This window comes from Scyliorhinus canicula, chromosome 15, assembly GCF_902713615.1.
Source record: "Scyliorhinus canicula chromosome 15, sScyCan1.1, whole genome shotgun sequence".
Lineage (NCBI taxonomy): Eukaryota > Metazoa > Chordata > Chondrichthyes > Carcharhiniformes > Scyliorhinidae > Scyliorhinus > Scyliorhinus canicula.
The window spans coordinates 9,237,620-9,299,799 of record NC_052160.1 but is presented as its reverse complement, the minus strand read 5'-3'; the positions used below and the strand labels follow the sequence as shown (position 1 = coordinate 9,299,799).

Here is a 62,180-nt window from a genome sequence, read left to right as displayed (position 1 = left end):
TTAATCAAAAACCTATCTATCTCTGGCTTAAAGACACTCTGATTCGGCCTTCACAGATTGATCACCCTCTGACTGAAGAAATTCCTCCTTATCTCTGTTTTAAAGGATCGTCCCTTTAGTCTGAGATGGTGTCCCCCGGTTCTAATTTTTCCTACAAGTGGAAACATCCTCTCCATGGCCACTCTATCCAGGCCTCGCAGTATCCTGTACGTTTCAATAAGATCCCCCTCATCCTTCTAAACTCCGAGTACAGAGCCAGAGTCCTCAACCGTTCCTCATACAACAGAAGCTGATCATTCTTGTGAACCACCTCTGGATTCTTTCCAAGGCCAGCACATCATTCCTTAGACACGAGGCCCAAAACTGCTCACACTACTCCAAATGGGGACTGATTAGAGCCTTGTATAGCCTCAAAAATACATCCCTGGTCTTGTATTCTAGCCCTCTTGACATGAATGCTAACATTGCATTTGCCTTCTTAACTGCTGACTGAACCTGCACATTAACCTTGAGAATCGTGAACGACGACTCCCAAGTCACTTTGTGCATCTGATTTCCAAAACATCTACCCATTTAGAAAATAGTCTGTGCCTCTGTTTCTCTTTCCAAAGTGCATAACCTCACTTTTCCCACATTGTATTTCATCTGCCACTTCTTTGCCCACTGTCTTAGCCTGTCCAAGTCCTTCTGCAGCCCACCTGCTTCCTCAATGCTACCTGTCCCGCTACAGGGGCTGGATTCTCTCCCAGTCCTCTATCTTTGTATCATCTGCAAACTTGGCAACAGTGCCTTCAGTTCCTTCTTGCAGATCATTAATGTATATTGTGAAAAGTTGTGGTCCCAGTACCGACCCAAGACACACCACTAGTCACCGGCTGCCATCCTGAAAAAGATCCCTTTATCCCCATGTGCCATAATGTGTGGAAGTTGATGTCCAGTGAGACTATTTGCAGATTACAGTCTCAAATTAAGGATACTAATGACTGTGGGTATGGCACAAACTTGGAAATTAACCTTGGGCAGGATCAAAGGAGGCTGAAAGAACACTCAAATCCTAGCCAAACGTTTGAACATAAGCGTCCTTCCACATCAGTGAATTGCCTGCAGAGAGGCTACGGCCATGGAAATTGTTGCAGCTTGCAAGGGAGTTTTTTTCCTGAGCCAGCAGGAGGTCCATTGTTGCGTGAGACCCAGGCCAAGCACCAAGTTCATGAAAGTCAAATTCAGATGCTACCATTTCCTGTGCGTGGTTTCATACCCACAGCAAAGTGGTTGACTCTCAATGGTCTGCAATGGCAACAGTTTCAAGGGATATTAGGAATGGATAATGCTGACCATATCCCATCTGGCCAAACCACCAACATCTGCTCTCGAGTTGGCTGCAATCTCGACACGAGTAAATATTAGCCCGATAGATACATGTCTACCTGCTTCATTTTCAAATTTTCTCCACATGCATTAGCTCAGCCTTTACAACTGGCAAACTGCTCGAATCAACTGCAGCCCACCAATGATCTATCCACAATGACAGCAGCACAGGGGGGATTGCTGCACTGCTGACTTACAACCTGACCCTTCTTCACCCACTACTGTTTCATATTTAAATTACTTCAAAAGGAATGAGTACATCTCCAACTAGTGATTAACATAAATAGCCAAGTAAACTAAATCAAATAAACTGAGGGACAAATTAAAGGGAAACTGCCTTAAACAAAAAGTGAATCACAAATTAAACTTAAAACATTCAACCAAAATGTGATTAACAGGGTAGCCCTTGTGGTGCCCAACAGGCATGGAAGGTCTCAAGGGTACCAGTGGACACCACATGCTCCCTCTCCAGAGGCACCCAGCCTCAAATGCAGCTATGGCGTTGGACAGATAGTCAGGTCGGACTTGGTCTAAAAATTGGCTGAACTTGGAGATCATATAGCAATTTAATTAGGTTGCATACAATCTGCTTCTCGGGCACCACGTAGCCTCCTAAGACTTCAAAAAAAATGGTAAGGGGTGTGCACTCATCTGTCACACTGGGGAAGGACAAAAAAAAGAGCTGGCCTTTATCCAGAGTAAGCAGTTGACAATGTGTATGCAAATGAGGCCATCACCACCTAGTCCCCTTTACAATAGTGGTTTGCCAATTGGGCAGTAATGCTCACTGCCTTAGAAAATCAATCCCAAAATTGCACAAAGAAAAATGGAACGTTACTTGCCACAATCGCCATTCCATTCACCCCCGTTCCCATCCCCGACATCACCAGAACATGGGTCTCACCTCATCCGAACCTCCGATTTCAGCTCCCTGACCCGATGACTCCCTCCACCGCCCCCACGGTCTCACACATATCTGACACGGGTATACCAGTTGCCTGTGAGCTGCTGCTTCAAGTTGCAGCACTTGCCTGTGTGGCCTCCTACAGCAGTGCCATCTTTACCGTAATTAGGTCTGAGGCCAAATACGTGGGGATCTCCTCAGAACAGGGTGTTAGCTGTGCGAGGGGGTGAGCCCCTAATATTCAACCCCCAATGTATTCAGTTCCCAAATGCAAAAACAGATGGCACAACGTCACTGTTGCTGTATTTAAAATGTGTTTATCAGCAAGAATAAAAAAACAGCTCTACAGGTTAAACAAAGAACCCAACATGGAAGTTTAACAGCTTCTTTGCATATTAAATAACCACAAAAAACTCTTAAAATCATACAGAATAAATAGTCAAAAATAATTTACACATTTGGTACAAAGATCAGGGAAGGGCAGTTTATGATTTGTTTTGTTTAAAAGTGTTCACATCTCAAAAGGGGGACAAAAACCTTTATAGCTGATATGGCTTTTTATTGGACAAACTTTTTCTGCTTCTGTACAACATTTACATCATAAAAGCCATTCGGAACCTGCTCCAAAGCCAAAGTAAAACCTTCTATTGTAGTGCATCAATCAGAACATAGAGTCTCCCCATCAGCACCTTTTCTAAAACCATTAAGCAGAATTAGGAAGTGTTTTTTTTCTGTACTACAGATTTTATTGTTTAAACAATGGATGCTAGTGACATAATCTAACCATCCATAAATACAGAGGATAGCTACAGGTTGGGTTGGAGTTATTGAGTTCAATACAAGTCGGTGAATATACATGACACACAATTGTGAATGCACACAAGTTAACTATCTGCTGACGTTAATTCAGTTCTGTCATATTGCCATGTTCAGTAATGCCTTCTGGTCAGTTCCTCAAATTAGGTCTCAGCACCCAATGTTTAAAAAAAAAATCCCGAAAAGATTAATGATCATTTTTTAATTTAGCCACTTTTCTTTAAGAGATCTGATGGGGAATTCTCTCTCTAACACACAAACACTCACCCAACATTTTCAAAATGATCTGAAACAAAAAAAGGATGTCAAGATTCAAAGCTTCAGTCACAATAGTCGACTCTCCGGAGGCACAGATTGAGGGCTGGTCACTTGGACGGCAGCAGCACCTAGCTGCAAAAGTGCAACAACTGAATGGCTGACTCCTGTTCCTATGAATACAAAGTAATACTGCTAGGGATATACCGTCAAGAATTCAGCTGCAATGGTTGCATTTTCGAACTGGTGAGTAACAGTAAATATCAGCTACTCACTCAGCACGGGCCAGAACAAGATGAAAACTTAACAGTACTTTCAGAACAGCAAGAATGCCACAATATTGTGGCGAGTTACCAATGTCCTTTTAGTTGTGAGAAATGCTTTTGCAGTTCAAGTCCGTCATATGCATACAAGAACATTGATAACATACCATTGAGAGTGTTATAGCCAGACTTCTGTCTCACTGGTGGCATTAGTTAGTTAAGGGACTATGGAATAATCGGAGGGAGAATTCAAAAAAATGCTAATCAGTTACAGTTGCATGAACATACAAGTTTAAGTTCATATTCAAAATATATATATTTTATATATAGAGATATATATACACCTTTCAGTGCAAGTTTAAAAACTTGAAAGGGAGTTAGCAAATTAGAATGTAAAATGAAAACATTACCTTGTGCAAAAAAATAAAATGTTTTGTTGCAGTTAAGTTCAACAGAAACATACTTTCAATAATTCATACAATCACACGAGTCCAAACTACTCTAAAAGACAGGAGCTTTAGACCAGTGCCCAAAATAATTTTGCTCAAAATTAAACAAAAGGTCACCTGGCATTGTGGGGTCTTCAGATCCAGTGTTTAAAAAACCAGCGCTGCTCTTAACAAATCTGCTAGAAATTAGGAAGCTCTCTCAGTGATGGTGCCAATTTGCCCACTTCACTATTGCAGCGTACAATTACTGAAAGGGTTTTGTCAAGTTTTATTGGTGGGAATTTAGATATGTGCATCACTTTAGGATGAACACAGCTGTACATACATATGAGCACTGACACTAAACCCGAACTTTGGGGGCAGAACACTACATTTTTAAAGAGTTTCCAGGATTGTGTCATGAAATGGAACAAATGCTAAAACACCTTTGGCACACTTCCCTCTTTGGACAACAAATAACCTGTTGTTTTTTAAAAAAGGGTACTCACCCCGCTGATAGGATTTTAGTTATATTATATCTCACTCAATGTTCAGCCATTGCATTGTCTAATTGAATGTTAATCACATTGGTCTCCTGAAGATTTGGTCTGGCCAGGTTTTAGATGTGAGATCTGGTTTCTATTTGGAACCACCCACCTGAATCCTGGGGGAGCAGACATTTACCAGTTATAGTGGACCGGGACTGCGTGGTTGCGCAACACTAAATTCTAACAACAATAGATATACTCGCACTGATCCCAACGGGCAACACGGGTAGCATAGTGGTTAGCACAGTTGCTTCACAGCTCCAGGGTCCCAGGTTTGATTCCCGGCTGGGTCACTGTCCGTGCGGAGTCTGCACATTCTCTCCGTGTCTGCCTGGGTTTCCTCCGGGTGCTCCGGTTTCCTCCCACAGTCCAAAGATGTGCAGGTTAGGTGGATTGGCCATGATCAATTGCCCTTAGTGTCCAAAAAGGTTAAGTGGGGGTTACTGGGTTACGGGATAGGGTAGATACGTGGGCTTGAGTAGGGTGCTCTTTGTATGGGCCGGTGCAGACTCGATGGGCCAAATAGCCTCCTTCTGCACTGTAAATTCTATGATAAACTGGACTAGGTGATTTGGTAGGGGGCAAGATAAGATGGAGACTGAAGCCCATTTCATCTACTGCTAATAATAACTGGCATTTCCAATCAGCCACATTATCACAGATAGCTTCTAAAATGCTAAGATACCAAATTATACACCTTTCAGGGTTCTCCTATGAGCTCTGGATTCTTTATTTGGAACAATAACTTTATTGGGAAAATGGAAGAGATGTTTTCCCTTAAGCGACTAACTGATAAAGCACGCACTTACGCCTCCAATACTTAACAGCAGTGAAGAAACTGTACCTTTAGTTTCATAATCTTGGATGAGAACCAAAATTCAACCATCAAAGGAAATTAATGAAAAAAAGTGTAAAAACTGCAGCTGTAAACACAGCAACAGAAAGGTCACACTTGAATAAATGCTGAAATAGCAAGGAATTTGAAAACAAAATCTGGAGTGATTTCTGGGACTAGCCAACAAGCAGCACTGAAGCTTTGAATTCTGACAAACCATTTCACTCTGCATTCAGAATTTTCCTAATGCGAGTTTCAAGTCGTGGAGTCTTCAAGTTTGGAAAAGTTAATCGCACTTTCGTTTTACAAAAACAAAAACTGCAGCGAGTTCTTCCGTTTTAATTGATGCAGAGAATAGACTTAAGAATTGTACAAACCAAGTGGACACTATAACACACCCAATCAACAGTCCCTAATTCCCTCGTGCAGGGCACTGTTTAAGGGCCGGCAATAACAAATCACAGTCAAAATCATTCACAACACTAATTGAATCAAACATGGAGAAAAATTAAAGAAAGATGGAATATTGTTAACCAGACAGTGTTGACTGGTCTTTCATGAATCTGCTTCTGCAATTATGTTGGAACAATGGTAAATTATTAATAATAATAATCTTTATTATTGTCACAAGTAGACTTACATTAACACTGCAATGAAGTTACTGTGAAAAGCCCCGAGTCGCCACATTCCGGCGCCTGTTCGGGTACAGTGGGGAATTCAGAATGTCCAATTCACCCAACAGCACGTCTTTCAGGACTTGTGGGAGGAAACTGGAGCACCCGGAGGAAACCCACGCAGATACCGGGGGGGGGGGGGGGGAGACGTGCAGACACCTCACAGACAGTGACCCGAGCGGGAATGGAACCCGGGACCCTGACGCTGTGAAGAAACAGTGCTAACCACTGTGCTACCGTAAAACTACCAAATGGGCACCATTCCCCACTGGGGGAAAAACTTCACCGCACAATAAACCAGGCAAAATATAAAAGGCGGATACTTTCTTCGTTACTCAGCAAATGGACAGATTATAATTTCTCCAATTCCAAATGTTGCTCTACATTGCAGGAATCGTTAAAATTATCTTTAAGATGTTTGTGTTTTCAGCAAATTCCTTTAATCAAGCAGTGAAAGTTTTCTGAATCTTGAGCGAGACCGAATTAATGGATTAAACGCTGCAAGATGCCGTAAACATTTCATGTTTACGAACTCACTTTGGTGTGAACTGAAGTAGAAAATACAAAAACTGCAGATGCAAACTGCAGATCAGCAGCAGACTCACAGAAGAGTCTTCTGGTGCAAAAAATAATAACTCGAGTGCTACAGGTCCGTCAGTGTCAGAAGCAGTTTACTTTTCAAAAATCCTCAAATCCACCTGCATATTTGGGTATACCAGATACCAGACTTTCCTGAAATCACTACGTCTGACGTGTCGAATAAACCTGGGGCACAAATACGGCACTGTAACATGCACTAGGGGCCGGAGTACAATGGTCCACTGTTGTACAATTCAGCTTTTTAAGTGCTTTCCCTGTTCCTGGGGGGACCCAAGGATGCAATCACTTGGTCCACAGCCAATGGGGAACAATTGGATACTGTTGGACAGTACAGTGTTGCGAGATAACCTTTCATCTACTCTGGGGCTGTACTGTACACTGATCTAATTGTTTAACTGCAGTTTGGATTAAGAAATAAGGGGCAGGTGATCTTCTGTGATACATAAAATGAACAATGCTAACATTTAGGTTACAGGCACAGGTAGTGCATCATCTGTAGAACTTGAGTTATATAGATTTCTTTTTAAAATCCTTCCGAAAAACTGACTTTCATATAGTGACGCTCAACCAGCAGATCGGAGTTGTACTGCTAACTGCTCCTTGTACTGAGCTCACAGGCATCAATTCTGTATTCCTGTGGTTGGATACAGAGCTCCACCCCTAATGTTATGAGGGAACAGAGAGGAGCTTCTGTAATAACATTAAAAAGTCAAGGGTGTGTTTGTAAAGTTCAACAGTGGTTCAGTGGACCCCATGGACATGGGATCAGGCCCAAGCACTGCTCCTGTGGGTAATGCGTGCAACTGCTATTTTAGTTCACTTAGGTGTGGCAGCGTCTGGAATTGTTTCACGCTAACAGTAAATGACACCATATCTCAAACCTCAAAACACAGCAGAAGGACCCAATCTAAAAGACAACTAAAACCAGGTGAGTTATATTTTAGTTGAAAAACCTTTAAACTTTATATGTAATTAGAGTTCTATCTAAAAAGGAAAAGGTGCCCCCTTGTGCCCAAAGATCTGTGGGTTGAGAATTGGTATTTCCCACGGCAGAAAGTCTCAACACTGAGTAACGTCATCCTTGAATCGATGGACAGCCACCTAAGATGACAATGGGTGATGCATGAAAAACAAATGACATTTAAAGTCAGCAGCACAAAGGCAAAGTGAGGAGGTGTATCGGGAAGCTTGATTGTGGGTGAAGCAATTATATACTGTACTGAGCACCAAGCTTCAGGTTTGCTTCTGACAGATACTAAAAAAAAAGGACAAGAGGCTGCGAGCCAATAACGGGCCTAGTCTGGTCAAACAGCTCGTTTCCGTTTTGTAAAACGTACATCATCCGAGCATTCAGGGCAAATACCAAAATGGCATCATAGATCATAGTCCGACACATATCAGAGTGGCCCATTCAAGCTGATTCAGCACCTCAGGACAAAAAGAGAACAGAAGATGGGACTGCTCGCTGGGAGGGAAATGAGATCTCCACTGATGCCATAATTATTGAAGCACGAACTAAAAAAGATGGAAACGGTCAGAGTGAATAGGAAATCTAGTGAGGTGCGGGAACAAAGGAGGTACCATCATAGCAATGGGAGGTGCTCACCAAGGAAAGGAAAATCCAGATGGACATTGCAAAGAAATTAGCACCTAAAACCACATGTGCCGATTAAGAAATGGATTTAATTCTTAAAGTGACTATAAAGAGACTTGATTTTAACTGCTTGTTTCTTCATTTCATATGTGCGCATTAGATGTGCACTTTCTAAGTAAGCTTTGCATTAGCACCATGCAGCTCAAACGGAGTTCTCAAAGTACTCACCTGTACATTAGGGCTGAAAATAGGGACCAAATGCACTGAGCATAAGCTACCATTAGCATAAGTTACCATTTTGATGATTCCTTGTACCATAATCAGTCTCATGCCCAGCAGAATAATCACTACAACCATGTGAGCCACGTATTTTAACATTCTCATTCAGGAAGGATACAGCCTCTCACGTTTTACATCCCCACTGGGATTACTACTGTTTTGCTTTTAATGGAAAGCACAAATGGGTGTGTTATATATAACAAAAGGTTTGTATAACTCTCTCAGAACATTCTTTATCAATCCAGGAATAATTTGGTACAAACCATAAGACCATCACCAGATCAGCATCAAAACCCCAAGTTCTTGTAAACGGTCTTCGTTTCCGTGCCTAACCCAAGCACGTGCTAGAATTGCATTTCAGTTTCAGACGTTGGGAGAGAATTTCCCTCTAGTGTTCAGTCACATCGCAGGATACTTTTGGCCTCTTCTGTTTTGTAGCTTCACACCATGTCACTGACTGCCAGTTTAATGTTACCATAAATTTAATACTGATTCACGGGACTGTCAAGCTTATTGCACATTTTTCAAAAACTCTCAGTGTCATTTACAAATGGATTCTCCAGTAGTCAGTGCCTCTTATGGGCAGCTTTAATTGGCAAGGTGCTGAGAAATAGGGGGCTGTAAACGCACCCCTTTGTTCAGTTCATGACCTTACTGTGAGAGATCACCAATTGGAGGGCCGCTGTCAAAAAGCATCTCCTTCCTTGAAGTCTCAGCCCCCGAGAGCTCTTGGGCCAGGTCATTAAAACGGGCAATGTAATCCACACTGCTTTCATTCATCATACACACCAGCTGAGAGTCAACCTGGACAACAAAGACAACAAGCCTGAAAATGAGTTCACAATCTAACACAAGCAGATTATTAAACTGAAAACTTAAGTTCTGGGAGTGTTCTCTGCAAATGCCTGCCTTTTGCACGAATTACTTGATACACTGGTGTAAATAATCTGCTTTGTTTAACCTTCTTCGTTTTTTTTGAGATGGGGATAAGAGGGTGGGGGAATTAAATAGAAACGCTTCCCTTCGATGAACACTGTGACATCGATAGGCCAGCTATCAAAGAAAAATGATTTAACGTGTTTTCAGGCTTCAGCAGATCAACAACACGGGTACATTTCCAAAAAACACTCTCAACCTTCCTTTGAATAAGCCTTGGATTGAAAATGTAGTTACAAATCTGAAATCAATTTGCCAATTATATCAATTGTGGAGTTGCGGCAAACAATGAGGATGATAGTAATGGACTGCAACAGGACATAGATAAGCTAGCAAAGCGAGCAGATGGAATTTTATAGAGAAGTGTGAGGTGATTGGTTTGGGCAGGAGGGACTGGGAGAGGCAATTTAGACTTAATGACACAGTTCTAAATTGTAGAGGGACAGAGTGACTTTGGGATTCACGTGCAAAGATTTTTAATGGAACAGAGCATAAGAACATAAGACATGGAGCAGAAGTAGGCCATTCAGCCTATCCAGTCTGCTCTGCTATTCAATGAGATGATAACTGATCTGATGTGATAATCCTCAACTCCCCTTTCCTGTCTTATCCAGATAGCTTGCGATTCCCCGATTGATTAAAAATCTGTTTCTCGCAGCCTTGGGCATACTTAATGACCCAGCCTCTCCAGCTCTCTGAGATAAAGAATTCCATCCATTCACTCCCCTGAGAGAAGAAATACTTCTTCTTCTCGGTCTCAAATGAGTGTGCCCTCTGCTCCTAGACTTTCACACAAGAGGAAACAACCTCTCAGCACCTACCCTGTCAAACTCCCTGAGAATCTAAATATCTCAATAAGGTCGCCTCTCATTCTTCTAAACTCCAATTGAGTATAGGCCCAACCTACTCAACCTCTCATTGGAAAATCCCTCCATACCCAGGATAAGCCTAGTGAACCTTCTCTGGTCTGTCTCCAATGCTAGTACATCTTTCCATAGATAATGGGACCAAAACTGTTCATAATATTCCAGGTGTGGTCTAACTAGTGCCTTGTGTGGTTTTAGCAATATTGACAAAGTAGTCATAAATAGAGGCAATGAGTACAAAAGCAGGGAAGTTATATTGAATTTTTATATAGCTCTAGAATACTGCCATTCAGTTCTGGTTACCACACTTCAGGAAGAACGTGGGTGTGCTTGGGAGGCCACAGGTATTTACCAAAATGGTTCCAGGGATGGGGGGTGCTTGCTCCAAGGTTAGGTTGGAGAAGCTGGAGTTAGTTCTGCTTGGAGTGAAGGTCTAGCCAGATGGCCGACAGCTCAGCATGATGGGAAAAGTAGCCAACCTTACAGACCGCAAGGTCTGTGAAGTGGCTTGTTCTTGCAAGCAAGCGTGAGAAGATGTACGCAACAGATAGATAAAGAAAGCAAGGCCAGCAGAAGTGAGCTGTTTTTACAAGCTAACATTAAGGAAAACAGGTAACAGGCCATCCGTGTACATGATTAATGAGCTTTCCTCGATGCAAGATGGTATTGTATAAAAGGGGAAGGCTCAAAGCCTCCCCAGCGATGACCTGCAGGACCTGCCTGTGAAGATGGCCCCGAGTCCGGGGCTCAGTGAGGAAGACACCTTTGAAGGGAGGCCGATCACCTCACAACGGGTCATACGACATCCAAGTCATGAGTCTTGTGAGTTATTGTAACAAGTAATCAGTGTTTTAACAAGTGATTTAAGTGAAGCAAAGAGCAGTTCAGTGTTTTATCAAGTACTTTAAACATTAATAAAGGGTGATTTGTGCATAATATCTCCTGCAAGTGCTTCTTTGTCCGTCAAGTCAGTTGATACCCTTGTTTGAGGGCAACAAAGGAGTTTGAGGGGAAACTTGATAGAGGTGTAGAAAATTATGACAGGTTCAGATAAGGTGAACAAAGGAAAGCTGTTCCCATTAGCTCATAGTACAAGGACTTGCGTGTGTCGTAGGGGTGAGGTGAAGAAGAATTTTTTTAAAAATGCAGCCAGCAAAAATGTCCTCGAGCTTGCTGCCCATGCGAGTGGTGGGAATGGAGACAAAGAATGATTTAAAAGGAAAATTGGAGGGAGATAAACTTGCAGGGCTACGGAGATGGGGGGGGGGGGGGGGGGGGGACCAACAGAGAGCTGAGATGGACTCAATGGGCTAAGTAGCTTCCTATAACGCTGTTAGGACTCTATGGCTCATGGCCAATTCAGAATTAAAGCCATATTATACTACTGCTTGCTGAGGAGTTCACTTTTGTACTGCTGAAGAAAGAATGGAAATGCCAGTCCTTCTCTGGCTGGATAATAGGAGCTTCACACTTTTAGAACGATTATTCTTACCAGTGCTTTGAAAGTTAAAAAAGTGCCATTTTTGTACAGGAACAATTTTCCCGCAATCTTCTAATGCAGGGGTGGGCAAACTTTTCCGTGCAAGGGCCACATTCAGAAATTCACAATTCACAAAGGGCCGCATAGTATATTAAGTAAAATAATTACTTCACCCGGTTATGATTCTGGGCGCCTCATATAGAACATAGAACAGTACAGCACAGAACAGGCCCTTCGGCCCTCGACGTTGTGCCGAGCAATGATCACCCTACTCAAGTCAACGTATCCACCCTATACCAGTAAGTAACCCAACAGCCCCCCCCCCCCCCATTAACCTTAAAAAAAATTTTTAAAAAAAATTTAAAAAAAAAATTTTTTTTTTTTTTAATGACTTGGTGGGCCGCAGAAATACCTTTGGCGGGCCGCATGCGGCCCGCGGGCCGTAGTTTGCCCACCCCTGTTCTAATGTATATGGGAATAAAACCTAGAAGGTTCCATGCCACTTGATTAGAGAATTCTACTGACTGGTCTGTGAAGCCCGGAAAATATCAATGATCACTATCACTTACACCAAATATTCCAAACCCAATATTAATTAGGGACTCATCCACTAAAATTTGTAATTAGCCAAAACTGCTGGTCATAAAGCATATTTTCTCCCTCTCCAGAACCAAGGTTGAAATTGTAAGTTACAGAAAGGTGTTTGAATAGTTAGGATCAAATGGATGTCAACCAAGTTTAACTCCACTGATCAACTCTGCCAACTGAAAAACCAATAGTTGCAGCGCTCCGAATATGGTCCCATAGCAATTAGGTTAGTTTTTCAAGGACCTCCACGTCGCAAAGTCTGTAGTTAAACCAACATTTTAATCTTCCATTAATTTGCCAAGAATTTTCAACTTGGAAAGTACTATTCGCCAATGGCACCAACTTAATAGTCATACCCTTAAAAACACTTGATATCTTAGACTTCAGCCGTAAATACTCAAATCACACATTGGATTTTTTTAAAAAGATACTTTGAATTTTCTTTTTAAAGCATTGCTGAGGTCACTTTTCAAATGGAGGCCATCTTCTTACCTCCGAGACATCTACAAGTGAGCGGGATACAAAAGAATCCCTGGAGTTTCCATCCAAAAGGCTTGTTCCAAGCAGGGAGTTGCTATTGCTATTGCAGTTACCAGCTGTTAGCATCTTCCGCCCCTTTTCAGGTGATATTAGGCTTGCTGCAAACAACCCAAAAATAGACTCAATGAATACACTGTATATTTCTCGTTGCCAGAAGCACAAAATGGTAAAGGTGAGGATTCAACTTCATCGCTTTTTGCGTGTCAGCTTGGTTCAGATGATAGCCCCCACTTTTCTTCCAGTCAAGGACCGACTCCAGGACTGGACGCCAAAACCTACATCAACACTTGAAATGAACTCTTGGGCTGGACTGAAGGAGTAATATTCTGTGGAGGTTTCATCCTTTAAATGAGATGATGATAAAATAGAAGCTTTGTTTGTCACCTTGGCACTCGCTACTTTAACTTTATCACAATACAAAAGGGATTAAACTCCTCTCTCAGAAATCACACCTCACCTTTAGTTGTTAAATGATCACAATCCAAAGATGTGCAGGTTAGGTGGCTTGGTCATGCTAAATCACCCCTTAGTGTCCAAGGGTTAGGTAGGGTTACGTGGATAGACTGTAGGAAATTAGGCCTAGGTAGGGTCTCCTTTCGGAGGGTTGGTGCAGACTCCATGGACCAAATGGCCACCTTCTACACCGTAGGGATTCAATGATTCTATGACTGTGCAACTAGATTCTAGGTGGAGGGCTTGAGGGAAGGAGAAAAGTTACTTAATTTAAATATAAACCATATATAATTTGTTTATACATTCCCAATTTGCAGTTGTTAAAATTAATGAGCAACCCATTAAATTCACGAAGCAACCCCACCCAGGTTTTGAGGTATTTACCGGTCCATACTTTCAATGAGTTTCGTCTGGAGCTTTCAAACAGAGGCTTGCTTACAAGAATTAAGAGGAATTAGATAAACCAAATTAATTTCTCTAGTTAGTGAAGAAAGGATAAAAAACACTCACTACATTAAAAACTAACTGCAACTAGTTTGCCCCAAAGGATGTAAACTATTATTTTCTAATAAAGGACAAGTTTAAACAAAACTAACTTCTGTAAAAATTAATGTTACAGATTGCATTCATTCTGTTACTAAAACTGTTTGCCACGTAACATCTTAAACAAAGGCTACTGTAGTGTTATTCTACTGCTTTCTAAACACAAGCAGAATCCTGTAGAGGCACTGGATTTAATAGCTGAAGGGTTCAATGTGTTGAACACATCAGAAAATTTTAATTAGCCATCAGGACAACTGAAAATACCGTTCAGGACGTAGGAAGTTATAACTCACCAACAGTAATTTGAAATACAGAAGCCAAAATATCTAGAGTAAGAAAGGGTCCAAGAATTCAAATAACAGACATTAAATCAAAGCTTGTTCAGATGGGCATTAACTATCCCATAACGCTACCCGAAGAAGAGCAGTGAGCTCTTCCAGAGTCCTTGCCAACATTCCACTCTGAACTAATATCAAAAACACATTAGCCACTTTCACCTCATTGTTGTTTTTGGAATTTTGCCTTGCACCAAATGACTACCACGTTTTCCTATATAACAGCCAACGTAATTCAAAGACATTCATTGTGCGAAATACTCTGGGATATTTCTGAGATACCTGAATCACAGAATAATACAGTGCAGAAGAGGCCCTTTGGTCCACCGAGTTTGCACCAACACATGAAAAACACTTGATCTGCCTACCTAACTCCATTTCCCAGCACTTGACCCATAGTCTTGAACGTTATGACGTGCCAATTGCTCAACCAGGTACTTTTTAAAGGTTGTGAAGCAACCCGCCTCTACCACCCTCCCAGGCAGTGCATTCCAGACCGTCACCACCCACTGGGTAAAAAAGGTTTTTCCTCAAACCCCCCCTAAACCTCCCACCCCTAACCTTGAACTGTCGTCCCCTCATAACGGAGGTAACTAAAGATAAGTAAAAAGTTCCTCTTTCTTAATATTCTGCTCTGCAATATTAAAACCCCAGTATTATTTTTAACCTGGATGGTAATGATGGTGCCATATAATTATGGGTCATGTCCAATTCCAATATCACTAAACAACAAAAACAGTGAATAAAGACCATAAAACATCATATTAGATTTGGGATTAGAGAGATGGCGCAAACAAATATAGACAAAACCAGTCTTCCCAGCAAACCCCATAAGATTCGCCTCCATTCTTCAAATGTCCGTTAGTCCAGTCACACAAGAGGTTTCTTTACCCTTTTCTCTGTACTAACCATCCTTTAATTCCCACTGTGGAATTCATGACAGAGCGCTGCCCGAGGTCCTTGCTGATGCTATCTTCTGACAAGTCAGCAGTGGAATTATTATTACTGTATTCCACACTATACGCAAGTCTCCACACAGACAGAATACAATATATATTTTTTTAATAACTTGACTCCTGTGAGAAAGGTTTAAATGGCAAAGGCATAAGGCAAGCAAGCTAGATATGGTCTGCATTTATGATATCGAGAGAACTACCAGACAAAAACATATTTAAAAAATGTTAAGTATGAAGAAGAGTTAATCGCATTGAATCTCTCACTGCTTGTGGGAATGGGAAGAGACTGAAATGGAACCAAGAAACAGGCTTATTGCCTCATGGTGAATCTAGAGACTTTAAAATGCGACTGAGATCTTGCGAGATAGGTCGATATGCCTCAGGAATGTAAGCCATGATGGGGTTCCTGGAGGACAATAAATTACAAGATACTTACATAGCAGGCTACCCAATGAGGAGTCCCCAGAATCATTTGGATACCACTGCGGATCGTGTGTGGGAGAGGGAATCCAGTTACGTTGAGGACTGGCTGAGGGAGATGGGAGACTCTTTGAGCTGTCACTACCATTCAACTTTGTCGGGGAAAGAGAAGCACCATCACCTATTAAAACAGGAGAAGTGATTTAGGTCAGAAGCTGGTGCAGGGAGGAAATTAAACAACACCACTGACTATACTTCATATAAATCAAAATATAAATGTAAGATTTTTCTTTAAGAACAGATTAGATGTTTAATTGATTGTCCTGTGTGGCTATCGAATGAGGATTTACAATACAATAGTACAGATCAATCTTCATATGGAAAAAAATATAAAGTGTAAACATAACTGACTCCAGCCAGAAAGCCCTGTAAACTGCAACTACCTCTCCATTTATTATTCCAATGTTACCCTCGAAGCAACATTTTAACACAACATAGTTACTAGTTTAAGGGCAGCACGATGGCGCAGTGATTAGCACACTTCTCTCGGCACTGAGGGCCCGGGTTCGATCCCGGCCCCGGGTCACTGTCCGTGTGGAGTTTGCACATTCTCCGTGTCTGCGTGGGTTTCACCTCCACAACCCAAGATTTGCAAGGTAGGTGGATTGGCCACACTAAATTGCCCCTTATTGGAAAAAAAAGAATTGGTTTCCTAATTTTATTCTATCGGTGTAATTTGTACAAGTGCTTCATCAGAGACATCTTTAATAGTTCCTATTTTTCAAAATTACCCTGTAATGCAAACTATGGGACGCCACCTCAAATATAAATTCTTCTACTTACCACCAACATACTGAGTAGAGTTGATAGCGAGCTCAATGATGGAGTCACTGATTTGACTGTGGGGTCCACCCTGGGACAATGTATCCTCGGGAGGTCCTGGCAATGATATATCCAGGAGTGCTGAGACATTTGGAGGAGAAGTGAACAATGTGTTGGGAGCTTCACTTGAAGGAGAAGACAGGCCATTTGGAAGTGTATGTTTTTCAAGATCCCTCTGTGCAGGAAGGAAAGACACATTATATATTAAAGTTGAGCGATTCAACCCACAGAGAACATAGTTAAAATATGCAGGAACCACCCCCTCAGTCATCACAGTCAAATTCATTCTCCAGTCAGGTTTAAAAAGAGCAACATTTCACCTCTGTGTGCGCATATTTTAACTATGATTTTCCTTCAAATTTAAGCATTTGAAATAAGACTATTTCTCCAATTTGACATTTTGTATTTTTAGGCCCTTTGAACCATTGCAATGATACATTTCACACTGAAAACTGAGGCTGCTGGACACCACAGACATAAGCTGGTGACTCTTAGCTACTAGCTGTGGTTCTTAATTACAAAAAAGCTTGATACAGTGGAATTACTACCTTTTCTGGTCATTTTTACAACATAGGAAAACAGAATTACTCACGTGAGGCACCCCCATCAGAATTATTAACTCAATAGAGTAACATATTATGATTGTGTTTCAGCTGCATGGACCAATGGTGAAATACATATTAACCACACACTAGCTGCATGCAATTAGTGAGTAAAATTACTCTGGTAACTATATTAATTAGAGGTAATGCTGTAGACGTAAAATTAAGCTCAGATGAGAACCACATTGAGGAATGGCAGAAATACACAGCTGACTGAAGTGTCAACGGCCAATGACACTCACCCCTTTTGAGGCTGCTGCTGCACTGCTTCCATTCTGATGGACTGAGGCCAACTCTTGGTCTGAGGTCACTATGGAAACTCCTTCTGGTGACAAAGAGGTCAGATCTTGCGATCCTTCTGCATCAAGGGTCTGGACTGGGCTGCCTGGAATTATGCCTGCTGACTTAGCTGCCATGTCGATTGCACCTGATGCAAAATAAACTGTTTGAGCAATGCATTCCACTTAACGTCACATTTACTTCAAGCACATATATTTTAAAAAAGCCTCTGCTGCAATTCAGAAATGTATAGGTACATCTTAGTATAATCGACACCACAGTAGTGATCTTCTCAATATAAAAGATTGCCTACAATGTTTCGCAGTTTGCAAATCAAGAGGACCAAAACTAACGGAAACAAAGGCCACACAAAATTTAAAACACCACATTTGTAGTTCTTTAAAAAAGTGGACTTTTGAAACATTTGCAACTTACTGGAGAGCTGGCTGGTAGATGTCGGAATGGCTTTTGGGACAATAGGACGAGCTAAAGATGCTTTGGAAAGTGATGACTGAAGAGGACGGAACGAGCCAGTACCTAGAACATAGAAAAGCAAAGAGTTCACAGAGAGTCAATGGGACGGGTGTGGAATTGGGGAGTTGTCGGTACTTTTACTGAATAGTAACTGTAGCATTGCTACAAAGGGAAACATTGTCAAAGAGAATGACTTTAAGCCGGGTTTACAGGAAAGAGAAGAGGAGTGGTTTTGAGAGAGAATTCTAGAGTGTTCAGCCCCGACAGCTGACAGTCACCAATCGAAGTGTGAAAGGAGAGGTGGATGCACAAATTCAAAGTTGGAGGAACGAGGTATTTTGGAGTGATTGGGATTACAGGCTGGAAGAGGTCCTAGCAACAGAAGGGGGTGAGGCAATGACAAATTGATGAGAATTTAAAGTTTGAGGCGTTGGGGACCAGGAACAAATAATGGTTCGAAGAGCTGGGCAGATGGGTGAGCAAAATTTGGTGTGTTGTAGGAAATTGGGCAGAATTTTGAATAAGCTGAAGTTTACAGGGGGTGTAGGATAAGATGCTGGCCAGGATAGCATTGAAATAGCTGAGACGGGAGCTGACAAGGGCGTGGATGAGGGTTTCAGCAGATGGACTGAAGAAAAAACAGAGGGAGACATGATGGGCCAAATGCCATCCTTCTGTTCTGTACTCCTCTATGAGCCTAAATGGAAGCAGGTGACCTTAAGAAATGCGGCTCAGGGTCGAAAATAAGCTAAGTTTGCAACAGTCTGATTCAGCCTGAGACAGTAGCTGGGGAGGGGGATGAAATCGGTGACAAAAGTACAGATTTGTGTCAGAGGCCCAAAACATTGGATATTCCTGTCACAATGTTTAAAGTGGAGGAAATGACAGCTTATCCTTGACTGATATTGGACAAGCAGTTAAATAACACAGGGAAAATGGAGAGATTGAAACATATTGTAGACAGGTATACCAGTGCCAGTAGAGCACTCTAATTTGCCCCCTCCCCCCCCATGATTAGGAAGGAAACAGAAGTTGGTTCGAGCTCATGCTGCTGAAAGCGCTGCCAGTGCCGGCAGTACATAACTTGTGGGCTTCAGGGGCGGACATCATATTTGCTTGGATTGATTGTCGTGACTTCATTTTCTGAACGCAACTCACAGAGAATTGGCAATTTTTGGGGGTGCTAGGAACAGGAGGCTGCTGGCACTCATGGAAACATACCCCAAAATAAAATGCCTTTGTTAGCTACCAAGTGTAACTCAGTGGTTAACGCACTGGTCTAATAAACAAGGGGCTGTGAGTTCCATCCTCGCTGGGGCCTTGACTGAAGTTAATAAGAAAGATAACTCTGTATTGTTTCTTTTCAAACAAAATATTGAAAAAAGGTCTCAAATTAGATTTTTGGGACAAACTGGGTGTCTGTTGAAATCAAATACAGGGAGAATGCTTTAGAATTGTAACTGGAGCGCAGAGTAAAAGAGAAAGATTCTTTTTGGGTGGCACGGTAGTTAACACTGCTACTGCACAGCACTTGGGACCTGGATTCAATTACAGCCTCGGGTAACTGTCTGTGTGGAGTCTGCACGTTCTCACCGTGTCTGCGTGCGTCTCCTTCGGGTGCGCCGGTTTCCTCCTACAGTACAAAGATGTGTAGGTGGATTGGCCACACTAAATTGCCCGTGTATCCAGGGATGTGTACGTTAGGTGAGGTTACAGGGATAGGGCGGGGAAGTGGGCCCAGGTAGCGTGTTCTTTCAGAGGATCAGTGCAGACTTGATGGGCCGAATGGCCTCCTTTTGTACTGTAGGGATTCTATGATTGATACAACAGCTTGCAAACTATTTCACGATTATCAATGCAATGCTGCTATCAATCAAAACATCCAGTTTTAATTCCGAAATGTAAAGAAAATCCCAGAGAAGCACATTATTCTACTTATTTCTGTATTCATGTTTAATACATTGACACATCTCGTCTGGAAATGCCCAGCTTGAAGAGGTCCTGCGATTCTCTCGGATAGGATTTCCATTTGTCTTGTTGACCATGTTCTATCTGATCAGTTTCTTTACTTGTTCTATAACCACCCCAATTTGTTTTACACCAACCATCCCATTCATCATTCAGTCTTGCCTGCCTTCCACCTTATCCTGAATCATTTGTTATTACCGTTCCTCTTTCTTTGCCCTGTCTCTGGGCTTGCTCAATACCTGTGATATCGCTAACCTGTTCCAGTTGGAATGAAAGGCCATTGACCCGAAATGTTGGGCAGGATGTTCTTACGTGCTTCAGGGCACCAATGTCAGGATCAAAGAGGGATCCTCAGCCAGCATTTACTGGCAGCATGATTGACACAACAATATCCCTGGAGGCAGCCACCCAGAGCGAAGGCCGGTAAGAGGCTTCGAAGGGCGCCTCACAATGGGAGAACTATTGAAGGGGTAACATTTTATATGTTAGTCAGAATGGAGATGCAGGCAAGCCCTTAAGGTTAAGGGAAAAAGCCTTCAGGATGGTTTGTTGGGCCCCTTCGGAGGGTGGACCCTCTGCCTCTGAAGGCTGGCAGACTCCGTATGAGGCGGGGAGCCATTCGCCACCAGTTAAATGCCAGCCACCCAGTAAAATCACATTAAACTGGGGCCTTAATCATGTTAATTAGCTGATTGCCTCTATGGTGTATGCCCCACTCCGCTTACCTGCCGACCCTGGGAACATCCACCCCTGGGAATGCTCCCTGGTGGCCGGAATGCATCAGGACGCCATCCTGATGTGATTCCCCACTATTTTCCTGCCCCCATGTCCCATTTCTAAACCTGCTATCTCAGGGTCATGAAAGTTTAGTCCGTTGGCTCCGACCTGCTGAGTAGGTCCAGCATGTCCTCTATATATATTATTCTGTTGATTGGTTTGAGTCACTATAGATACCTGCGGCAGAATTGGACAGGATAGAAAAGGAACAAACGTGTTGAGAGGAATTTCCAGTTGGTCGCGGCAACAGAGTTCTCTGCAGAAAGATTAGAAAAAGAAGAGTGTTTCATTCAGCAAGAACTAAAACAAGATCTTGTAAACAGAATGTGATTATTATTCACCAAATAAATATTCTGCTCTATTGAGAAGAATTTATGCATAGAACAAAAAAAACTCAAAGTAATTATATCTAGCGGAGAAATGTTAGATGATGAACTGCTATTTGGCAACACTCGAATGAACTTTAGACTTGTTCATTCTTTGGGATGGGAGTTAATATTTTTTTATTAGTTTAATTGAATGTTTGTCAAGTAAAACATACCAAAATATGACAGGAATAGTTATACAAATCCAACTAGTGCACTCTGTATGGTAGTTACGCTCTAACATTTCCCTCCTTTCCTGTGAACCCCCTTCCCATATTGTCTCCTCTTGCTTGCCTTAACCACACAGACCTACTGAAACCAAAGGCCTAGAAAAACTGGTGTCATGTCTCCATCTAGCTGGTCAAGCCAATCAGCGGTTCTTCCTCTCCGAGAAGGCTCACAACTTCTATTTTGCAATTCCTCACTGTAACCATGTTGAGAACAGGAACTCAACGGGACAAGCATTAAACTGATCTTCCGTTACTTCTCAGTCCCCAGCTAAAATAATTCTGCATGCATATTCCATTGCAGTAAACTCAGAACTGTAGTACCGGCTGAGGGAGTAAAATTGGTCAGCACATGATTAGAACTCAATGCTATTCAAAGAATAGGGCTACGAGTTATTTTATGTCCACTTGGAACAGTTATGCCTCTCATCTGATGGTCAGTATATCCAATGATACAGCACTCTTGTCAAAACTGCATTGGAAGGTTAAACACAATTAATGTGACCTAGAAGCAAGAGTGCTACCAGCTGAATCAAGGTGACAAATCATTTGATGTGATTCAAGTACCGGCTTGTTGGCCAAGCCTATTCATATCACAGCTAGAAGTGCAAATATATACCTCTATTTACTGTAATATATATGATGGGATGGAAGCAACACACATTTACACTGAAGAGCAAATCAATACGGACAAAATTGAACAATTATGCAAGTAGAATGTGAAATTAGCACACGCACTGTACAAATCTGTGGTGATAAGAACTTTAAGAGCTTAAACCTTTACTTCTCAAGCATATGTAAACAGCTTTTACCTGAACCACCAGGGGCTTGCGTGGGCGATTATTTCGTAACTTCCTTTGCTTGGGTAAGTAAATGTCTGGTGGTCTCTGAAATAGCAACAGAAGTGATCAAAAATAGCCCAGATTCCGAGGTATGTTGATGAACGTCACAATCACGAATAGGTATTTTCCTACTTAGTTTTCGAAAAGCCTTTGGAGACCCCAATGCAAAGTGGGCCAGTGTTGAAATGAAATGAAATGAAATGAATGAAAATGAAAATCGCCTATTGTCACAAGTAGGCTTCAAATGAAGTTACTGTGAAAAACCCCTAGTTGCCACATTCCGGCGCCTGTTCCGGGGTGGGGGCTGGTACGGGAATTGAACCGTGCTGCTGGCCCGTCTTGGTCTGCTTTCAAAGCCAGCGATTTAGCCCTGTGCTAAAGCAGCCCCTTAGAGGTAGCTTTGTGGCAACTGTAATCTCATTCCGTCTTTTGAATCAGCTTTACAGTTACTCAAAGGAGCAATAGTTGACACAAGCTTCTCGTGTTTTAGGAATGTTGTACGGTTGATGTAAATACAGAAAATACCTTGCATTTAGAATAATAACTTCCTTCTGGTCACGAGTATCAAAACACTTTACAAGCAACTAATTATTTTGGAAATGTAGTTACTATAGTTATGTAGGTAAGTGGTGAATGCCAATTTGTACAGAACAGGGCGTGATAAATGACCAGTTAATCAGTTTGGTAATGAAGGCTGAGTGGCGAGTACAGAATGAACAGTCACTTGTTTCTAACTGTAGCTTACCACCAAGAGGAAGATTAACATAAATAAGCTATGAAACAATATTTATTTCCAATATTGAGCTCTTAGTTAAACGTGAAGAATCAACACAAGCCAATGTAAAACAAAATATATAGTGTATCCACTGGTACAGAATTGAGGAGGAATCAAACAGACGTAGTATCCAATTCTTGGTAAGAGTTGGAAAAGGATAAGTAATGAAAATCTCAAATAATGACTTTGAATATTTATTGACCTAAAGCCAATCTTGCCCTTTGAAAGGGAATTAAATAAGAAATTAAAAAACAGAGAAAAAAAATACGAAAGGTGACAGAGAAAGAGCCAAATGGCCACCCTTTAGGTTGAAATTATAGATTCTAAACCATACCGTGGTGCACGACATCAAAAGAAAATTGTATCCCCACTACTATTTAGAATGATGGGTTTATTCACGGAATCCTTACAGTGCAGATGGAGACCATTCTGCCCATCAAAGGAATAACTTAAAACTTATGGCACCAAATCAGCAAACACGCTGCAGTTAAATATAAATAAATATAAATATTAACAAATAGAGAATAAAGCTCTCTTCCGTAACTGCATCTCCAGAAAGATACTTAATAATAATCTTTGTCACAAGTAGGCTTACATTAACACTGCAATGAAGTTACTGTGAAAAGCCCCTAGTCACCATATTCCACCGCCTGTTCGGGTACACCGAGGGAGAATTCAGAATATCCAAATTACCTAATAGCATGTCTTTTGGAACTTGTGGAAGGAAACCGGAGCACCCGGAAGAAACCCACGCAGACACGGGGAGAACGTGCAAACTCCGCACAATAGTGACCCCCAAGCCGGGTATCAAACCTGGGACCTGAAGCTATGAGGCAACAGTGCTATCCACTGTGCTACCGTGCCATCCCATTCCTGATTTGCAATCAGATCTACATTTAAAGGGCAGCACGGTGGCGCAGTGGTTAGCTCTGCTGCCTCACGGCACCGAGGTCCCAGGTTCGATCCTGGCTCTGGGTCACTGTCCGTGTGGAGTTTGCATATTCTCCCCGTGTTTGCGTGGGTTTCGCCCCCACAACCCAAAGGTGTGCAGGGTAGGTGGATTGGCCACGCTAAATTGTCCCTTAATTGGAAAAAATGAATTGGATACTCTACATTTTTTTAAAAATCTACATTTAACAGTTACTAAAGTAATTATTTAATCATTACAAGCTCCATAGGGGAATGATACAGGAGTGTGGCCTGTCACCATTATTGTTTGCACTGGCAATAGAGCCATCGGCGACTGTGCTCAGAGGAGGTGTGGCAGGGTATTGTGAAGGGGATGAAGAGCACAGCGTGTCGTTATATGCAGATCACTCACTTCTATACGTAGGTGATTCATTGGATAGAATGGGAAGGATTGTGATATTGCTGGGAAAATTTGGGGCCTTCTCCGGGCACAAACTGAATGTAGGAAAGAGTGAGGTCTTCCTGCTGAATGAGATAAGGGCGAACGTAAATCTGGGGGCCCTGCCTTTCAAGATTGCGAATGTTCGGTTTAGGTATTTGGGGATCCAGGTTGCGCATGACTGGGCAACGATGCACAGATGGAACTTCAGGACTGGTGGAGGGGGTCAAGGGGGATTTTAAAGAGGTGGGATGCCTTGCAGTTATCACTGGTAGGTTATAAAGGTGAAAGCATTGCCCAGGTTCCTGTTTATTTTTTAATCTCCCAGTTTTTCTTCCCAAAGCCTTTGTTCGGCGGGTGGATGAAATAATCTCGAGTTTGTATGAGCGGGTAAGAGACCACGGGTTGGTACGGCGCTGTTGCAGAGGAAAAGGGGAGTAGGGAGGCTGCGCTTCCGAATTTGCTGCAGTGCTACTGGCCAGCCAATGTAGAAAAGGTGAGGAAATGGTGGGAGGTCGGAGTGGGTACAGGTGGAGGATTCCTGCAAGGGGGCGAGTTTGAGAGCCAGGTTAATGGCCCTACGCCCATTTGCCCTGGGGAAGTACTCTAATAGCCCGCTATCGGTCTCTTTGATAAATTTTGAACCAGATTTGGAGGAAGCACTTTAAGTTGGGACGGGAGTTGGTGCTGGCCCGTTGTGTGGGAATCGCACGTTTGTGCCCAGTAGAATGGATGGGAAACATGAGAGGTGGCGAAAGGAAGGAGTAGGATGAGCGAGGGACCCGTTTCTAGAAGAGCAGCTTGTGGAGTTTCCAGAGAAGTTTGAGTTGCCTTGGGGAAGTGAGTTTTGATACTTACAGGTGCAGGTTTTTGTACGGAAAGAACTATCCGGATTCCCTTCATTACCAGAATATACCGGTCTGGAAAAACTGCTGATTCAAGGTATATGGGGAGAGGGGAGGATTGGGGATATCCATGGATGGCTGAGAAAGAAAGAGGCGGCATTGGTGAACAGTATTAAGGGCAAATGGGAAGAGGAGTTGGGGATTGAGCTAGGATGGGGATATGAAGCGAGGGTTTACGCGACCTCCTCAAGAATCTCACACAATTTCAGGTGGCGCACAAGGGTGCACACGACGCAGGTCCGGATGAGTGGATTCTTCCAGAGGGTGGAAGATCACTATGAGAAGTGGAGGAGGGGGCCAAATTTTGGTTTTGTTGTTGGAATAAAATACATTAAAATAGATCACACTCTTCTCTAGTCTCATTCGCAGGAGAAAGTTCAACTCACACTGAAAGAATCCAGTCGCTGCCTGAATGTCAGATCAGTCTCCTTGCTGGGTGAATATATCTTGTTATGCCTACTGTTGGGCGGCAGAATTGTAGGAACAGCAAATACTCCACTGTCTGCATCACTGCTTGAATTTCCTGAGCTACCAGATGAACATGGCACGACCAATGTCTTCTGTACATTACGCATGCCTGAAAATAATAAAAATCATTAATCAAATATTCAATACATAAATATTTTTTATTCTCATTTATGACATCTAATCATATATTTTCCAATTGGATATTAGTCAAGCAGTACATCTTCAGCACTCATTAAACTGCAATACTCAAGTATTTATTCCCATAGATGCTGCCCGACCCAGAGTTAACAATTCAGGTTGGGGTGACCATTCATTAGGACAGGATCCTTCAGGTCACTCTCTTTGACTCTGCTGGTCTTCAAATCACTTTTTTTTTTTACATATCATGGCTTGACTCTATTGCAGAAGCAGTAAAACCCCAAGTTGAGTAGAACAGATTATAGTGAAAATTATACATAGCATCACATCACAGGAGACTTCTAGTTTTTGTGATAAGTCATTATTCCTTAGACTTGTTAGTCACTGCACTCACCTGAAGCAGCAGTGGGAGTAACTGTTTTGTTAGATCGAGCTGTTGCAGTACTTCGGACACAGCCAGGACTACGTGTAAGAGTGATCACTTTCCCTGGTGGAGTGTGTATCTGATCTTCATGGTTTGACTTCATTGGAGATGTCACCACAGAGTTAGATTCTGGACTCTATATACATGATAAAAGAGCTGCATGAGAGTAGCATTGAAGTCCTCTGCCCATTCTCCAGGTCTCCGAATCCCGTCTGGTCCACTGAGCCTCATTTACCGAGGTGCCAGTGGTTCAATACCGTTGGAATGCTTTCAATTAACACTTTTTGCCGCGTTCCATGTTCTAAATGTCAGGAATTTCACACATCGGCTTTTAGAAACCGCCATTAGTATACATTTGTTCAGAAGATTTATTTACTATTATGCTGTTAGTTATTGCTATTAATTTCAAGCCTGGTGTTTTGTGCCTACTGAAGGGAACATAAATCAATGCTTGCAAAAATTTTGAAATCTATTCCGTACACGCAAAAATGCAGCAAACACTAATGGTTGCCAATTTTAAAACGAGTGTTGGTCATTGTATATTCTAACAAGTTGTATGATTCTTTAGAAGATAACAAATCACAGAATAAAGGCAAGTTCCAAACCTTAAAAAAATCCACAAATTTTGAAATAACATATAAAGTGTGACTTTTTTCATTGCAGAGGCCAGAAAAATCCTTCATTTATTCACGTGTGTGCAAATTAAATCCTATCTGACACAACACTACATTGCAGGTGGTACCGAAGGAGTCAGAGTTGCTGTAGTACATCTTGTAGATGGTACACACTGCTGCTACTGTGTGTCAGTACTGGAGTGAAGGGATTTTTGAGGTGGTGGGTGGACGCCAGTCAAGTGGGCCGCTTTGTTCTGGATGATGCCAAACTTGACTGTTAATAGAGTTGAGCTCCTCCAGGCAAGAGTATTCCATAAGGCTCCTGACTTGTGCCCTGTAGGTGGTGGGCAAGCTTTGGGGAGTTACTCACTGCAGAATTCCCAGCCTCTGACCTGTTCTCGTAGCCAGTTCAATTTCTGATTTGCTGCCCATCCCTAATTGCCCTTAAACCTGGTTGCTTGTTAGGCTATTTCAGAATGCAGTTCAGAGTCAACCACATTGCTGTGGGCCTGGATTCACATGTAGGCTAGATTAGGCAAGGTCAGCAGATTTCCTTCCCTGAAGGACACAGGTAAACCAGAGGGAGTTTTAACACCAATTTATGATACAGTAGTTGTCATGGTCACCATTACTGAGGTTAACTTTATATTACAGATTTATTAATTGGATTTAAATTTCTCTAGTTGTTATGGAAGGATTTGAACCCTTAACCCCGTAGCATTAACTCTGAGCCTCTGGATTACTGGGAGTTATTAGTCAAGTGACATTACTACCATGTTACCATGTCCCCATTTCTCCTAAAAAATTTCAAGGAAATGACACAAGACTGCAGTCTTCTTAAGTCTTGACTTGCAATTGATGCTGAATGCATGAATGTAAGTGATCTTAAACAATCACATTGCAATAAGAGCTGCCCAGTTTAAGCCTCTTCATGCTTCCGACAGCATGTGCTACCTGCAATGAAGTAACAGCAGGTTTTTCTGTGTTGTGCAGTAAAAGTAAGATTTTAGAAACAAACCTTTTATCCTTTGAAGTAAACACAAGTAAAACTGGTTCTAACATTCTTTAGTTTAGTTTCTGGGATTTTAAAAAATACGGTAAACCAAAATAATATAAAATAAGATTTAAAGTTTCTTCAGCCCTATGCCTTTTAAATACCATTTGAGTTTGAACCATTTTAGCTGAAATTCTCTCTTTTACCCCCACCCATCGACCCAGTATACTCACAGGTTTAGGATTCACTTCAGTGGTGATAATTTGCAGCAAGCACTTTAGTAACCTCTGACTTGCACCCCTTGTTCTTTCAGTTTCCTCTGTGTTATTTCCCTGGGTCTGTACCCAGTCATACTCCAGCTGTAGTTTATTGGGTTTCCCCAGCATGAGGTACAATTCAGCCAATGTCAAGTTCTCAGAGGTACTTGGGCTCCAGCCATCCTCCTGCATCTGTTGAGCCAAATGGGTGGTATCCTCTTTTGGTGGTTTTGGAACATTGCTGGCACTACTGGGTTGTCCCTGAGGGGGCGAAGCGACTATCAAGGCCTGCCTCATAAGGCAGTCACTATCAGACACCTCTTGGGTGCAAGACGCTGACTGTTCACGAGTGCAAATAGAAGGTAGGGTCCCGTTATCACCATCATCTAATGTAGTTGAACTGGATGACTTTAAAGTGGTATCACTGGTCAACTGCGGCCCTGAAACTGCAAGTTGTTCAGTGTTGAGTTCCATTATTTCTACATTTCCCGAATGCACAGCACTGGGATGACCAGAAAATCCATTTATGCATGAAACAGTAACACCTTTTTCAGAGGATTTGTCCTTACACATACACCTTTCTGGAACTACTAAGTTCTGACAAGACTTCATGTACCGAGGAACTGGGTCCAAGAGGGATGCCTCATCAGTGTTCAGAATCCCTCCACATACACACAACTCAGCAATGGTAGCTGCTTCCGGGGACTCCAATAGAGCTGCTTCAGTACCATTGCATTCTTCAATGGAAACATCTGAATTAGCTTTGGGGGAATTAAATAGATTTTCTCCATTTTCTCCTAACTCTTGTGCTACATCAAAAAACTCCTCTGCTTTTGGACTCTCCTGGTGGGCAGCTGTCTCTTCAGCAGAGGTACCTTCCAAAGAAGACATTTCCTCTTCAGTGCTTTGTGGTCCTTCTCCAGTCAACAACCCAGCCATTCTACTACCAGTCCGCCCGTCTGTTGTGGCCCGTATTTGTTTAACATGTCCCTTCATTGGGCCTTGTACTCCCTGGTTGAGAGGTACCATTGGATCCTTTGTGACGGAGGCTTTAGTTAGGATCTGTGTTGGTGGGAGTGAGTGAGTATCCTTTACATTCTGTCTGCACCTCCCCGTTTCTTGCCAGTGGACTGTACAGCAGGCCTTCGAGTGAACCACCTTTGCCACTCCAGGCAGTGCAGTTAAGGTACAATTCTCTGCAGGATAGAGATGGAGTTCTGTCTTTTCTTCAAGTCCCGCAATCCTCGATTCACTATCTCCAGAGTCCTGCTGCCGTTCTTCTAATGATTTACGCTGAAGAACAAAGTCAAGGCAAAACTAGAGGCAAGGCATTTGTAGAATTCTACTTGAATTAATTAAAATTATAGTACTAATTTTTCAGGTCAGCTTAGTTTAATTGTGGTATTCTAGCCACATTCAGACAGTATTGAACTTACTGTTAGTCAGGAAAAGAAAACAGAAGAGGAAAAATAAAGCAAAGAAGAAAAGTTGCATTTTTCATATCTTCAGGACGTTGCAAAGTTATTAACTGCCAATTAATGTTTTTTGAGGTGTATTCACTGTTGTATTGCATGGAAGCGTTGCAGCCAATTTTGCTCACAAGTTCCCACAAGTAACTAGGAGTTAAATTTCCAAATAACTTTTAGCCATTTTGGCTAAGGGAATAACCATTGGCTATGACACTAGGATAGGTTCCCTGCTTCTTTTCCAATAGCAACATGGGATCTTAAGAGTGCGGACAGGGCCTGCAGTTTAATGGCACCTCCTACAGTGCAAGTTTCTGTGTACTGCACCAGTGTCAACACTAGTCTTTCGACTGGACCTTGAGCCTACAAACTTGTGTGTCAGGTAAGACTGTTTATCACAGTTATCTATGCAAGAGCACAAGGGTTTAATACTTTCTGCATGTAGCTTGGGCAAACGTACAGATGTTAATGAAACACTAACAGGTAACTGATGACATGAAGGCTAGAAATGTAGCCATTCCAACTGAGGCAGGTGGCAATTAACACACATGGTGGTAAGGGATATGCATTTTATTTATTTATAATACCATTAAGACATGTACAAATTTAATTTATTTACATTAAGTAGCTGCTCTACCTAGATTCTTTTAAGCAGTTAGAGGCAAAATGGTGCATTTTTTAAAAATGTTTTGCGCTCCTCACAGAATTTTTTTCATGGCATTGGCAAAAACAAATGGTCTCCACCTACCCTCAGTAGAATAACACAAGTCACGCTAAATATGAGACATACTTTAAAAAAAAGTAGCAGAACAAAAATATAGTCCATCCACTGTTGCTAAGTGGCCTAACCAGTGTCATGCGCAGTACAGGTTGTCATTTTAGGAACTTTCAGTCAATACTTTTAAAAATTGGATACAAACAAGCTATCAAGATGGCAACTGCAAATCAGAAACTGAATGAACTGTAATCTATGAAAATCTTTATCACTATCCAATTTGCGTGTGCATGCCTGCCGTTCAACCTGCTTGCATGTGCATGTATACGTGTCTATGTGTAAACACGTACATGGATGAGTGTGCACGCAGGCATGAGACTGAGTATATCACTTTGTTTATTCAGGGTAAGTGTGTGAGAATAAATATATTTATTTAAAACTCAAGAAAGTTTGCTGCTGAATGATTTAGTTGGAACAGACATTCCCAGGGTACAAAAAGACACAATACTTTCCATACAAAATATACTCATTATGGGGAGTAAGAGAGCAGATTTGTGACAGCAGTGATTCTCAATTGGATTACTGCATGCCATTTTCTAAAACAGCAACAGCAAGACTTTTTGTGAACAGAAAGATTGTGAGGGTTCCACCTAACTCCAAAAACATCTTCCAACCCACTGCTGGTTCCTTCGTGCTCTGCCACCTCCCCTCTTTAAGGTTGACTCCAAGGAGGTCTTTGGGTTGCCCCTGCCCTGGAGGCGCGAGCGGCTGTGGACAACTGGTTCCATGTTTCCAGCTCGGCAATCAGAAACAAATGAGGCTGTACCATTTAAATTGCTTACCAATTGTCTTACCAAAGACATCAAGCAGGCAGAATGATTTCTTCATTGACTGGTCATCAGACATTTGCTGATACATTGACCCCAGATTTCTTTGTTTGCTATTGTTTGATAAAGGATACAATTCTGAATTCTTGTAAAGTCCATTTATGTTTGAGGAATTCAATAAGACTAGAAACTTTGCGGTGCAGCTCCACCATCATCCTGCAAAGAAATAAAACCTGGTCCATCAAAGAGTGATTCGCAAATAACAATATCACCTTGCACATTGTAATTCAGTTTAAAGTAAAGGACAAGAAATGCGGTATGCTGTCATTCAACATACAAATGCAATTGATAGCTCCCAAGAGAGAAATTTCAGTATCATCTTTAATTCCTTAGTTATGAAATTATAAAACATACAAAAGCTCCAACATATTGTTTCATAAAATAGACGGATGTGAATTTACATCCATCATTCTGCAAATGGAGAGTTGTTGATCTGTCACAACACAGGGGATCGTGGAATTAAGGTTCGAGTTTCCCAAAGCAGATCAACTGGCTGACAATTGGAGGTCTGTTCACTTTATTCATCTATGGATGTCAGGGAGCGTCAGGTGAGGAGAATACTCGTAAAATCTAATTTATACCTCCGGGTGATTGATGCAATTCAACTAAATTGAACTTTGAATGATGTTTGCAAGTTTGGATAGATAGTCTTATGGCACAGTGATTAGCACTGCTGCCTCACAGCTCCAGGGACCCGGTTCAATTCCGGCCTCTGACTGTGTGGAGTTTGCACTTTCTCTCCGTGTCTACGTGGGTTTCCTCCGGGTGCCGTTTACTCCCACAGTCCAAAGATGTGGTTAGATGGATTGGCCAGGCTAAATTGGTCCTTCGTGTACAGATGATTAGGTGGGGTTATGGGGTTATTGGGATAGGATAGAGGAGTGGGCTTAAGTAGCGTGCTCTTTCCAAGAACCGGTGCAGATTTGATGGGCCGAATGGCCTTCTTCTGCACTATAAATTCTACGATTAATTATTTTGTAGTAAATCATGTAAACGGTTTAGCGTATATACCAGTATTAAGTATGCTCTGTCTCAAGTAAATTATTGAAAATGGGTGTAAAATAATGACTACTGACCTGAAAATCAGTTCCGCTCCAAGTGACATATTAGCTAATGTTCCTCTCAAATACTGTTCTGCTAACTATTTAACTTACACAGGACTTTCATTTACTTATATAAAGTATCACATGCAGAAACTTGAAGACTCTCAAGTTGTGCTAGAAAAAGGCAAGGCAGCACAACAGACTAAGCTCTCTATCTGGCAACCACAAAATATTCAGCCTCTACCTTAGTCGAGGATTCTGTGCCAAACTCTGAACTCTTGCCCAGGTGTAGTTACTGCGTGGCAGCAGTTCAAGTAGCACTTTAAGAGGAAGTCGGACGGGTTTCTGATCTTCTTCATCGCTAATTCCTAATAACAATAAAAAAAATCATAAGACCATAAGACATAGGAACAGAATTAGGCCACTCGGCCCATCGAGTCTCCTCTGCCATTCAATCATGGCTGATATTTTTCTCATCCCCATTCTCCTGCCTTCTCCCCATAACTCCTGATCCCCTTATTAATCAAGAACCTATCTATCTCGGTCTTAAAAACACTCAAGTGATTTGGCCTCCACAGCCGTCTGCGACAGAGTTCCACAGATTTGCCACCCTGTGGCTGAAGAAATTCCTCCTCATCTCTGTTTCAAAGGATCGTCCCTTTAGTCTGAGATGGTGCCCTCTGCATCAAAAGATAGCTTGGGAGAAAATAGGAGGCAGAAAAGAAGAGAAAACTTGTTGAATGTAAGGGAACCCGTCTTCTTGCCATTCACTCACAGGAAGAGAGCTGGAGTCAGGTGGGTTGTGGGGAAGAGGACGAGATAACGAACAGCAAAACAAAAAGGAGAGGATGATACAAAGTTAAGCACGTAATTTGAAGAGGCAATTGTAGTGATGGGAGTGAGGGGTTGGTGGGAAATAGAAGTGAGGTAGTAAAGAAATAGGTGAAGTGCGTGAGGGGAAGCACAGGTGTTTGGAATAGGAAAGAGGGGGAAGTTGCTGAGGGGGATAGTTCCCTCACAACCCCACAGCCTAGGACTGCAGCCTTGATAGTTTGTCATGACACCATCCTATTGTCAAAAGGGAAAGAAGAGAGCAGCAAAAGGAATGAGAATAATAGAAGAAGGGAGAGAAGAGAGAAGGATAGATGCTTAAGCAAAACAGCGACAATCAGAAACAGCAAACATGGGATACAAAAATGAAAACAATTTTAATTTAAATCCTGGCTTCTGGATTTTAAGGTCATGGATCAAGCATTTTTAGTCAAAGTTTCTGGCATGTACAAAAATAGATCACCGTGTTCGACTGTTTCCAACCAAACCAGTGATAATTCAATTTCTATTGCGACACAAAGCATAATCATTCGCTGATTAAGGACAAATCTTTCTTATTTAAGCCCAAAAAACTGAGAGGTGGGCACAAGTCAAAGCCACACGTCCTAGTGATGTTTAACCAGCAAAAACACCAAGCAACTTACCAGCACAGAGCACTGGCAGGCTTCCTGCTGCTTAGTTTGTTGTGACAACCTTACTGGGTATGGGCTTGCTTGGTTGCTTCTGGCAAATAGGAAAGAACCCCGGCCCATTGAATGCTCTTCTGAATTCCACAAACGAACCAGGCAGACTGGACTGGTCAAGAAAAATCTTGAACCATAACCTTGCAACATACTAACTGGTATCCGCTATCTGTTAATCTATGCAGGAACTGCAAATACACAGTAGCAGTGGTTAGCACTGTTGCTTCACAGTGCCAGGGACCCAGGTTCGATACCCAGCTCGGGTCACTGTCTGTGTGGTGTCTGCACACTCTCCCTTTGTCTGCGTGGGTTTCCTCCGGCGTTCTGGTTTCCTCCCAGACATGGTTGTTAGGTGAATTGGACATTCTGAATTCTCCCTCAGTGTACCCGAACAGGCGTCGGAGTGTGGCCACTAGGGGATTTTCACAGTAACTTCATTGCAGTGTTAATGCAAGCCTACCTGTGACACTAATAAAGATCATTATTATTATATTACCGTCAATGAATACCTTCCAATGCATTGTTTTTTTTTTGTCTATATTAACTGAGTTACTGGAGCTTTGTTAATGTAGACAAAAACAAAAAATCTTTTGCATTGGAAAGTATTCCTTGATAGTAATATTTCACGCTGTGTCTTTACAGTTCCTGCATACATTAACTGAGATAGTAGAACTTTGCTAATTTATGAAGGAATTTTAGGCACAGTAATTACTATCACGGAATACCTCCAATGCAAATAAATTATTTTTGGTCAACATTAGCAAAGCTCCAAGAAAAAAATGCTGTTTCATATTTGTAAGGAGGTACAGTAGAAATGTTGCCTTGACTAATAGATTTGAGAATGGTTACCTGACAGAGCTGACCTCAAGATATCAATGCAGACTGAGATGAGAAATCAATAGGAGGAAGTTGCTATTCTATATTTACTATTTTATAATCAGTTGGAAATCCCCTTAAGATAAAAGCTGAAAATCTAGTCAGTGAATCTGAGAAATAACACTTTCATATTGACTCATTTGATCCCTCCAGCTCTTCATCAGATTTGATAGGATCCCGAACGAGAATCCAACTATTTTCAAGTTGTAAAACTGAGGGGAAATGTTACTGCCCCACAGGAGTGATCACACTGACCAATAGGTATCTTTTATGTGAAAACAAACTTTAATTTAATCACAGAATTAACCACATTAGCAACAAAGAAATAGCTTTACAGATAACATTTACAACAGTTAAGTACATGAGGAAACTTACTTCCTAAACCTGCCATTATATTCCAATACAGAGCAGCAAAACTAAAGAGCTGGTTATTGACTTCAGGAAGCAAAGTATTGTACATACCCCTGTTTGCATTAACGTGGCTGAGGTGGAGATGGTCGACAGCTTCAAATTCTTAGGTGCACATATCACCAAAAATCTGTCCTGTTCCACCCACGTTGACTCTACGACCAAGAATGCACAATAGCGCCTACACTTCCTCAGGAAACAAGGATATTCGGCATGTCCACATCGACTCTTACCAACTTTTACAGATGCACCATAGAAAGCATCCTATCTGGCTGCATCACAGCCTGGTATGGCAACTGCTCGGCCCAAGGCCGGAAGAAACTACAGAGTCGTGAACACCACCAGGTCCATCACACGAGCCCACCTCCCATCCATTGACTCGGTCGACACCTCCCGCTGCCTTGGGAAAGCGGGCAACATAATCAAAGCCCCCTCTCACCTGGCTTATTCATTCTTCCAACTTCTTCCATCGGGCAGGAGATACAAAAGTCTGAGAACACGCACTAACAGATTCAAAAACAGCTTCTTCCCACTGTTGCCAGACTTCTAAACACCCCTCTTATGCACTGATCTGATCTCTTCACACTGAGTAGTACTATACTCCTGCAAGCTTCACCTGATGCCTGTGTTTTTATGTTTGCCCTATGTATTTTCTTTTCATGTACAGAATGATCTGTCTGAGCTATACGCAGAACAATACTTTTCACTGTACCTCCGTACACGTGACAATAAACAAATCCGATTGGCTCTTCCGACAGACCTGGCTCCTCCCATTAACTACATAAGCTATACCCAAATATAAGGTTTCTTTTGTTTCTTCTTACAAGATGTCCCTTGGTTATTTTTAGCCAAACCAATACCCCATATAAATTATCTACATCCTTCAAACCAAAACAATGTTCCGCTAGCTAGCTATCTGCAAACAAGTAAATGGTTCTCAAGATCTATTAGCAGAACACTTCATCTGCAAATCAATGATTATCTCACTCTTACAACACCTTAATAGCTTACTCGCCGCTCTAGTAATCAAACTGTCTGTATGCATCTTAACCCAGAGTTTTACTTTTATTTATTTTACTAAAAATAACGACTTCTTACATTAGTCATAGATTTGATAACTTATTTATCACAAGGGAAGCCACTAGATGCAAAGACACACACATTTCCTTTATTTATCCTTCCTCTTACGCATTGGCGGCTGGTGATATCTTCTTAGTGGTGAATTTAATTTCACTTTATAGAACTTACCCTCAGGATCGCAGATCTTTTTCAAAGCCCGGCACATCGGTGTCTTTATACGCAAATTGCGGCCTTTGTATCGCACTGTGGTGGCCCTGAAATCAGAAAAATTAATTTGAATTACTTTTAATGGAGAAGACATCTGAAGTCACAATGGCAAAGAACTTTCGCCACATGCTCCTGCCATTCCAAATTGGAAAAATCGTGCATTAGCATGTTTTCAAAGCAGTCCGTTTGGCCAGATCGTAAAATGTTCGCAAGGACCACAGCCCACCATTACAAAAAGAGAGGAAGATGATCTGCACCCATCCAGCTAACACAACTTTACAATATCTCCATAAGTGCTTTTTGAATGAAGTGTGGTTTTGCCTCCTTTCCATAAGAACACTCCAGATATTAGTCATTCTGTGTTTTCTCAAATCAGTCCTGAAGTTCTTTTTACAAATTTTTACCATGTATCCCTGACCTGCAGTCGTGGTTGTGCTTTAAATTATGTTTACAATTAACCTTTTCCAAGTCCACCTCGTGAGTAATGCACCTCTATTAAAGCATTTTCTCAGACCTTTGCTTTCAAGGCACAGTTTGCAACCCTTCCTCATAACTCTGCCTTCACATTTGAGCAATCCATCTGGTGGCCAAATTCTGCACTAACTTGGAAAGTTCCTTTTGCCTTGATTTGCAGTGAAGCAGTACTCAAGGTGTGCCCAATCAAAGCAATAATAGTTTCACGGTGACAGTCTCAGACTTATCCTCTACTAATTTGATAATATTATATTGCTATGTTAATTGGTGCTCTGAAATCACTGGTCAGTGAAAAGGACCAGGAAATCTGAAATAAAAGTAAAAAGTGCTAGGAATAAATAAGCAAGCATTTGTAAGGGCTCCGAGTTTATATCATAGTTCAATACCATGAACTACATGCCCCAGTTTCTTTCCAAACTATTTATTATTGCACCAAATTGTAATGAATCGCATTGGCCATAGTTCCGTCCACATATAAATATTGTCTGAAGGACTTCTGGTGGTAGCTTATGTGGTGAGCAGTCGCACACGTAATTGCTCCCACGTGGCCCCTTTTGCCCAGTTTATGGGGGGGGGGGGGGGGGGGGGGGGTGGTGGGGGGAGAAGAGAGAAAGAGAGAGCGAGAGTTTGAGTAGCTCAATCTCACTTAAAGTCACGGTGGTTAGTTAGGCAGGACAATCACTGACTCAGAAGGAAAATGAATGTACAGTGAACATGCGTAATAGCATTCAGCATTCTAATTTTGGTGGGGGTGCTGTATACTCTTGTTGTCATTAGAGACTGTGACATGCACTCACAAACGTAAAAAGCCAGCAAAATAAGGCTCTAAATTCAAACCATCAATTCATGTCAAATTGCCAGAATGTCCTTAAAGTTTTGGAAAAAAATGTTAATCTTCAGTCTGAGGACACATGATAATGGTCAGTTACACTAAATCATTGTCCGATGGTAAATCATTAATCGGTGCGGCCTTCGCTGGCTAGGCAAGAATTTATTGCACATCTCAAATTGCCCTCGGGAAGGTGGTGGTGAGCTGCCTTTTTGAGCCGCTGCAGTCCATGAGGTGTAGGTACATTCATAGTCCTGTTAAGGAGTTCCATGATTTGTTTTGCTCTGGCTCCTAGATGTCACACTCAAATGCGAAATTGATGTCAAGAGCAGTCACTCTCACCTCTGGAGTTCAGTTCTTGTCCATGCTTGAACTACGACTGTAGTGGAGCCGAGTGGCCCAGATGGAACCGAAACTGCACATTTGTTGGCAGGCTATTGTCAAGTAAGTGCCACTTGACAGCACTGTTATGATGCTTTCCATCACTTTACCAATAATCAAGAGTACACTGATGGGGCGGTAATTGGCTGGGTTGGATTTGTCCTGCTTTTTCTGTACAGGACATATCTGGGCAATTTTCCATATTGCTGGTTGATGCCAGTGTTGTAGCTGTACTGGAACAACTGGGCTCGGGCCCGGCCTGTTCTGGAGCACAAATCTTCTGTACTATTGGCTGAATACTGTCTGAGCTCATAGCCTTTTCAGTATCGAGTGCCTTTAGCCGTTTCTTGATATCAGAGTTAATCGGATTGGCTGAAGACTGGCATCGGTGATGCTGGGGACCTCAGGAGGAGGCAGAGGTGGATCATTCACTCGGCACTTTTGGTAGAAGATTGCAACCTCATCATTGAGGTTGGGGATATTTGTGGAGCCTCCCTCTCCTATTAGTTGTTTAACTGTTCACCACTATTCACAGCTGGATGTGGCAGGACTGCAGAGCTTAGATCTGATCCATTGGTTATGAAATTGCTTAACTCTATCACTCGCTGCTTATACTGTTTGGGAGGTAAGTAGTCCTGTGTTGTAGCTTCACCAGGTGGACACCTCATTTTTAGATATGCCTGGTGCTCGTCCTGGCATGCTTTCCCACACTCTCTGGGCAGCACGGTAGCACAGTTGCTTCGAAGCTCTAGGGTCCCAGGTTTGATTCCCAGTTTGGGTCACTGTCTGTGCGGAGTCCGCATGTTCTTCCCGTGTCAGCGTGGCTTTTCTCCGGGTGCTCCGCTTTCATCCCACAGTCCAAAGATGTGCAGGTTAGGTGGATTGGCCATGATAAATGACTCTTAATGTCCAAAAGGTTTGGGTGGGGTTACGGGAACAGGGTGGAGACGTGGGCTTAAGTGGGCTGCTCTTTCCAGGGGCCGGTGCAGACTCAATGGGCTGAACGGCTTCCTTCTGCACTGTAAATTCTATGATTCATTGAACCAGGGTTGATCCCCAGCTGGTGGTAATGGAAGAGTGGGGGATACGCTGGGTTATCAGGTTAAAGATTGTGGTCGAGTACAATTCTGCTGCTGATGGCCCACAGCACCTCATGGTCACGCAGTCTTGAGTTGTTAATAAAAAAACGATCTGTTTGAAACCTCTCCCGTTTAGTATGGTGGTAGTGCCACGTGACACATTGACGGTACTATAAACTATGAAGTTCACTTACCCTGCTTGAATTAATTCATTGAGTTTAGCTGCATTTTTGTCATCCATGCCTAGGAAATAAATACATTATCACAGCATTAAATTAATATGCAATTTCTATTTTTAGAATAAGTTAATTGCTTGCTCCAGGTTATAGTCCTTCATCAGAATGCCTCTTTACTGTAAAAACTCACCTAAATAGTTTCACTAAGCATTTATCAGAACAGCAATATAGGTGTCGAGTAACACAAGAAGAATTTTTTTGAATACTTGTTAAATAAATTTAGCGTACCCAATTTTTTTTCCAATTAAAGGGGCAATTTAGCATGGCCAGTCCACCTAGCCTGCACATCTTTGGGTTGTGGGAGCGAAGCCCATGCAAACACGGGGTGAATGTATAAACTCCACACGGACAGTGGTCCAGAGCCGGGATCAAACCTGGGACCTCGGCGCCGTGAGGCATCAGGGCTAACCCACTGCACCAGGAACTCCCTCTTTAACATTATTTCTGGGGTACCTTCATCACATGAACTTCAATGGCTCAAGATGACCACCCACCAGCACTTTCTCGAATGCAAACAGGGATTGGCCACAAATATTGACTTTACCACCTACCCTGCACATCTTTGGGTCGTAGGGGTGAAACCCACGCAAACATGGGGAGAATGTCCACATAGACAGTGACCTGGGGCCGGGTTCAAACCTGGGTCCTCAGAGCCATAAGCCAGCAATGGTAACCACTGCGCCGCCCAAATTTTTTGAAAACGTAAAACAGAACAACCATGCGTTTTGATACACATCAGTCCATAACACAATCTTGTTCAGGTACAGTGCGGCTAATTCATGGAATTGGATTCAACAGAAGGTGAAACCTTTCAAGGTCATGTACTTCAAATTAATCAAGCCGCTCATCAGAAAGCTATAGGTATTTTGCTGGCATTACTCCATCCCAATGATATTAACAGGAGGAATATCATGAGCAATGTCCTCACAATGTTTCATTAAGCCACCTGGCTCTAAGGGGCTCTAAAACTGTAGCACAAAAAAGGGCCATTTGGGCCAACAAATCTGCATTGATGATTTTCTCTGTGAGCCACCTAATCTAGAAAAAAAGTTGTACTTTTTTATCTTACCCTAAGAGACACACCCAAGTGTTTCACATTCACTGTTTATTTTCAAAAAGGGATCCCATTCCTTATGTAGATAAACCTATTGGCAAGTAACATGTACCAAAATCTCAAACAGTAAATAAAATGCATGACTAGTTAGCACAAGTAGGACACAGGAAGAAATTCCCTGTTCGTCGACTGGTCTCACTGTATCCTTTACATCCATCCAAATAGGCAGATGAAGCCTCAGTTTAGCATCTTAAAGGTAAAGGTAAAATCGCTTATTGTCACGAGTAGGCTTCAATGAAGTTACTATGAAAAGCCCCTAGTCGCCACATTCCAGCGCCTGTTCGGGGAGGCTGGTACGGGAATTGAACCGTGCTACTGGCCTGCCTGGGTCTGCTTTAAAAGCCAGCTATTTAGCCCAGTGTGCTAAACCAGCCTCTTCTTCATAATAATCATCATAAAAAGATGACATTTGACAATAGTAGCCATGAATAAAAAAAATTCATGTATATCTACCACGTGACGCAACATGTGGAATGAACATCAGCTGATAGCCCAATGCACACAATGCATTTATTCATGGGTGAAGCTAGCTATTTAAAACCTGCACCAGGAAGTGTTAAAAATTTCCAAAGGCCAAATTGACATATATACGGGGTAATTTACATGTCAGGTAAATTGGAATTCAGAAACTATACAAAGAAAAACACAACAATTTTCAGGGGCCAAAACATGGGCTTTAAATGGGGACTAGTTCTTCTTTGAAATGTGATGGGATTCATTGAAGCTAATATAATGGCAATTACTAATTATTAAGAAACAAAATACTTTAAGACTATCAATAGATGCTTGCAGTGTCGAAAAAGTAGTAATAGGAAACCAAAGGACAAGTTTGGGCAGCACAAGTGGATAGCACTGTGGCTTCACAGCGCCAGGTTCGACTCCCCACTGGGTCACTGTCTGTGCGGAGTCTGCACGTTCTGCCCGTGTCTGCGTGAGTTTCCTCCCACAGTCAAAGACGTGCAGGTTAGGTGGATTGGCCATGATTAATTGCCCTTAGTGACCAAAAAGGTTAGGAGGGGTTATTTGGTTACGAGGTTAGGGTGGAAGTGAGGGCTTAAGTGGGTCGGTGCAGACTCGATGGGCCAAATGTTCTATGTTCGAGTTCCATTTGCAACAAACTTCCTTCTTATTAAATCCCATCAAAATACTCACATCCACCAATTTTTTTGCGTAGTTCTCCATAACATATTAGTCCATAGAGTTCCTGGGATGATTTCTTCAATCCTCGCGAGAACACTGCAACGAAAATATAGTTAATCATTATTTTAAGGATTTTTTTTAAAAAATGGATGTCAGGTTTCTTTGGAAATCTGAAATAAAAACAAATTGCTGGAAATACTCAGCAAGTCTGTTAGAACCTGTGGATTGAGAAACAATGAAAGTTTCAAGACGGGGGATCATGTGAAGTGAGCGTGGGAGCAGCTGACTCGGCTTTCAATCCTTTATCTTATTACAGTGCACATTTTATACTTGTCTTCTTTTTTTGAAGTATGTCTTCCACTATGTTCCAGCATGATCCAGATTGGAGTATTGCAAAAAGCAGCTGAATTAAATCCTCATTTGACAGTGGTGGTCGGAGAGGGCTGGGGTAGGGTCCAGCTTGCAGTGGCATCCGTTAAATGTGCATCGGGTTGGTGGCCACCATTGAGAACGGTGTTCTAGATTGGAAGCTTGGCTCCATGGTGCAGATCTTTGGAGGTCACTTTGAGGAACTCGGAGGTATCTTTGGGAGAATGGTGGAGGCGCAGGAGAGAATCCTTGTATTTGATGGCTGATTTGCTGAGATCCTGCTGCATGGCATGTCTAGCCTGACAGTTTGGAATGTAGCGACCGGACAAGGGGTGTCGATGAACTGGTCCCTAGCGAGGTGAGAGGCGAGTTCCCGATTAAGTCTGAAAATTGACTGCCATGCTTTAGTAATCTTGATCTGGAGGCTGGCGTATCAGGTTCGACGGAGCACAGCGCATCCAGTCTTGGAGGCCTGGGGTTGGTTGGGGCCGCCCGACCATTCGCCCTATATTATCCTGTTTTCGATGCTTGTCATGAGGAGTTGGAGGTAGCCGATCATGTCGAGGCATCCCCCCCCCAGCCGGAACCGAGGCTGTGGATCGCGTGTGCGTCGGAATGGCAGGAGTGAAGGTGCTTGATTCGTTGGTACTCTCGGGAGATCCTGAGGAGCGTTCGATGATCCTGACACGGCTTTGTCATTTCAGGAACATAGATGGTGTTATTATCCTTCTTGTTTTTCTTGGGAGGTGTTGACAACACTGATCATAATATGAACATGTTGCTGCTGGACCTCTCTGTATGGAATGATGTTGGTTGCGTACTGGGCCCGAGACTGGGATTATGTCGAGTTGTGTGATATAAATGTAACACTCTTTTAGAACTGGGGTTCTTGCCTATTTATATTTTGCTGTTTCCTCTTTTTTTAACGGTGGGAATAAAGAATCCGTAATTGGTTCCTGCATGGACACTGAAGGGTCTGATATCCGAGGAGAGGAGGTGGCGGTGTGTCATCGGTGTCTCTGGCTCTGCTGGAGCAGAGGGGGATATATATTGGTCCGCGCCTGAACATGGGTGCGAAAGATTTATCCTGAACTCTCGTGTCAATTGCGAGCAAACGCTGCATGGGAAGGTTGGACCATTTTGCCACATTTTCATGGCCTTATCCTGTTTCTGCTTAGGCCTATAGAGACATCAAGTTATGGCTAATGATTGTCTCAAGTTGGTTACACTGCTGTTCTCCAGCCCTCCTCTGTAATCGTGTACGCTGAGCCTTTTTGTTGCTTGCAGTGCATATCATTCTTGTGGTCTTGTTGTATAATTTGCCAAAATTTAAAACCTTAATAAAAAAAGTTTCAGGACAATGGCACATCTTCAGAGTTAGCCAGTTCTGGTGCAAGGTCATTGACCCAAAACCATTGGTTTCTCTGTTCACATATACTGTCAGACTTGCTGAGTATTTCTACCAAAAGCTTAGTTGGTAAAAATAGTAGGTCAATGAGCAATATGGCTTTGAAGATCCCAGGTGTGATTCCAAACCTGTGCTGGAATTTTGATGAAATGAAATGAAATGATCCCAACAAGTTTATCAGCAGGGTCAACCTCTTCACTCCTATTCCTGGAAGAAAATCAACCGAGATTTGCCATTCTTACTCACTACCCCCTGACCTCCGCTAGAAGTTACATTAGTGAGGAGATGAATGGATCAGATTTAATCCCTTCCGAGATTGTAGCCCATTACCACTATGTCCAGGCTTGCACGGAAAGACTGTCAAGGTGGCGTATGAGAACAACCAATACCCAGTGAGCCTCATCCTAACACTGTTAAGAGACTGGATGGTGGAAACAGAAGAATAAAGACACGCTGATGAAGTCAGCCAGTCGTGTCTATTCAATCTACATGTTTAAAAATAAACAGTTACAGCATTTGTTGTATATAGTGAACCTAGAAGGAAGTGGGCGAGAACAAAGGACACAATGCCTTTCTTTATTTGTTCATGGGGCGTGGGTGTCACTGGCAAGACCAGCATTTACTGTCCATGTCTAACTGCCCTTGAGCTGAGTGGCTTGCTCAGCCACTTCAGGAGAATTAAGAGTCAACCACATTGCTGGATCTGGAGTCACATGTAGACCAGATCAGGTAAGGACAGCAGATTTCCTTCCCTAAAGGACATAATAATAACAATAATCATTAGTGTCACAAGTAGGCTTACATTAACACTGCAATGAAGTTACTGTGAAAATCCCACAAAAAACGGTAATACTCGATTCTTCTGGATGAGAGTATAAGGAATTTACCATCTTTCATAAACATCATTGAATAACCACTGTGGTATTCCTTAGTAAATGAGTAGAATTTTTGCCACATGTACAGCAGACAAAGCTGAAACAGGGCAAGTGTCCAAATGGACATCGGGTGTTTGAAAAAAAAACAGGAAACAGCAGAGCAAGGATTCAATAATTCTCCTGGAATTGTGTACTCACCATTATTGAAGTCGATGTATTTGGAGATCTTGTGCCAAGTACGGTAGTAGAAGTGCCGAACCTGCTCCTTGTTTTTCACCATACTTGCCGGTTTCCCTTTCTTCTTGTACTTTAGAGCTATGTTATTCTGTATTGCTTCAAAATCCTTTCCATGCTGTAAAATAAATAAAAAGTATATTAATACCACCGATCAGATAAACAGAACTATTTGAGTGAAGCAAAATGAGCTTTTTTTAGGATTGAGTTTGCACGAGCACCCAGAAATCGATGGTCTCCGAGGAACAAAGTGCCTGTGGGAGATCAATCAGATGGCTTCCACTTTGTAAACACATGGAGATGAAGAGCCAGCTCATTCAAGATGCAACATGAAACCAGTAGTGAGATGGCATGATGACCGTCTTGGAGGACAGAGGGAGATGGAACAAGTCTGCTTGTGAATGATGCCTCTGAGGTAGTGTAAGATTAAGCAATAGTGAAGGCCAAGTATGAAACCTTGCGGGATGCGGAGCTGACTGCATAGTGACAGAACGAAAAGCAGAAACTGTCCTTCCTTGTATGGAGCCATTTTAAAGGGAACCAAAAAACAAAAGCAGTGGAGGTAGACCGATCAACAAAATGTTAGGATGGAAAATATTAACAGAATTTGTAACGGCCCAGAAAATATATTTCAGTGGTTAGACGGAAATGGATAAACTTGGAAAACACTGATATATGCTCCAGTTAAATGTTAACTGCCTATACATACAACTTATTTACTCGGGTTGGGTAGGATACGGAAAGAACATTAGAACGACATTCAAATAAGAGAATTATACAATATTGAAAATTAATTTATCCTAATGTATCTCTTGCACATTTAGCCATTCTTAAAAAATAAACACATACAATATTCTGAATGAACAACTGTGATCATTAGCAAGTATTACTACATCCATTGCCATCAAATTTCCCCAGGGCAAATTCAAATAAAGCATAGTTCTACATAAAGCAATCATTTAAAAGCTGCTCCATATCAATAGGTTCCATGGTTTATAATCTGGAATCAGCAGTTCTGTAAAACTACAATTTGCAATACAGGCACAACGTTCTGACATCTCAAACGGGCAGGCGGCAACACTGGCGGACGGGTGGCAGCACCGGTGGGTGGGGGGCAGCACTGATGTAACAGCCTGTGGTTTTATTGCAGTAGCTATTATGGGATGGGGCGATATTTCAAAGAAGCTATGGGAAACCACTGAAATGTAAGCATTTATCCTATCAGAGCGCCTTGCAACGCAAAGCAATAGCTAAATGTAACTGTTAATCAGACCATAAATCATATGCATTCGAGAATCATGCATTGTCTCTTAGCTGTAGCTGACATCAAATTAACATATTGATCATTAGACATAGGCGAAGACGGCCATTTGGCTCAACAAGTGTGCTCCCCATTCAATTATATCATGACTAATAATCCTCAACTCCACTTCCCACCTTACCCCATAACCTGTGATTCCCTCTGTATGTCAGCCTTGAACATACTTAACGACCCAGTCTCTACATCTCTCTGCGGTAAAGAATTCCACAGATTCACTACCCTCCAGAGAAGAAACTTCTCATCTCGGTCTTAAATAGGCAACTCCTTCCTCGAAGGTTAAGTCCTCTGGTCCTAGACTTCCACAGGAGAAACAACCTCTCTGCATCCACCGTTCCAATCTATTGCAATTTTAACTCTGGAAACTTGTACCTCATACAGCCCTTCGAAAAATGAGTTCTTGTCCTCTGCACTCCAGGACTCCCATTGTCTGCGAACTTTCTTCTTGTTTCCTTCCTCCTTTTCTCCAGAGATGGAAGATAAACTCTTTGCTGTGGTTTTGCTGTTTCCACCAGTGCCGCCAGCAGCAATGCCAGATGCATAACCAGAGGCAGCAGCTCCCCCCTCAGGACCTGCAGAAAAAGTAAAAATAGTCAGTAAGTCAAAGCCTTTTCAGAAACAAGTGCAATCTGGGCCACCTAGTCAATATTCCCCCACAGCACGGATTTTAAACAATAAAGATTATAGAGTTCAACTAATATTTGCACCTTTGTGACCTAATAAATATCTCCACTGAAAACAGCCCTAGCCAACTGAAAAATATAGACATTTTTAACAAGTCAATGAGTGTCCACACAGTTAGCTCCAGTCCAGCGATAAGCAAGTCAGATATAGATAGTTGGGCTTCATAAATTATTGAGTCAAAGACCAGGAAAGCACCAGATTTGGTCCCCAGGCAATGGTGTTAGTTGATCTCAGTCAGAGTGGTGCTGCAAACAGGTTGCAGTATTTCCCCCAGAGTTATTGCACAGAGATTCACGTAGTGAACTGATTTACACAACTCAATTCTTATTTTGACTTCCAAGTTTGCAATTCCTTTACGTTACAATACTGCAAATAACATTGCAGGCAAGGGAGGTGAAAAGATGTTTAAAAATGACGAAATAAGCTATCAAGAATGAAGCAGCTGAGGAAAGGAATAAAATAACAACCTACACCATATATTCCACAGAATAATTTACCTCAACACTTAGCCCAATCGAGGCCATGTTAAAACAAACCTAATTTTTAAACTAAAACAATTTCTTTTTCACTGGCACAATGCAGAAAAACCGTGCACTTAAACATTTCCTTAGCGACTATATAGCAAAAATCACGAGACCCAAATTAACCAATATCCTCTAACAAAATCTATACAGATAATAAAAATTGTGTCACTCAAGACTGCTCCAAACATCTTGGTACATTCCAAAATGACATGTCACAGCACACCGCTGCTCCTTATAGGCACTCCTGACAGATCCGTGTCGCAGTATGCCACACTCAGTACCCTCAGACACATCGAAACTGCTGTGATATCCGTCACCCAAACATGCTGAGGTCTACCCCTCCTTTCTGCTGCCCCACACTTTGCCCTCTGGAAGGGGCCTCTGTTGCTTTTCAGCTCTGATCAAATTTCCTGGATGTCACTTTTTAAAAGAGTTCCTTTTGGCTCCTACACACTTGGACTCAGAGTTAACTCTGTTTATATTCCCACAGATGCTGTCAGACTTGCTGAGTTTTTCCAGCACTCTCTTTTGGTTTCAGATACCCAATATTTTGCTTTTAAATTTTGTACATACACCGTTACCATTTCCAGTGCTTATTTGTTTTGTTTTCCCAATCTTTAAAAACTAACATTTGATCCCATGTGTGAGGAAAAGAATGAATTGCGGTTACAGCAAGGATTTCCAAATTGTAGCTTATTGACAAATGAAACTCTGGCAATCCTGGCCACAAAGGCCAAGCAATTTAGTTGCTCATGCTTCCCAATCTATCCTGATTGAATTTTGCAGTCTTGGAAGTTTAGAAGGGACCGGTCTTCAGCTATGACCCAGTGCTGCATAAAACCTGATCAGCACACAAGGTTCGTAACTGTCTGCAGCCTGACATACAAAGGTAGAAATTCCAGGGCCATTAAAATTCTTCATGTGGCTCACAAAATACCCCGTGTAACTAAATGGCCACAATGACAATAAACTTGGGCATTCAAAACTTTACAGCATCTGTAGAACTTTCCGAGGTGTCCAGCGAAGCCGATACAAAATTGTATTAAGACACAATCTCCACCAGTTGTTTCAGCTTGCTAGATTAAATGGGGTACACAGTGGATTAGGGAAGTAAAGGCAGATCAAAATCTTCCAATGAAGATCTCATACTGCTGTAGCAAGACAAGTTAAATAATGAAGTAGAAGCACTGGCAGCATTAAATGACAACATCACTCAAACAATTAAAAAAGGAATAGGGCAAAAAAAAAAATTGGAAACATGCAGATCGGTTTATTCTGTCAAGAGAGAAGCAGAATCACATTTCAGGTTGATGACGTTTCCAGTCCATGAAAGGTTAACTCTCGTTTTTCTCTCTCCACAGATGCCGCCTGACCTGTTGCATGCTTCCAGCACTTGCTAGTTTTCTTTCAGATTTCCCGCATTTGCAGAATCTTACATCGGCATAATAAAAATGGTCCTGCTGTAGCTGAGGCTATGGTGTTAATGAAAGTCAGTTAGCAAAACAGTATAAAGAAGGGATCTCAATTCCATAAAGACAGTACAGTGAATCTGGGACGGCCTGTCTGCCCTTGCTCTGTTCAGATCACATCAGTTGGACCCCAAAAATCACAATATACTGGCCTCAAGAAGGTTGATGGTGATTGTAAATTCGGATCACCAGGACTGTTTCCAGTGCTGCTGATTAAACTAAAAGGTATACATGAGAAACAAAGCCGCCTGCATCTGAAATGAGCAAAAGATTATTCCTACTTTATCTCAAATCATTACTGATTGGCATTCAAGTTTGGATATTTTCCCAAATAGGATAACAGTTTAGCCCAGTGGCTACTGAAAGGGAGGGATATTGCCCAGGCAGCTGGTCTCGATTGTAGACAGAGTAGAGGGGTTTAGGAAAATGGGTTTGCAATCGAGAAAATAAGCTGAGGGTTATGTTTGCATTCCAGGATGAGCAAATGAGAGCAGAACCCAACAGTGCTTTGTGTGGTCCTGCCAGATCTGCTTTCAGATGGTTGCAACCAGCTGTTCATCGTATCCTTGAGTTTGTATTTCTTGGACTTTTCTAATTTCTTATTTCCTTTACACTAAATGTTACTATATATATTTTAGCCTTATAATAGAAACCCAGTAAAGGGCAGCACGGTAGCATGGTGGTTAGCATAAATGCTTCACAGCTCCAGGGTCCCAGGTTCGGTTCCCGGCTGGGTCACTGTCTGTGCGGAGTCTGCACGTCCTCCCCGTGTGTGCGTGGGTTTCCTCCGGGTGCTCCGGTTTCCTCCCACCGTCCAAAGATGTGCGGGTTAGGTGGATTGGCCATGCTAAATTGCCCGTAGTGTCCTAAAAAATAAGGCGGGGGGGGGGGGGGGATCGTTGGGTTACGGGTATAGGGTGGATACGTGGGTTAGAGTAGGGTGATCATTGCTCGCACAAAATCGAGGGCCAAAGGGCCTGTTCTGTGCTGTGCTGTTCTATGTTCTATGAACAACACTGCAGAAAAATCATATATTGAACATATCCTTTTAGCTTTTTCCAAATATGTCAAAAATATACATCAGGGATTTACTTTATTCGTTCACAGATTAGGGGCTTCGTTGGCTTGACCAATATCTATTGTTCATCCCTAATTTCCCTCCTGAAGATGGTGGTGACCAACCATCTTGTATGCCTGCACGCGTAGTGGTTTGGTTCAACGGAGTGGCTTGCTCGGCCAGCTCAGAGGACTGCTGAAAGTCAGCCATATTCCTATGGTCTAGAGTTTCATAAAGACTAGGCCAGGTAAGGATTGAAGATTTCCTTCCACAATAGGACATCAGTTCACTTTTTTTTATAATTTAAATGACAATCCAGCAGTTTCATATTCGCCAATCCTGATGTTAGCTTTTTATTCCAGACTGTGTTTAATTAACTGAATCCAAATTAACTATGTCAGAGCTTGAAATCATGTCTCCACATTATCAGTCCAGGCCTCTGGCTAACCAATCTAGTAACAGAATCAATATGCTACCATATCCGCATTGAATGTTTTGCTGTAATGGTTTATTGTTCAAATATAAAATACATATGCTATTTTGCAATAAGCAGTATTATGATACTTTCAGACCAAAAGGTTGATGTCATACAAGGGACCAACAAAAAAAAACAATTACAACTGCAGCAGGAAAACAGCTTTTATCAAGACCTAAGCAAGCCTTCTTGCCGAGACTAAGTAACAGCAGAAACGTGTAATTAACCTGTGAATGCAGAGTGACATTTTAGTCAGCTGCATTTTTGAACAGAAACCAGAAAATTATGGTGGCAAACAATGACAACAACTTGCACTTAATGCACTTAACCTATAATGGAGTAAAACAGTGTAAGGCATTTCACTGAAGTGCCAGTGATTATCACACTGTTCTTTCATCTTGAGGACACGGCCCAAGTAAAGATGCAAAAGCTTCCCTTCGACATGAACGGTTAAGGTCCCAGGTCTCAACCCAATTCCTAGAGCATCTGGTTACTCACGAAGGCTACCTTCTCAACCTTGTCCCTCGCCTGAGGTGTGGTGATCCTCGGGTTAAATCACCACCAGTCAGCAGCTCTCCCTTCTCAAAGGGGAAAGCAGCCTACGGTCATCTGGGAATATGATGACATGTTACCTTACCTGGAGCCATAGTACACAGACATTAAATTGGGAGTCTCATTAAGAGAAGCCATAAGAATGGTAGTGGGAAGTGGTGGAAACATTCAAACATACAAAGCACTCAACTGAGATTAAAATAGATTATTGTAGCAGATTAGAAAAGGTTTACTCTGTTTCAACTCTTGTGACACTTTAGCCAAGGGTGTTTGATGCTAATATGGATAGGGAAATGCAAATATTATCCAGTACTATCACGCATTTCTATCAGCAAAAATGTTCAGACTTAAATAAACAATAATAAAAGTATAAAACTTCAGAGTTTCTGCCGATAGATCATATTTAAGGCTGAGCCTTTCCCAGCTCCCTAATTACTCTCAGATTAAAGACTGCATGCAATATACAAAAACTGAAACAGTAATGTAGCCTAGAAAGTGAAACATAAAATTGAGAGAGAGATTAGTATAAAAAGAGTAAGAAAGAAAACAGTCCATTTCAAATGGAATGTACATCCAACCTGCATTAGCAGGTTTTCATTCTAATGTGTAAATTCTTGGAACATGCTAAGCAACATTGATGTTTAGACATGGTGAACACAGAGTTGCACCCATGTGTTTGTACCCACATACAGTTTACAAACCATGTGCTCCTGCCAAAAATCATGATATGAATTACACATTAGTGCATCGCTGAATGCATGTTGTCAGCAGTGAAAAACAAAATCAGTTCAAACGAATATTGGATTTTAATCTTGAATGCTCAAAATAGGGGCAGTTTCTTTTCAATTAGTATATACTGCAGTACAGGTAGGAGCTAAAGAAACCTGACTGGCTATAAAACTATAAACTCTCACACCAAATGCCCCCTGTGAAAAGTAATTATGTATAGCTAGTTTTACCAAGGTACAGTATTTTTACTTTTTTTGGCTGCAGAAACAATGGTATTTCTGAGGCTGTTGCAAGGCCACAAACGTGCCTAATCGAACAGGAACACTAGAGTAAACTGATAGGTTCCTTTAGCAGAGTGAATTATCAAATAACTTGAATTAAGGAACATAAATAATAGGCGTGCATATCTAATGGTTACGGAATCTAACTATAATTTTAATGAAGGGTTTCCAAATTTAACGAGTGCACTACATTGATCATGGAGGTCTCTAAAAGAGTGACTGAAATCCAGAACATGTATTCAAGGTATCCATCAGTAGCTTTCTTGAACGTTAACCCATTACAGGAGCCAGGGAATGAAGAACAGCTTATACAGTAGCAATAGAAGCACAAACTTGCACATCTTGCAAGCTCGCCTTCATCTGAAATTTGAGCAGCTTTGGAATAAATGTCAAAGATTCTTTAGCTCTGGTTCATTCATCACAACAAACGGCACCACGGAAGGATCCAGCAGCTCTTAATAAACAAAACTATGGTTTTATAGCTGGAGCATCTTTAATTCCCATTGCCACACATATATGTTTACATTTGAAACAATTACTGTTTGATGCTATTCGGTTGACTGTCTTGGAAATGGCAGTAGTATGTCTTATGCTGGTAGGAGAACGAACTGATTAAAATATAAACACAGTAAAGTCAGCATATGTTAACGTAATTGGACATTTAAATACACTGTTTAATTTTAAACTATTGGGATGCAACAACAGTGTGTTTGAGAATGCATGTGCTTACACATCTAAATGTTGGCTTCTTTGGTCAATTAAAAGCGCTTCTACTGTATTAATAAAATCAAAACACAGGGGTTGCAATTAAACAGAATGCGTCGCAATGGCTTGAGGATTTAATGCACTTATTCTGAAAGTGGATATTGTATTCTGTAAGTATAAAGTGACATGCATTTCGTTGCACATCACAACTTAAAATCAGTTTCTTAATGAGATGGTGGGGGGGGGGGGGGGGGAAGAAGAGAGAGAGAGAGAGAGAGAATGAGAGCAAGAACAAACATGAAAAACAAAACCAGAAATAAAACTGTAATTAAGAAACTAGATGGGCTAGAGCAGCAAAGGGATCTGGGATTACAGGCACATAATCACTAAGAATAGCAGCACATGTTGCGCAGGCCATAAAGTGTACTGATGTGCATTTGTAAAGAAACAGGAAGGTGATGTTAAATTTACGCAAACCCCTGGTTAGACCATGCAAAGTACTGTGTGTTATTCTGATCTCTATAATGAATGCAGAAATGATTTACAAGGATGTTACTAAAATTGGGAGTATCAGGAAAGGTTGAACAGGTTGGGATTATTTTCTCTGGAAGAGACAAAACGTGGACTTCACTGTCACGTGGAGCAGTTAAAATGTAGATGACATTGAGTCACTTAAAGTGGGCGGAGGGGGGAGGCTCAGTGCATACATAAAGTAGAAGGGAATAGAGGAATGTGGGAGCAGGGTTGGAAAAGGTAAAGGATGGCGCATAATCAATAATGTAGGCCAGTTGGGCAGAATTATCTGTTTTTGTGTTACAAATTCTATGCAATATCTGTGAGTAACTGACAGCGCTAAACTACAATTGTTGAGTTAGTGACCCAACATGTCAAATAAGTAACTGCTGTAATGATGACACAACACAAATGCCAATCACAAAATGCTGACATTACTCAAGAGGATGAATGATTGATTCTACAGGAAAGAGTTTGATTTATTTTACTGCAAGTCACAAGTAACTTTTTATTCTTCAAAACAGAATAACAATCCTGGAATACTTGGAATATGTAAAAACATTGGCAATTGATTTAATTGTTCCTATTTCCAACATTCAACTAAAGTATCAAATTCACGTTTCCCTAAAGTGCTATAGAACCACAATTATACCATAACGCAATGATGTAAAATGAATGAATATAAGCAAGCGATTGCAAGGCTGTAATTTATGTTGCATAATGATTGCGAAATTGAGTAAGATAACATAGATGATCACTTTGCAAAAAAAAAAAATAGGCTGTCAAGCAAGAGTATGGAACATAACATGGATTTCATATGGGGTTCCTATCACCAGAATAGAAATATCATTGTTGGAGATGTTTGCTTGCAGTGTACATTTCATATATTTTAAAGTCCTTCCTGGCTTCAATAATTACTACCTCTTTCTATCACCCATGATATAGAACATAGAACATAGAACAGTACAGCACAGAACAGGCCCTTCGGCCCTCGATGTGCCGAGCAAAGATCACCCTACTTAAACCCACGTAACCCGTATACCCGTAACCCAACAATCCCCCCATTAACCTTACACTACGGGCAATTTAGCATGGCCAATCCACCTAACCCGCACATCTTTGGACTGTGGGAGGAAACCGGAGCACCCGGAGGAAACCCACGCACAAACGGGGAGGACGTGCAGACTCCACACAGACAGCGACCCAGACGGGAATCGAACCTGGGACCCTGGAGCTGTGAAGCATTGATGCTAACCACCATGCTACCGTGAGGCCCTACTGACAACTGACAACATATTTGGTTATTCAACTTGTTAAAAAAAATAACAATTGTATACTCCATAGGTGCATTAACATTCAATACAGTTCATGAGGATCCAAAAGAGTATCCTGAAACACCCTGAAGAACGTAAACTTCAGCAAAATCAATGCAATTGAAAATAATCATCTTGAGATGCTTCAGGTGTTCAAATGCAGATGAATGAAAATGATGCAACAACTCAGGCCATTACTTAAGAACGCTGGATACACTCAACTTGCTCTTCAGTTGAACAGCTAAGTATTGCTCTAATTGAAACGACAAGTTGTAATGCTTGAACTGTTTGCAATTTATTTCAGAAGAAACAAACATTCTTAAATTAAATAAATCCAAGTTAGCGGTGATATTCAACTAGAATGCACCAAAGCAAAGTAATCCCTGAAGTTGCAAATGAAGTAAAAATAGAAATCAACTGAATAAACTATATCTGAATAATTTAACTGTGCGTTTGATTAAAGATTATCATGGGCAGTTTAACCGATGATCAGCGGTGAATTAGAAAGTAAATTAAATTCAAATAATTTCACAGATCTGAAAAAAAGGCTTGAACGGAGTACAGCTTGGTGGAATGGGCGGACAAGTGGCAGATGAAATTCAATACAGAGAAGTGTAAAGTGATTCATTTCGGTAGGAAGATCACAGAAATAATAAAATAAAGTCTATAATTCTAAACGAGGTACAGGATGGTAGCACAAGTGATAGCACTGTGGCTTCACAGTGCCATGGTCCCAGGTTCGATTCCCCGCTGGGTCACTGTCTGTGCGGAGTCTGCACGTTCTCCCCGTGTCTGCGTGGGTATCCTCCGGGTGCTCCGGTTTCCTCCCACAGTCCAAAGACGTGCAGGTTAGGTGGATTGGCCATGATAAATTGCCCTTGGTGACCAAAACGTTTAGATGGGGTTATTGGGTTACGGGGATAGGGTGGAAGTGAGGGCTTAAGTGGGTCAGTGTAGACTTGATGGGCCGAATGGCCTCCTTCTGCACTCTATGTTCTAGGAGCAAAGTGGCAGGACAGGTTGAGAGAGCAGTTAATAAAGCACACAACATCCTGGGCTTTATCAATAGGGACATACAGTACAAAAGCAAAGAAGGTGCATGAAATCTGTACAAAACAGTGGATGGTCCTCAAATGGAGTATCGTGTCCAGTTCTGGGCACCAAAATTTAGAAAGGATTTGAAGGCATTAGAGAGGGCGTGGAAAAGATTCTTGAGAATTGTTCCAGAGATGAAGAACTGCAGTTACATAGATAGATTGGAGAAGTTGAGATTATTTCTTTGAAGAGGTGGAAAGGAAATTTGGACAAATTAAACAGGGAGACACTGTTGAGAACAAGAGTGCAACGATTCCAAGGAATTGGCAAAAGAAGCAATGGCTTCATGAGGAAAACCTTCTCCATGCAGCAACTAGTTAGGATCTAGAACGCACTGCACGAGTGTGTGGGGACAATTAAGGCTTTCAAAAAGGAATTGAATCATTATCTGAAAAGGAAAAAATTGCAAGGCTACAGGAAAAATACAGAGGAATGGCAGTAGTAAATTACTTCTTCAGAGGGTCAGCACAGAATGTACAAATGGCCTCCCTTCTGCACTGTAACTATTCTATGATTGTACGAATAAAATCCTGATGATTTACTTGCAGCCATTTGTTGATATACATAATCAATTAATTTCTTTAACAAGTTGAATAACTAAATATGTTGTCAGTATGTCATGGGTGGTAAAAATGTCTTGTGTAGGAAATACATGAATCATAAAGCGTTGGTTTGCAGGTGCAGCAAGTAATTAAGAAGGCAAATGGAATTTTGTCCTTCATTGCTAGAGGGATGGAGTTTAAAAGCAGGGAGGTTATGTTGCAGCTGTATAGGGTGCTGGTGAGGCCACACCTGGAGTACTGTGTACAGTTTTGGTCTCCTTACTTGAGAAATGATGCACTGGCACTGGAGGGTGTGCAGGGGAGATTCACGGTTGATTCCGGAGTTCAGAGGATTGGCTTGTGAGGAGAGCCTAAGTAGACTGGGACTATACTCAATGGAATTTAGAAGAATGAGTGGGGGGGATCTTATAGAAACACAGAAAATTATGAAGGGAATAGATAGGATAGAAGCAGGGAGGTTGTTTCCACCGGCGGGTGAAACCAGAACTAGGGGACACAGCCTCAAAATAATGGGTAGCAGATTTAGGACTGAGTTGAGGAGGAACTTCTTCATCCAAAGGGTCGTGAATCTGTGGAATTCCCTGCCCAGTGAAGCAGTTGAGGCAACCTTGTTATATGTTTTTATGGCAAAGGTAGATAGAGTTTTGAATAGTAAAGGAATAAAAGGCGACGGTGAGCGGGCACTAAGTAGAGTTGAGTCCACAAAAAGATCAGCCATGATCTTATTGAATGGCGGAGAAGGTTTGAGGCCAGATGACCTACTCATGCTCCTCGTTCTTATGCTGTTATGAATATGGTAATGAAGGAACTAAAATATTACAATCAACAGTTGCATTAACAAAATACAGGAAATTATCCACTAGTTACATGCACTAGCCTGAGTTAATGAATCAAAGAATATGATGTAGTATGTATGCACTTCAAGGTTGCACTTGCAAATGGCATCCAGATTTGAGACACTTTTCTGAATTGAGATAATGTGAAAAATGCACCATTGTGGAACAGCAAGTTAAATAAAAATTGCAGTGAGAGTCACCAGTGTCCTGGTATCTACTGTTCATAGATCAGCCTCTTATTCACATTATACTTTAGACTTGGTCTGCTGCTCATTGGAAAAGCAAGTGATGTGTTGTGGTGCACTACTTTGTTAACTTCACCTATAAAAGAACATGCATACATGTAGATAATTTTGTTGGGAATTAAAGTATACACATAAACTAGAATATAGCTGTTCCAGTGAAGAGGATTAAATGTTATTCCTTAAGTGGCTTCCAGTGCAAGGCAGTGAGCTAAGGGAAGCTAACAACAATTGCTGGTCATATATTCACACATAATGTATGAATTAACATATACTGAAAACTACTTCTAATCTTTAAAAAAATCTTTGAAATATTTCACAAAAGGGAATTATTTGAAAGAGCCAGGCAGATAACTGTTTCCCCCTCACAGGAGTGTAATGTGTTTGATGCCACCAAATCTGAATAGTAAGAGCCATCGTTTTTACCTTTTCCTTTATTGTTTTGAAAGCCGCTGGTGCCATTCGAAGCAGACGAATCTTTCCTTAACCTCTTGCTGGGGGGCCTGACACTGGATCTCAAGAAGTGGTGTTGGTCTGGGCTGGTGGAGGTTGCTAACGGGTCTTCTCTCTTTGTGTTGTGTTGAGAGCTGCTGTTGCCTCCTTCTTCACTCTCCCCATCTCCTTCAGCACTCTCCTCTTCCCCGGGCCGTTTGCACAATCTCCTCAGCCCCTCGTCGCTGTTCACTTCCCCGCATTTCGCCGTCATCCTGGGGGGGGGGAGAGGGGACACAAAACAGGGGGGAAAATCAGTCCAACAACCCCCCCAAAAGCCTATTTAAATGCCACATTTCTCCAGCCTCACAACTTGCAGCTGTAAACATTTTTTCCAACATGGCCGCCGTTGTTTTTCTCTCTCTCTCTCCCCCCGCCACCTCCTGATCGCTGTCCCGCAGCCACCCGCTGAAAACCCTGCCTTGTCGGCTTCCAGCTCGGGGGTCCTGAAGCTGGAGCAGTCTGGGAGGTGGGGAGGGAGGGATGGGGGTCTCTCCCTTTTTGCCCACTCTGAGGTGGGGTGAGAGAGAGCCGCGGGTCGGCGGCAGTGTCTTCCTCTCCTTCCCCACTCCGACATGTCGGCCGGGAGCTGGCGAAACCTCCCCAAACTCTCCGCCAAGCGGCTTTCCTTGCCTTCCCCCCACCTTTTCCCTGCCTTCTCTCCTACCCATTCCGGCTGTCCTCGGCAGCCGAGACTGTCTCCTTCCTCCTCACCATGGGCACGGCGGCCAAAGGCTCATACTTGCAGCTTCATTTTAAATAAAGTGACTGTTACTCTCACCCTCACTCACTCCCCTTCTTCTCTTCTCTTCTTCCTCCTCAAGCCTCAAGACAATACAAGGTGTGCAGGGGGACAGCAGCTCCAGACTCTTCAAACCATCTCCCAGGCAAGGGGCCACCAGGAGTTCCAAAGACAAGGCTGGCTTCCCCTCCTCTCTCGACAGCAACGAATCCAGAACACAAATGTCACCAACTCCCCTCTCTCTCTCCCTCTCTCTGAACTTTGCTCGCTACGTCACCACAGCTGTTCCCCAAACTTCAGCACAACAATCTGCCCTGGGATGGGGTACACATCATTGCCAACAGCAGCCCCAACATTTACACCTTGGACGTGTTTATCCAAGGACGTATCTTGTTGAGGTAGTTCAGGAACACAACACACACCAGCTTAAAACAAAACCCTCCACATCAGCACAAACTCCTCTCGAAGCTGGCTGATTGATCTCAGACCTCTCTCCTGCAGGTTGTCCCCTTTCATTTTTTTTGTGGGGGGATTAATCCTTTTTTTAAAAAACCTTTTGGCAGATTTTACAGAAGTTTGTTCTTCGGATGTTTTTGCCGACAGCTTATTTTTTGTTGAAATTGGGAACAAACAAACATTCAAGTAGTAGTGCCATACCCTGGACTGTTTCTGCCGCCCACTTTCAACGTAAACAATTTTGGTGCTCTCTCTGTCTGAAAATGATAACACCAGTAAACAAAGTGCCATTATCCAAAAACCCAAACCCAATGCAAAAAAAATACACTTTCATCCTTTTACTTAACAGCTATTTATCCTGCAACGTCCAAACAGAAAAAGTCAAGGATCAGCGTTCCACGTTACAAGGAAACGACATTCGAGAAAACACTGCCCTTCAAGAAATGTTATATCCAGCAAGAAACTACTCAAGTTGTATATAACATTTTAATGCTGCTACAGATATGTTTTAGGTTGCACAAAATGTTTCTTATTAAATCAAGATCATTATAAAGTAGGTTGTCAATTGTAATTTATAAGTGAGTATTGTTGGTTTAAAAATATAACGGAATACAACATTCCCCCTGCATAAAAACTTACTACTGCATCCGTATATTACAGAATTTTAAAAGTTCATAGTTTTGCAGTCGAATTTAGGATCCAGTTATAATATATGTAATGCCCTGTAAATTACTGCAATGTTTGCACACCTCTCAAACAGTTAAATGCACATTAGAACATATAGCCAAATTGGCTGGACTATTAGTGGTTTAAGAAATTATATTTAAACTATTATACTTTTTCACACCAAAGATCGACATCATGAAATAGTCACAGAAATCTACAAATAAATTTAAAACATTTGTTCAGAGAGTAAAGGGAGACTATCAAAATGTTCTCCCAGTGTAATCCTAGTACTTTCCTGTAAAAAGGTCTGGCAAATATCTACAGCAAAATAACTGATAACTCACCAGCTACTATACAAGAGACACACAGGCAAGCTTTCATCTCAACCCCAGACCAAACATTCAGTATCTTTCCCTATTCTGGTTGACACCATGTCCTTTCCCAAATTGACACACAAGTCATTCCAGCTCTAAATCTTCTGTCAAGTCAGTTCTGGCTACAAAAATACTCCTGAGCTCAGCTGATCCTTAAGTACTGACCCAGATCATGCTTCTCATGTGTAAAGCACTCGCAACTCATTTATAATTGTACAACCTCACCAACCATGCTAAAACCGCTGTGAAGAAGTCATACTGGCTGGTAACGTTAAATCTGTTTCTCTCCCCACAGATGTTGCCAGATCTGATGAGTTTTTCCAGCATTTTCTGTTTCTATTTCAAGCTAAAATTATCATGTTTTCCCAGTTAGTATATCGACTCCCCAGCTTATATTTCTACCATCTTTGCTCATTCACACAGCTAAGATACAAGTTAAAAGGCATCATACAACTTAAAATATCATAAGACCATAAGACATAGGAGCAAAATTAGGCCACTTGGCCCATCGAGTCTGCTCCGCCATTCAATCATGGCTGATATCACGTGGAATACTTGAAGAATTAGTAACACTTCGTATTCACTACCATTACAGTACAGGTATCAATAGAATGCGATGTTTGTTATCTATAAATAAAACAGGTCAACCCTCAATTACATTGAAGATAGTCAACCTCAGATCATAACAAAAACTTAATGATTTAACATCACAGATACCCACACAATAATTTAATCATTCTTACATATGGTATTTCATACCATAAGATCTTGTAATTTCCAGAACACAGTTCTCTGTGCTGTAATTTATTAGGTGAAGTATAAAGAGATGCAAGTGTCATTATTCTTAAGCCTGGCTCAGATTCTTATTGGGATCATATCTACATTATACATACAACACCTCATTACTAGGGTCACCTTATGGTGTTTTTCTGAGCTCAAACTGCATACACACGAAATGTCACACTTCCCTCATCAAGTAAATAGATCTGAATACAACTGCTAATTAAATCTAGTTTCAGAGACGCCACTGCATTACCAGAAGCTACAACTTGAAAAGCTTGACAGGCAATAAAATTCATCCATCTGTACATTACACAACACCAAGAAGCTTGTTGGTACACACAGCAAACCGGGGAGTGAGATCCGTGACAACACATCCTAAGGTTAAAATAAGGTGGAATTATTCCAACTAGTGGATGTATATTCCGGAGAGGGGAAAGCGGAACGGTCTGGAGGGGGGGGGGGGGGGGGGGGGGGGGAAGGGGAGAGGAGATGCCTGGTGAAGAGAAGTTAGAGAAGCCTGGTGAAGAGAAGTTAGAGATGCCTGGTGAAGAGAAGGGAGAGATGCCTGGTGAAGTGAAGGGAGAGATGCCTAGTGAAGAGAAGGGAGAGATGCCTAGTGAAGAGAAGGGAGAGATGCCTGGTGAAGAGAAGGGAGAGATGCCTAGTGAAGTGAGAGATGCCTGAAGGGTCGGGGAGCTGCCAGGTGAATGGAGGGAGTGGGGTGCCTGGTGAAGAATGAGGGACTGGGGATGGGTTGGGGGCGCCTGGTGATTGGGGGGGGGGGGGGGTGCCTGGTGATGGGAGGGGGGTGCCTGGTGATGGGGGGGGGGGTGCCTGGTGATGGGGGGGGGGTGCCTGGTGATGGGGGGGGGGGGGGGTGCCTGGTGATGGGGGGGGGTGCCTGGTGATGGGGGGGTGCCTGGTGATGGGGGGGGGGGTGCCTGGTGATGGGGGGGGTGCCTGGTGATGGGGGGGGGGGTGCCTGGTGATGGGGGGGGGGGTGCCTGGTGATGGGAGGGGTGTGCCTGGTGATATGGGGGGGTGCCTGGTGATCGGGGGGGGGGGTGCCTGGTGATGGGGGGGGGGGGTGCCTGGTGATGGGGGGGGGGGTGCCTGTTAATGGGCGCCTGGTGATGGGGGGGGATGCCTGGTGATTGGGGGGGGGGATGCCTGGTGATTGGGGGGGGGATGCCTGGTGATTGGGGGGGGGTGCCTGGTGATGGGGGGGGGGGGGGGGGTTCCACGTTGAAGGGTGGTGGTGGGGGGTTAGCCGGTGAAAGGGGGGGGGGGGGCAGTTCTGATGAAGGGAGCGGGCGAAGGAAAGCTGCGGATTTCCGGGGCCCAGTCTGCCTGTGACGGGGTGGCTGGGCCTGTTCCCTTCCGTCCGCCCGCCCTGCTCCGTGCCTCGCACGTACCCGGGAGCCGGCCCAGGTCGGACACCGCCGCTCCTTACCCTGCCGCCGGGGCCTCGCTCTCCCACCCTCTCTCGGCTCACATCCTCCTGCACACATCCAGCCGCCGCCGCCGCCGCCGCCTCGCTCGGCGTCCAGCGCGCGCCAGGCGGCCTCTGCTCGCCATTGGCCGCCCGGCGGGGGGGCACGTGATGTCAACAGCGCCCTTGGCAACGGTTGGCGGCTCCGGGCCAATCAGAGACTCGCCGCCCCCCCCAGCCTCACCTCTGTTTCCGGGTCGGAGGTCAGGGTGGCTGAGTGACAGGGGCAGCGACCAATCAGAGGGCCTGGGCCGCCCACAGGCGGTTGAAGACGGTGGGGAGAGTTCAGTGACCCGGGCCGGCGCTGAGGAGAGGAGCGGGGCTGAGAGCTCCTCCAGCTGATTACTGAAGGAACTACTGTCAACCACAACTGGCTCAACCTCCCCACAGCTTCCGTCAGACTGTTTCAGCCACCTCGTTATCAAAAAATATTTTTATTGAAATTTTTTAAATTTAACAATATA

The 62,180-nt window shown here is 42.4% G+C and overlaps 1 protein-coding gene across 5 annotated transcripts; it reads right to left on the bottom strand.

The window, feature by feature from the left end:
• Nucleotides 1-6,212: 6,212 nt before the first annotated feature.
• Nucleotides 6,213-61,796, bottom strand: cramp1 (cramped chromatin regulator homolog 1). 5 transcript variants are annotated; one of them, XM_038819759.1, is made up of 20 exons: nt 61,678-61,796; nt 57,138-57,418; nt 46,046-46,245; nt 44,320-44,473; nt 41,482-41,565; nt 39,174-39,222; nt 36,178-36,263; nt 32,376-32,499; nt 31,163-31,244; nt 27,997-29,313; nt 26,126-26,291; nt 25,512-25,702; nt 22,068-22,142; nt 20,841-20,919; nt 17,880-17,981; nt 17,408-17,592; nt 16,525-16,738; nt 15,698-15,862; nt 12,927-13,072; nt 6,213-9,368 (listed from the first exon to the last, which is right to left on the bottom strand). In XM_038819759.1, the coding sequence occupies exons 2-20, from the start codon at nt 57,415-57,417 to the stop codon at nt 9,216-9,218; spliced, it is 3,852 nt and encodes a 1,283-aa protein (XP_038675687.1). In that variant the 5' UTR covers nt 57,418; nt 61,678-61,796; the 3' UTR covers nt 6,213-9,215. The 5 variants fall into 5 exon arrangements, with proteins under 5 accessions (XP_038675687.1, XP_038675691.1, XP_038675689.1 ...); XM_038819763.1 differs by lacking the exon at nt 61,678-61,796 and adding an exon at nt 61,640-61,659; XM_038819761.1 differs by lacking the exon at nt 61,678-61,796 and adding an exon at nt 59,412-59,994.
• Between the last annotated feature and the right edge of the window lie 384 nt (nt 61,797-62,180).

Coding starts and splice junctions, on each gene's coding strand:
- cramp1 (XM_038819759.1), bottom strand. CDS start 57,417: ATGACGGCGAAATGCGGGGAAGTGAACAGCGACGAGGGGCTGAGGAGA. Junction 41,566..44,319: donor ATACATCGACTTCAATAATG/GTGAGTACACAA, acceptor TTTTCGTTGCAG/TGTTCTCGCGAGGATTGAAG. Junction 22,143..25,511: donor AGCGACTGGATTCTTTCAGT/GTGAGTTGAACT, acceptor TTGCTATTTCAG/AGACCACCAGACATTTACTT.